This window comes from Euphorbia lathyris, chromosome 8 (genome assembly GCF_963576675.1).
Source record: "Euphorbia lathyris chromosome 8, ddEupLath1.1, whole genome shotgun sequence".
NCBI classification, from domain to species: Eukaryota; Viridiplantae; Streptophyta; class Magnoliopsida; order Malpighiales; family Euphorbiaceae; genus Euphorbia; species Euphorbia lathyris.
In genome coordinates, this window is record NC_088917.1 from 44,719,651 (window position 1) to 44,791,739 (window position 72,089).

Here is a 72,089-nt window from a genome sequence, read left to right on the forward strand (position 1 = left end):
GTTCCAAGCATTGAAGGAAGCAAGATCGAGAGATACATTTCCTTGAGATACAAAAAAAAAATAACAATTGAAGAAGACGAACCAAAGGCTTGACAAACTTACAGAGACAGTAAAATGATTCATAACCCATATACTTTCATCTGTTATAGTCTTTATTCCATGTATTCTTTACTTTTGACATATGATCAACACTGTCAATACTTGTTTATCAAGAATCAAATCAATCTAATGCAAATTGTTCTATGTTCCATCTTGTTTCGTTATTGCTTTATGAATATTCTAGGGAAGTACATATAAGCAAGACATAGGAATAGTTATCATTTTATGAAGTTAGAAGAAATTCAATTTATAAAAGGATAATTGTATCCATCGTTTACTCATTCCATTTTTAATTCTTAATTCTAATTCACTACGATAGGTCAAGGAATTAGAATTACCTATCTAAAAACTCCTAAGCTATTTGATCCTGGGTCGAGAGATTGGATTAAATATATTCTATCTGATACAACAGCATGAAGATTGAGAAGTATTAACAGGTTTATAATTAATAAAACATTTTGTGTATCCCAAGCTATGCACGGAATCAAACCATAGAAATCTAGTTTAGATTTTATATTACTTATAACAAAACTATTTTACAACCTATTCATTTTCTATAATCAAAAGAAAATGAATTAATAAATTAATAATTATTTAACAAGTCAATTGTGTTCTCTAAAGGAACAATATCTTTTATTACTACACGCGAAACCGTGCACTTGTGAAATTCTCCTAACAGTATCCATAGCCCGCTTAAAGTTTTTTATGTGAGTGGTGGGGTCCCATATCTTTTCATGCTCTTTTAGCAGCGGATATTTGAACCATTTTAGCATGGGCTCTATCATGATCCTTTTGTATAATAGTATTTCTACCTCTGTTATGTCGAGAGTCGTTCCCTTCTATCACAAGTGTGCTTTTAAGTTTATCTAATTCTTTTTGGATTGCCTCAAATTTGGCCTCGGAAACCTCGTCTTTTACCGGGAGGTTCCTTTTCTTGGGAGTATATCGATCATGAGCCTTGGGCTCGACTATCATTTTCTGGTTGACAGATCGAGACTTGGGAGATCTGTATTGAGTTCTTCTACTATTTGGATCCATGGTTCTCCTGTTCGGGGAGGGTCATTTTTCTTCTCTTACCCTTGTTGATCTTTTAGTGGACTACTTATTGGCATTCTTTATCTTCTGTGTAGGGGGAGTTCTGGAACTGTGGCACCTTATTAGGAAGTCTTCTTTTCCCCTTGACTATGTGTTAGAATCCCTTACCCGGTCTTTTGGTGATCCATCTAATGGACAATGGCAACTAAGGACATTATGGTGTCCGGTTGAGCAGTTGGTATTCTCAGGTTTATTCCTGTACCTGGTAGTCTATTCTATTATCTCTAGCTTTTCTTTAACTTAAGCCATTTAGATGGCATGTTCTTGTCGCATAACGGTAACGACGTTGTGGACATAAGGCTATGTTGAAAATTTCTCGACCCATAAAGATAGACATGAGAACATAATTCATTATATGTATTTTAGTTGCTTGAGACTTGTTCATGTGATTGACTAGACCAAATTCGAGCCAGGCTAATTAGACTTGATATCTAAGTACAAACTGAACTTAGCTCGTATGATATTTACATCGGTCTCGATCAGGTTGGACCAAGCAAGAGAAGTGATTCTCAAGTTTAGTCAAACCCACCCAACTAATACATAATTTGATGTGGTTGAATCTTGTAAGTCCACTTCGCAACCTACAATTGCACATTATAAGGTCAAAGGGAGAATGTTGTCTGGTTAACCCACTCTGATGTCTAAGTAAGCTTAAGGTAAGGCTTGAGGCTGAACACAACAGTAAATCAAAGCTAAGATGTAAGCTTAATGAATGAATGAAGTAAGTACCTTGAGAGCTGAACTTACTCTATTTATACTGTGATAGAGCTTTAAAAAACGGTTATGAGTTCCGGAGCGGGATATGCTACATGTTACCTATTGATAGGCAAACATGCGCTCGAATATCGAGGTATGATATTCTTCAAGCCCACTAGGCTCATTATTCACATGATCGGGCATGATATTTGTAATGGTGGATCTTTGGTCTTTTGAGACTTACAGAGTCAATGTCTCCAATACGAAGTCGTATTGGCCAGTTTTGTTATGTTGACGCTATGTGTTCTCTTTTTCCTGACACTGATTCAGATTTTGTAAGTGCCAGGTGGAGAGTTTATATTCGCCTGATATCAATCATATTAAATCTAATATATAAAATAAATATAAATAAAATAAAATCTAATTAATTTAACAAAACTCAATGAACATAATTTTAAATAAATAAAGAATATTGAATCTATGTAAGTGAAAGATATATAATATATATAAGTGCGATCCAGGTTGGACTTAGGTTTTTGCAGACAAATTTCAAATCCAACTTATTTTGTGTATGTGCTTAAGAAAAATCGGACCACGCTAGATAAAGTATCAAATATGCATATTTAAGTTCACACTATAAAGAACAGGCTTATCTAACCAGCAAGCCATGAGTAGCTATATGATTGATTCAAGTTTGAAGTAGCTAATTAGTAAAGGAGGGATAATGATCGTGGTTTATGTTTTTGGTTGGTAAATACATGCGATTCTCCATTTTTTTATTATTATATTTGTTAGTCAGATTATATCCCAGTTATAGTTGTGAAGTATTAATTACTTTTTTTTTTCTGCTGCCTAAGTAGCGATGCTAAAAAACATAAACAAAAAAATCATAGAAGTGTATTAAAACCTAATAAAATAGACTAAGCTTTTATTTTTAGTTTGAAAATGGAGGTGAAATGTCCATACTCCCCCCCTTTATGTTGGAGGAGTGGAGTCAAAGGGCATGCTCATATGTGGCTACAAGGGCTTCATATGTTTAGCATATAAGGACTTTTTGGGGCGACACATGTGTTAGCACAAACTTTTCTGATCCTAATAATGAAATTAGGTTGCCTGTGCTCGGTATGTTGTAGGTGGACCCCACGTCGCTTCATACAGGATCAAAGACCAAAACCCAAACTCATATCTCTCAATCTTACAGCTTAAAGTAAACTATTTTCCATTCTGAGCCTAACACACTTTTTCGGGCTCAATTCGGATGTCAAACAAAGGAGTTATGACCATCTGAGGTTTTCGAACAGAAACACGGGACGTTGTTAGAACAATAACTTTAAATCCGATCGTTTTTAGTCATGGACCATAAAATATAAAATATGTCTCATCGTGACGAATCCAACGGTATAAGAACCGTCGAAATGGGAGGTCAGGAAAGTCGTCTTTAGAAGTCGGAACCAACTGGGCATCTTCCGGATTATGGGCAAATCTGCCCCTAACCAGGTGCTGGTGGCTGATGTTGAAACACCTTTCCACATGATTTTGATTTGACAAAATTATTTAAGTTAATCCATGATTAAGACAATTAAATTTAAGTGATTTGATTTCATTGTACTAATGTGTTTGTTCAATGTTGAGTATGAGTATAAATGAAAACAGAAATAAAAAGTAAGACAGGACGAAGTCAGCATGAGAACACAGCACAAGCTGAGTGGAGTGTAACTCAGCATAATAGAAGAAAAGTCATCTTCAGAACAAACGCTTGAAGATGAAGCTGACCAAAGAAGCTGAGTGGAATGTAACTCAGTATCAAAGAAGAGAAGTCTTCCTCTAAACTAAAGCTTGCAGACGAAGCTGACCACGGAAGCTGAGTAAGAATATGACTCAGAAACAAAGAACAAAAGCAACGTCAATAAAGTCAAGCTGAGTACTCATCAGGATAGCGCGAATGATCTATTCGCTAAATGACAAAATCCGACAACTGTCTGCACCAATTCAGAAGCCTTGGAATTACGCACAGAGTCAATTTCGAGATTAATGGGTCAACTGGCATTTGGCTAAAAGACGAAACTAGCGCTAGAAGACGAACCTGCCGGAAGAAGACAAGCCTGACGCCTGCTAAAATCAGACGACAGGATTGGCCTGCAATTCTGAATGCTGACCAAGCGTGTGATGCAAGAGAGCCGTTTGAATCCAACAGATACTTCCAGATTCAAATGATTAGAGCTTCAGAATCAACTATAAAAGGACAAGACCATCTCTTGGATCCTTTGCCGAAAAATACAAGAGAAAAAGAATATACATACAAAGCACATTCAAACAAGAAAGAATATCTTACACCAAATTTCTATTTCTGTGTAAAAGCTAGATTGAATTAGTATTCATCTAAAGTGTTCTTCATCTAGAAAGAACAAGTTTGTATCAATTGTAAAATTGAGAGAGTGGTGCTGAGTACTCGGTTTTAGTACTCAGCGGTAGAGAAAAATCTATGTGTTCGGTTATAGCGCTTAGTAGGAGTTGAGTAGACGAATAGATGAAGGTACTTTTGCATATTCAACTGCCTTGTAAACGGTTTGTGCTCTACCTTTAAAAAGCTCAGTATTGGATTGAAAAAGCCCGGAGGGATTCTGGGGACTGGACGTAGGCGGAGAGGCCAAACCAGGATAAGTCTGCTGAGTAATTTCTAACTCTCTCTCAATATATATATATATATATATATATATATATATATATATATATGTATGTATGTGTTGCTTGATTAAATTGCTCATGATATAAATTGTAAAAGCTGACACTGAGTAATCTTGGTGCTGAGTTGGAAGCTGACCTCAAGTGTTAATTCCCAACTCACAAGTAAAACAGTTCTAGTCAGCATCTGACTAAAGCTGTCTTACATCTCTCGGCCGTGCTGACCTAAACTAAGTTAAGTAACTTAAAGAATTGATTAAGTCAGAATAATTAAGCGAAAAAGTTACATTAGTTCCTAACCCCCCCTCCCTTTGGAACTAATCACACGGGACCAACAGCTGATCGACCACTGCTGCAAAATTATAGAATTCTTCTGTTTTCTATTTTCATGCGAGTTGAGTCTGTAATTTCCTGTTTCAGTAAATTTACATTCCAATAGGTGTAAGTAGGCATATAAATGCTCAAGCATGTAAAATGCGATTAATTACGTGTTAAGGGGTATTTCTAGAATAAATATTAAATCTGTTAAATTAGATAGATTTAGATCACGGATAGAAACAAATGCTGATGTGCTTAGACAATATGATTGGAATGAGTCCTAATTGATCGAGTCTGGCATCGTAGTTAAATCAGAAAGATGGGTCACAACGTCCCACAGCTAACATATATTTGTCTTGCAGGTTTAATAGTTTTACTTCATAGGGTTAGATCGGTTGTATAGACATTTATGCGATTTTTGAAATGTAATTTATATTGCTTTCGTGTGATGAATGACTATAAATACGTAGACTTGACTTTTGTTAGAATATAATTTATATTGCTTTCGTGTGATGAATGACTATAAATGAAAATGAATTAGATTATAAATTATATTCTAACAGAAGTCAAGTCTACGTATTTATTAATCAAACCCTTAACTTGTTTAATTCATGAATCTAACTCTAAAGAGATGGCATATTGTGAGCTCATATGTCATCTAACTTTATGTTCCCGGACATTAATCCCAGTTGGCGACTCTGACATATTGAATTAGTCTAAGACATGATAAAAAAAGACTAAGTAATGCATACACCGGAAGAGACATGCCAAACGTCGTCCTTAAAAACGTTAAATGATGGTGTAATGTAAAAATGTACTTTTCCAGTTAAATGATGAGGCGCTTACACCGTGTTATATGGGTCTAATGAGTCTAGGCCTAAATGCTTCACCATAATTCCTCCCCCCCCCCCATCGGTAGGTTAGTGCGAGGTACTTGGTGCAAGTTGTTGCAACGATGGAGCTTTGTTGGGTATTTTGATCATAGAGGATTTGTTGGGTTGTGACCGCATAGGATTTGGTAGATGTGAATGCTCTTCCCTTAGTTTCATAGTGTTTAAGACATGTGTCGTTTAATGTGTTGGTTCAATGATTAACCAAGTGTGCTCGTTGTTTTTGAAGTGTTAACCATCTTTGTAAAGCGGCATAGTTATTATTAATGATGACCATTTATTGACTGTATAGTTTGGTCTTCCGTAATCTATTATAAATATGGCTTCTTTCCTCTTTTGTTTGAACATTTTGGAAATATAAATTTATGTGTTACTCATTCTACAAAGCTTGCTTTCTTTTTGCGAGGGTCGTGATGTTGCAATTTATGTAGGATGTTTCGTGACTTGTTTTGACCATCACAAAAGAAACCGGACTCTAGCGTTCCTTCGACTTTGGCCGCTTCAATGAAAAAAAAGGAAGGTCGTTAAGAAGAAATATTTACCGAAAGAACCAAAGCACTACCAAGGATTCCCAGGCCGACATAGGTGTTGTACATGATAATCATTGTCTTGTTACGGTGAATCTTCCCAAGATATATAGGAACGCCAACCATGATCTTACAGCGATCTACAAAGATTTGTTCAAAAAGATGTGGCCTCGAGGGCCTGGAAGCAATAACAAGTCCCATGGTCGGAGGTTTGATTCATTTAAGAGATTCTCTACACCCAAGTCGAATAGGGTAGAGGATTCTAATGTTAATGTTGTGTCCTAAAAACAATAGTTTTGGAAACTTTCATTAAATAAATTAATAGTTCATTTGAGATTATTTGATTCATTAGTTATAGTGACAGACTATATAAAGGGATTCTACATTTTCTACCATAAAAAAATCCATTGTTTATAATCTTAACATAAAGTGTTCATACAAGATGAAATGAGACTGTACTTTATGAAACTAATTAAATGATAATAAACTTAAACATCTCAAGTGAAGTATTATTTTACATGATTGATATAATCCCATTTAAACTTATATGTAACAGTGTCTCGTGTTTGTGAGACGGGAAGTTGATCTCACAAACTTTAAATATGAAGATATTTAAGCAGTTGCATAGATGATATGAGTGGTTCATATACATTAGTGGAAATAGTTCCATAATATGTTTATCTAGTTAGGGAAATAGTTTATAAAATTTTAAATATTTCACTACGTAACCTATTTCCTAACATTGGTATCAAAGTGGAATCACGTTTAAGTTATTCAATGTATAAGTATATTAGTTTTTATAAAATTGAATTTTAAATGTTTTTGGGATTGAAACGGAACGTTTAGAATTGTTTCGTATCTCTGAAAAATTAAATTAATATAATTTATCCAATAATTAATTTATTTACCATTTGTGTTTATATTTGTATAGATTAGTAATTAAAATTTGAATTGTTATATTTGACATATAAATTTTAACTGATTACTTTGTCTCCATTGTTGTTATTTCATTCCATATTATATCTCTTATTTCATAAAAAAATATTATAGTCATTGGTAGATAATTTTTCTAAATGTCTATTTGTCGATATAGTTCGTGATTAGGTATATGAATATGGCTCATCGGACCCAATCTGACTTTCAAAGGCCCATCAGATAAACCGAGCCTCTCAAGCCCATTAGCAGAGGCCTATAAAAACCCATCCAGATCCTCTTCAATGGTATGTTCTTCTGACCCTAACACTTCGACTAATTGATTGTGCACCTTGGGATAAATTACATACGTGGTGTACAACTTTTACCTCAAATCACACTTTGGTGTACAACCAAAATTTTGTCACACTAAACCGTACGAACTTCAGATGACCTCCCACTAAAGTGTACGACCGGTTTTTGTGACCGGTCAACACTGGTCAACTATGTCATTTCAACATTTTTCAGTTGTAGAATTAAAAAAAGTGGGACCCAGTCTTTATGGAATTACTAATATAACCTTAAGCCTTATAAAATTACTAAAATACCCCAATCTTCTTCCTTCAACATCTCTCTCCCATTTGTCTCTCTACATCTTCTCTCTCACTCCTCTCTCTACCATTTCTCTCTCACTCCTCCTTTAAACAAGTGGTTCAAATGTTAACCGAATCTCCTAAATTAGCGAAACTACAAGTTATTTTTTGAAATTAATCAAAAATTAAATAAATACTACTAGTAATTAGCCTTAAAAGCTATTGAGTTTTTTCTTGTGCTCTATTAAAACACGGACCCCCTTCTCTTCTTCTCTGCCATTTTTAATTCCCCAAATTCAATTCTCTCTACCCCCCTAATTTAATTAACCCCCCTCCCCCCCCCCCTCTCTCTATATATATATATATATATATATATATATATATATATATAACTCCTTTAAAATCTCACTTGTTCATCACATAATTTCATAATCTTAAGGTAATAATCCATCGATCTATCTATCTATCTATCTATCTATCTATCTATCTGTCTGTGTTTTTTTTAATGTTGGTAATCTATCGATCTTTTTAATTTTAATCGTGTTTTCGGCTTGCGATTTAGCGGGAAGTGGAGATTGTCTTCCGCTTGCTTGTACCTGCACAGAAAACAAAAGGATAAAGGAAAGAAAAAAAAAACCAACAGCAAAAGACAAGGAACAACAAAGAAAAGAACCGATTTTCAAATCTCCTGTCGGCTGATCCGCAATCGGTGGATTCCTGAAGGTTATGATAAAATCATCAATCTCCCGTTCACGGATCTCGACCAGTTCTTATCTCCATTCGAATCGCCATTGTTGAAAGTGAGAATGTTCCTTTTCTTATCGGACTTCATAGCCAAACTCAAACAAAAAGCTAATTCAGAACACAACACTCTCAACATTTCATCTCTGCAAGCCTTGTCTGCGTTTCTCTACTTATACATTTTTAGAGATTCTAAGTTATATTATATTATAAATTCTGAATTCTAAGTTATAAAATCTGAAAATATTTGAACATATATTAAATTATTAATCCTCCTAGATTTGGTTTTTATTGTTGGAATTGTATCTCATCAATTAAAAGATGAGTGAGAGAGAAATGGTAGAGAGAGGAGTGAGAGAGAAGATGTAGAGAGAGAAATGGGGAGAGAAGTTGAAAGAAGAATATAAGGAGTATTTTAGTAATTCTATAAGACTTAAGATTATATTAGTAATTCCATAAAGAGTGGGTTCCGCTTTTTTTAATTCTACAACTGAAAAATGCTGACATGGCATAGTTGACCAGCGTTGACCGGTCATAAAAACTGGCTGTACACTTTAGTGGGAGGTCATCTGAAGTTCGTACGGTTTAGTGTGACAAAATTTTGGTTGTACACCAAAGTGTGATTTGGGGTAAAGGTTGTACACCACGTATGTAATTTACCCGTGCACCTCGCATAGAACAACTAATTATCTTGATCGTCGGAGTGTGTCCAGGGACCGATCCCCCCACAGGGACGCAACCCGAAGGCCTAAGCACCTCGGAAGACCCTCGGAAAGCAACGGAACACCTCATCAATCACTATATAGTCTCACACCTAATTATTTGGTGTGGTGAGCGTGGATAACGTCATCAATTCACCAAAACCAAACAAATCTCATCAGAAGTACACCTTTTCATTCACTACGTTCAACGTCGCAACAAGCACTACGCACCTAGCACGAAAATACCAGAAATAACAAAAGGAACGTGTCACCTAATACAAAAGAGCATTACATGTCTAACACCAGACTACCCGAATAGTACAAAATGCAAAACCACAAGCAATAGCAGCTCTTACACACCCACGTCCGGGGATGCAGGATGAGACTCTAGCCTCAGTACGGACCAACTTGGTCGGGATTAGGGATGGCCTCATTATCCATTAAAGCCTGATGCACGGACCTCCACTCGTGGCACTCGTCGGTGTTGTGACCATTTTGTCGATGATATAGACAAGCTTTCCCAACATGAGTAACTCGATGCCCCGGGTCCGCGGGGGTAGACCCTATCAGTCCTTGCCTTGAAAACTCTAGAAACATTACACTTCGTGGCTTCAAGGGATCTATGTACGTCAGACTGTTAGGTCTCGAAGGCGAAGCATGATGCCCCATGATAGCTCCCATTTGTATAGGTTTTTAGACCCCTTTTAGTTCGTTTTTGTTTTATTTCCTTTTAACTTTAGTATCGTTTTGTTACATTTTAGTTTAAATTAGTAATTTCTATTATTTATGGCGTTTTTTGTGTTTTCAGGTGTTTTTAGGCCTATTTGAGCATTTCCGAACCAGACCCAAGCCTATTGGAGCATTTCTGGATTATTCAGGGACCGTCAGAGTACTTTTGGGATTCATCAGGGACCATTAGAGCACTTTTCGGAAGCCCAGGGACCTAAACAGATAAAAACCGGAGCAAAATCGCCCCATTTAGGACTTGTCTCGTCAAGACAATACCTGTCTTGTCGAGACAGGTCCTCGTCTCATCGAGACACACTCATTGTCTCGACGAGACAAGGCGGGGAAAGGCGCACCATCGCCTTCCCCCTTGTTGGAATGCACGGATTTCGGTCTAAAATCCCATTAAAACACTTTGTAATGCCCTTTTTACCCTTGAGGCACTAGGGTTTCCTCCCTAACTCTATAAATAGGGAGTTAATCCTAATCCTTGAGGGGGGATTTAGCCACTCAATAAATCAGAGAGCCGCTAGGGCTTTCTCTCCTCCACAATGTAGATTTATATTTTTAGATTAGATTTCCAGCTTTCCAGGTTAGATTAATTTCAGTTTTTATTTCTTTCAAGAACAATTGAAGGCGGAAGCTCTTCATCTTCTATTTTTGTAATCAGATCAGACAAAGTAGGTTTTAGATTTCTATCTCTCTTTTATCTTTTGCTTTTATATTCAATTGAAGATGTTTTTTCCATTATTCCTTTATTTCCTATTGCTATTATTAGTTTGTCTATGAATTAATCCCCATCCAATTTGGGATGGGGATGAAATTGGTTGTATGAATATGTATGATTAGGGATCTAGGGCCTTTTGATTGATCAGTTTATGCATGCTTAATGCCTAGATGATGTTAGGAACATGATTTATGCTAGAATGAACATTGATAATGATCAACTAGCCTGTTTATGTATATAATGTGCTTAATGCTTGTGACCCTGACATTAAATAGGATTATAGATAGATGAGAACCTGGCCATGGAATCATCTATACCGAATCTGTGTAAACCTGACTTCGCTAGAGACCACTAGGAATGAGGCTCTGTGGCTGAGCTACGGCTTTAGCCTTAGTTGTCAATAAACCTAATGCTTTGCATGACCTAGGGTATATGCCTAATCAAGCCGTCACCCGAATGCATGTGAATAGGAAGGACAATACTGATCACATTAGTCTTTCACTTAGGACAATTACCTTCAATCATTGGTAAAACATAAATCTGAACTCCCTAAACCCATACATAGGGTTCAATCAAAGGATTCCTCAGTCTAGGTTGTGTCATCCATTAATTCACCTCCTACCTTGTCAATTGTTCCCTTTATTTTGTAATCTTTATTGCTTTAATTCATTTAATTAGTTAAACAAAAACCCAAACATTTATTCAACCCTCTAAACAATTAGATTACTCTAGGTAGATTTACTAGTTATAACAAATAGTCTTTGTGGTTCGATCTCGTGCTTAGCACAATATTACTTGTTGCGATAGGATACACTTGTCCTATTAAATGCTATATACTTTACAAGCATCACCCCACGCAGCGAAAATCCACTACCGAAGGCAATCCTAACACTCGATCCATCTCGTCGGCCAGAAGCCTCCTAATCCACGAAGGATGAGGGTTCACCACAACTATGGCCGTCTCATCAGGACCCGATCACCTCCTTCGTGAGTGAATCCTTTCCGCTAGCAGACCACGCACTCGCCACAACATCACACGAATCGGTGGCGAACCCCGTATAAGGTGCAGAGCTCTCACTTTGATCCTACGAACTCGAGACACGTCGGTTTGCCCCATCCAAACTGGCGATGCATATCGAGCCCCTCGATCACTCACACGATCGGACGAAGGAGGCAGATAATACACATACGGATAGGGCATCGCAGATATCGCATGTTGAACCTCCAAATTTTTTGCAGAATTGACAACATCACGAAGAGACATCTCGAGAGTGTTACTGCTAAGTGATTTAAGGAAAGAGCAGAACAACCTATTTACAGCACACGCATGATAAGATGTGAAAGACAACTCCAAACAGCACGGATCATATCATAAGCAGAGTATAATTACTAAATTGACAGGAAGAGGGCGAAATCTGCATAAAAGATTGAAAAGTACAGCAGATTCGAGATATCATAAGTATAATTACTACATTGATTGAATCAGCGCGAAATCGGCATAAGATTGAAAAGTAGAAACCGGTTCGAGACAAACAAACCATCCAAACTCTAGCCTACCTAACCTAACTACTTTTTCTTCTGAAGAAGCTGACAGTAATCTACAGCCTTTTTTTGCTCTGTTTTGTCGTATACGTTAAGCACAAATACCACCTCGTCGGGGACGGCGAAACCAGCGGCATGCGAGGCACTGAGCACCATCATCTGGTCCATCTTGACGAAGGTATCCTCGCGTTTCGCCACGAAAGCTCGGATATCAGCAGCTTCCTTTCGAGCTCAAGCTCTCTCTCCAACCTCAGCTTCTCCGCAAGCCATGTCGTCTTTTCGTCAGTTGCAAGGGCCAGCTGCGCCTTCTTCTCTGCGAGGACAGCACTCACACAGCGGACCCATCGGATAGAAATCTTCATAATTAGCTCGTGACTTCGGAGCTCCTCTCGAGCCGATCCAAGATTCTTCTCCATCTCGGAACATCACCCCTTCACTTGCTTCAGCTGCGAGCGAAGTCTCTTTATCTCAGCAACCTATATATCGAGGACCTTCTTCGCCTCGGTTATCTTCACATTCGACCTCTCCAGATTGACGATAACACTCCGCATTCCTTTCTTAAGTGTCTCGATAGTTTCCTCCTCTTCACCGAACATATCGAAGACTCGATTCGCATCCATCAGAGCCTACGCATATTGAACAAAGTTAGGGAGGAAGGCCATGACAGGCTAAGCATAGAGTTATGAGAGCTTACCAATCCAAGTGCCTTCATCACCTCCGACAATAGCTCCATCTTAGTCATACCCCTGATCCTCTACGCCTCGCCAGGAATGTTTCCTAACCTCGCTAGAGCACGTGATAGGTCGGAATTCAACATTTCAGCTCCAGTGGGCAAACTCTGGACGAACTCAATATACCGAGCCGCCTTTCCCTCCATTCTCGCCATCATCTCAAGATGCGCACCGATCAAGTTGCCCTCCGGCTCAGCAGGCGCATCATGCGTCCCATCGACACGAGCTCTCTTAGAGCTCTCGACGAAATCCTCCACACGAGCCTCCACCCGTAAACTCCAGCATCTTCATTTTTTCCTCACGACCTGCTTTTCTCTTACTCCGCCCAGGGCGCTCGAGTTTTTCCTCCTCTTCCTCCTCTTCCACGTTAACGATGTCGATCATGCTAACCGCTCCTTTTCCCCCTGGTCGTCAATGGGCCTCACAACCGAGATGTCACTAGCGACTGATGTTCGTAAAGTATATAGCATTTAATAGGACAAGTGCATCCTATCGCAACAAGTAATATTGTGCTAAGCACGAGATCGAACCACAAGGACTATTTGTTATAATTAGTAAATCTACCTACAGTGATCTAATTGTTTAGAGGGTTGGATAAATGTTTGGGTTTTTAATAACTAATTAACTAATTGAAAGCAGTAAAGATAACAAAATAGAGTGAACAATTGACAGGGTAGAAGGTGAATCAATGGATGGCATAATCTAGGCTAAGGAATCCTTTGATTAAATCCTATGTATGGGTTTAGAGAGTTCAGATTTATGTTTTACCAATGATTGAAGGTAATTGTCCTAAGTGAAAGACTAATGTGATCAGTATTGTCCTTCCTATTCACATGCATTCGGGTGACGGCTTGATTAGGCATATATCCTAGGTCATGCAAAGCATTAGGTTTATTGACAACTAAGGCTAAAGCCGTAGCCCAGCCACAAAGCCTCATTCCTAGTGGTCTCTAGCGAAATTAGGTTAATACAAATTCAGTATAGACGATTCCGTGGTCAGGTTCTCATCTATCTATAATCCTATTTAATGTCAGGGTCACAGGCATTAAGCAGATTATTTACATAAACAGACTAGTTGATCATTATCAATATTCATTCTAGCATAAATCATGTTCCTAACAATTTCTAGGCATTAAGCATGCATAAACTGATCAATCAAAAGGCCGTAGATCCCTAATCACACATATTCATACAATCAATTTCATCCCCATCCCAAATTGGATGGAGATCAGTTCATAGACAAACCAATCATAGCAATAGGCATATATGAATAATGGAAAAAACTTCAATTAAATATAAAAGGAAAAGATAAGAGGGGGAGATAGAAATCCAAAACCCGCTTGTCGATTCTGATTACAAAAATAGAAGATGAGGAGCTTCTCCCATCAATTGTTCTTCAATAAGAAATAAAAACAGAAATAAACCTAATCTAGCAAGCAGGAAAACTAAACTAAAAGCTAAAAACTACATTGTGGAGGAGAGAAAACCCTAGTGGCTCTCTGATTATTTCAAACCTCAATCCCCCTTCAAGGATTAGGATTAGCTCCCTATTTATAGAGTTAGGGAGAAAACCCTAATGCCTCAAGGGTAAAAAGGACGTTTACAAAGTGTTTTTAATGGGCTTTAGGGCCTGATCCGCACATTTCAGCAAGGGGGAAGGCGCCGGTGCGCCTTTCCCGCCTCGTCTCGTCGAGACAAGGAGTGTCTCGACGAGACAGGTATTGTCTCGACGAGACAGGTCCTAAATGGGGCAATTTTTATCCGGCTTTTATCCGTTTAGGTCCCTGGGCTTCCAAAAAGTACACTAATGGTCCCTGATGAATCCCAAAAGTGCTCTGATGGTCCCTGAATAATCCGAAAATGCTCCTATAGGCTTGGGTCTGGTTCGGAAACGCTCAAATAGGCCTAAAAACACCTGAAAACACAGAAAATGCCAAAAATAACGGAAATTACTAATTCTAACTAAAAGATAACAAAACGATAATAAAATTAAAAGGAAATAAAGCAAAAATGAGCTAAAATGATCCTAAAAACCTATACAAATGGGAGTTATCAGCGACCCCCATATCCTCCTCCGCCTTGAGCACCCCTCCTATGCTCTGAACCACTTGGTTCGCATCCTCCAAAGAGCCTAAAAAGGGCAGCGAGGCCGAGGTACCCTCAAACGCCTCGCCAGGCGTAACCAAACCCACGGTAAACTCCTTCATATCAAAGTCCATACTCTCTTGGATCACCATCACATGTGAGATAAACAACATAGCCAGCGATCACAACAAGCTTAATATAGAGATATAAAAATGCTAACTACAAATCAAAATCCCCCCTCATCCTCACAACGAACCTCGAACAGCTATGTTCACCACGGTTGACTCAAGCTCAGCCAACTCCCCATCTGTGAATTGATGCCCCTTCTTCCACGCCTCGAAATCTTTCACAGACCACCCGGATAAGTGAGCCATTCGCCACTGATTCCAAATCGAATACTCGCACGCGATATAGTGGCCGATCAACCTATCGACATCCTGCTTACTCTCTTTGTCATCCGGTAAACCTTTGAGATAGGCGACTAACCGCTTCTCTGGTTCCAACATCTCCCGAGTCACCAACCAACGAGCCAAGTCCATTGGGTCACTATTCCAGCTCACTCTGAAAGGGAATACATCACGCGTTTGGCGAATCAAGAAGTACCGATGTCGCCACTCTTGAATCTTCTCCTGCAAACCCCCAAGCACGTTGAACTTGGGGTGCGAAAAGGTCACATGCTGTGATCGTGGCTCCTTATTCGGACGAAAGAACTACCGGAACACGAGACCTGTTGCTCGAAACCCCACCGACCAGCATAAGGAATAGAAGCCAACCAACATCCTCCATCCGTTAGGATGGATCTGCCCCGGACACAAGTCAAACTCTCGCATTACCTCGACGAAGAAAGGCAACAGGGGGAGCCGCATGCCGGACTCGAATTGCTCTTTATACACGACCAACTCATTTGCCTCTCTGACAATGATGCGCTCGATCCTCGCAACTCAGTGCACTAATCTCATAAGGCACCCCAATGTGATACGCCACCGACAGCAATGCAAGATCTGTCAAAACAATCGTACTAAAAGCATCCTCAACAGCGAAACAGTCAGGACGTTTGGGACGTTTCGACTTCTCAAATCGTCTACCGTCAAAGCCCACTGCACCAGACAACCTCGACCATACTTTGGCCCTCATCCGTTCGTACAAGATTCCTAAATTATTTCCCTCCTGAACGAGCTTCTCAGGTACCTCGACCGACACCTCGTATATTCCCGCTTTAACCCCACCAGCGGGACGTGGAACGCTGGGGTCTGCCCATGGAACAACAGGCCATCAACTCTTTGTTTTTTTTCCCATCGACGGCCCAGCACCGGCCTCCTTATCTCCCTGTCCCTTGCGCTTAGACACTCAATTACGGGAAACGTCACGAAGGGCAAAATCACCCGTGCTCACCGGGGCTAACCTCACCAATGTCCCTCGCGAGGAACTCTCTGACATAATACCTTAAACCCCCTCCCCCCCAATTAAACAACGAAATACGCAAGGGTTAGGACGAGTTACTGACCTCCCTACTTGCAACAATGGCATGCAAAAGCCCCCTCCGCAGCTATAACCACAACGCACGGAGGCACGAGCGTCAATACCGACGGAAAGCAGCTTCACAACAAAGACTGAAAGAGAGAATTCCAGCGGACAGCGAAATATGGCAGAAGATTTTTTTGAATATGCAAAGAACCGGCAAAGTAGCCCCTAAAGCCCCTTTTATAGAAGACAAAACCCTGCCGGTAATTAGACCAATGGATATCCACCAACGGCGCACGCACCGCCAAACTCATTAAGGCATTTAATGCGGATCAAAAAGGCAACGCATGCGTAGGAAGCTGAAAGGGTTATTTTCTCAAAACTGCCCGCAGTAGAACAAGGTCATGTCGCTGACGAGACAGACAAGGCTCATCTCATTCGGAAGAATGATAACCGATCGCAAACCACTCGCATAGAATACTCGCACTTGACCTCCTTATCGGGGGGTGGGGGGGACTACTTGATTAGGTATATGAACATGGTCCATCAGGCCCAATCTGACTTCCAAAGGCCCATCAGACAAACCGAGCCTCTCAAGCCCATTAGCAGAGGCCTATAAAAACCCATTCAGATCCTCCTCAATGGTATGTTCTTCTGACCCTAACACTTTGACTAATTGATTGTGCACCTCACATAGAACAACTAATTATCTTGATCGTCGGAGTGTGTTCAGAGACCGATCCCCCTACAAGGACACAACCCGAAGACCTAAGCACCTCGGAAGACCCTCGGAAAGCAAGGGAACACCCCATCAGTCACTGTATAGTCTCACACCTAATTAGTTCGTATTCAATATTTCTACTAACTTGCATTATTAATCATTTTAATAAAAATAATAAAAAGAAGAAGTTTGGCAATTTGTTCGGGTAAACTACTCAAACACTTCTACCCATAATTTACTTTACTATTCCAAAGCGTAACAATGGTATCTTCTAGTTTAAATTTATATAAACCATTAATATTTTAAGGATCCAGCCATTTATAACATCCCGAAAGTAAAGAAATATTCTCCTAATTGATTTACATTACCAGAAAAGTAAATAGTCTATTAGTTCTTATATTTTTACCTACCACATTTAGTTCTCGTATTGGTATAAAATCTCTAATTTTTGTTTGGGTAAATTACACCCATGGCCATTGAACTTTACCCACATTGTGGCCACTGAACTTCAATTCTTCATGGTATGGCCATTGAACTTTACACTTTGTTACACCGATGGCCACTATGATCGTTGACCATTCCTTTTCAACTGTTGACTCCCCTTTTAACCGATTGTCTCTTTCCTTTCACCCTTTTAAAACCTAAAATTTCCATTTTACCCTTCATTTCTATTTCTATTTCTTTGTTTCTCTTTCTCTCACCCCTTTCTTTGTCTCTGTTTCTCTCTCTTATCTTTTGCTAAACTCGGGAAAAGAGAGTTTGAAGGAGATTGAGGAAGAAGAGGAGGTGATTCTGATTCCGATTCTTCTTCACGATACACAGGAAATGAAACACATGGCCACATTCTGCTGTGAAAATGGTTGTTCATTGGCCGCTTTTCACATTCTGCAAACACACTCCGCATCTACTCTACAAAAATCACAACAGACTAAGTGAGAATGATGAAAAATCATGACTTTTATGAGATTGAAACAGAGATTAAAAAGAAGAATGATTACTTACTTTAGTTAAACGAAAAGCTGATTTAAGGATAGAGAAACTAGAAGGCGATTGAGAGAAGGATTGGAGAAATTGAAGAGTCTAGGATTGATTGAATTTTTAGGAGTAGAGGTAGTATTACATTGAAGTTTAGGGCTATTCGGTACTGATGATGTCGAAGTTGTAGCAGCAGCAGCAGCGGTTGTCCAGCAATGGAGAGTTGTGAGGTAAAAGATAGAGAAATAGAGACAAAGAAAAGGATGAAAGAGAGAAAGACACAGAGAACGAAAGAAAGGGTAAAATGAAAATTTTAGGTTTTAGAAGGGTGAAAGGAGGAAGACAGCCGGTTAAAAATGGAGTCAATGATTGAAAAAAAACTGGTCAACAATCACAGTGGCCACCGTTGTAACAAAGTGTAAAGTTCAATGGGCATACTATAAAGAATTGAAGTTCATTGGTCACAATGTTAAAATGGATGAAGTTCAATGGTCATGGATGTAATTTACCCATTTTTGTTTAGGTTAACTTTTTTATCTTTCCCCTTCTTTTTTTATTTTTGGTAAATTACACTTATGGCCACTGAATTTTACCCATTTTCAAGATATGATCACTAAACTTCAAAATATATTATAAAAACCTCTAAACTTTATACTTTGTTACACAAGTGGCCACTAAACTTTACATTTTGTTACACATGTAGCCACTATACTTCAATCAACACTTCAAAATGATCGTTGACGATCTCAAAATAAAAAATTCTAAATATCCTAAGAAACTTTAATTCTTGAAAATTTTCATTGAGATTATTTCGGGGTGTTTGGTTAGGAGAGAGAAAGTGACTTTTTAAAGAGATAACGCTTCAAAAATGATGGTTTTGGAAAATAAAAAATGTTGTTTCATGATAAATATCATTCTGAACAACTTTAATATTTGAATATTTTCATTTTGAAATCGCTAAAAGTCATTTCGAGAAATCAATTAAAGTTTAGTGGCTACAGGTGTAACAAAGTATAAAATCCAATGGCTTTTATGTTACATTTGAAAATTCAACAGACATACTGTCAAAATGGTTCAAGTTCAATGGCCATTGGTGTAATTTAACCATTTTGGTTTTTCACCATTACAAGTATGGTAAATTACTATGTTACTATTATTAGGTTTGACTAATAAATATTTATTCTTAACAGAAAAACATTTTATAATCAAGGAAAATCTACTTTGACTCCGCAATATAGACCAGAGCAATACAACCCCCTTTGTATCACAATCCTAACGGTTCTTAGAATCCCTACAGAACCCTATGGACAGACAACACCCAACTAACTTTCGTCTTCAATCTAGGAGTCCTAGATAGATTCATTTACACATGGATGATTATTAAAAGGAAGAAAAGGAAAAGTTTTAATTAATACAAAAGTGTTTAACCTCTAATATGGTGTTGGAGTTTTGACTGTTAAAATTTAGAGCGAAAATTAAAATTAACATTTCATCAAACCCTCATACAAAACTATCTTCCTAAATGTAATAAGTTTATCACTAACCCTAATTTATTAACACACTCAACTCAAACCTTCCTCCCAAATACAACAAATAATCACTTTGACAATTTTATTTATTCATTTTCTTTTGGGTCCTTGTAATATCACAAACACACATTAGTAAATTTCTGTCACAAACCTTATTTTATTCACACACAATCAACCATATTTAAAAAGCTTATGCACAACAAGAGACGATCTCTAAATGCAAGCAGAATGAAGATACACAAATATCCCCAGTGACCAGATGTCTGCCCACTCATGAACAAAATAATGGATCTCTAAAACACATGAAAACTTGATGTAGTTTTTTTTAATTGGCATTCAGCAATCTACTTGAACAACTTTTCAGGCGTTAATTTAGCATTGAGTTAAGATTTCCAAGATTTGAACTCCAGCTTCTGTTGATATTGGTGCGTTTTGTCAAAATGTCCTAAGAAAATAAAAGCTTTAAGGTGCATTAAGTACCTCAACGAAGAATCGAGCATCCAGAATTTTCACATTAATTTGAAGGCGGGTATTCGTCAACTATCTTCACTTTCCAAAGACTCTTCTCTTTGCACTCACCTACAAAACCCATCTCATATGAAATTCATTTCATACAACAGGACAAAATGTATTGTCAAACACGAAAAGTTCCGAAATGCTTTGACACCTGGGAAACAGATAAAAAAGCTCCAAGAAGGTGAATGCATCAAGTACCTGACACACTAGATCACTGTGCTTTTTTTCAGAATCTGAAGACCATAGGTACGTGGATTCAAATTGATCCAGGTATAAATCCAAAAATTTCAAGCAATCAAAAACAGAGAAATTTACTTGTGAAAGACACAAAGATCAAATGCCCATAAAACATCCACGTAACTTTATGATATTGATCGAGGAACAGAAGAAAAACACTTTACATTTCATCCATCAAACAATTAAAATATAAGAGGCCTAATCATAATCCATCCATGCACATGGAATTAAGCCAAGCTTTGATGGGCTAGGACCCAGTACCATCCAACGTTTCTGTATGTTGTGCTCACCCTGTGAAATATACATTCAGCAAACCACGATTCTTAGTTGAAGAGATGAACTCATTTAAACTCCATGACATTACCACAACCATATATATGAATCCGGCCCCTTAAAATATGCTGCTGAAAGCACCCAAAATAAAAAAAAAAACGTCACAAGAAAGAATGCAGAAGTTATATATTAATAATGAAGAAAAGACGTGGAATAGATTTATTACACCAATCACTTGGCAGAAGAAATTCTCATCAAGCTGCTTGCACCAGTTTTCTTTCCAAGCCCTACATCAAAGTTTGAAGCTTCTGCTGGACCCCCAAGTTTCTTAACATTTCTTCCCAAGGCACTGGTCAGAGCAAATGCTGCAGATGATGTGGGTGCATTGGCCACAATCTGCAAATACAAAATTTCACGCCGATGTCATTGAGCCAGAGACAGAATTCAAACTACATGCCATGGCACAATGATGTATTACCAAACAAGTGAAACAAAGATGTATAACAACGGATACACATTCTAGACAAAAAGAGGCAGGTTCAATGAGATAAAGACGCCTAAAGAAGACATCTTCCTCCTCAAAAGATGACTCACACGTTTGTCAGCTCGACTATCAGTGCCTAAATCCCGAGATAATCTTAATTGATTGTGACCATCGGGATGCATGGCACCATTCGATCCTTTGTAATCTGCATCATGTATCCCTAAAATTGCAAGAAAGAAGTCCAAGCAAGAGGCAGTTAGTAATAGTAAAAGAACCAGCTTTTAAAAAACTACAAGAAAAAGCTTAGCATCACAAAAAAATTCAGTATGATCCTTAATCCCCCAACCCCAACATAACATCCCAACCCAAAAAGGAAGGGCTCATTGGAAACTGGACCTGCTTATTCACTCAGTTGAGAAATAACATTAATTTCCAACAATAACTGATCAAGCAATGCGCTACTATAGCTCAATATTATCTCTAGGATCCAAATGAGACCATGTGTCATCATTCAGTTACACTTAGCTAGCTATATGACTATAATAGCTTAACATGTCGAGAGCAAGTGACCATATAATTACAAAGTAAAGCATGATATATTAAGCATCTTCATTTGAAGTAATGCAGAGAACAAGATTTCCTTGAAATGTCAACTCATAAATTCCAGTATAACTTCTATAAGCATTATTGTGCTATGCAGAAAAAGATAGGGGACTAGATTTTATAGGTGATGTTTTAATCTTTATGGTGCCACAACATCTTTTCACTCCCACTAACCCCCATGAAATCATCTTTCCTCCAAAAATATAGAGCACACTGTATAACATGGTGTTACCAAGCAAGTCCCCGCAACGTGCATAAATATGAATTGAATGACCAAATAAACAGAAAAGCAAACCAGGAGCTTACCTTTACGCTTATCCAGATCCATAGTCATTGCCTCACTGCTTATTACTCTAGACACTGGCTGCCTCTAAAATCTCGCATGAAAAAATAAAAGAAAAGAAAAGATTTGCATATCACTAGACCATGAAGCAACGCGAAGTATATGTTAAGTACAAGCTGATTGTAATGCATGCATCTAGTAACTAATCTATGCACATAATCAAGAATATATAAATATATCTGTTCAAGAAAAAACCTAAAAATAATCGTTGACTGCAGGCATGTAAAAATTACTGAAAGAAGTCTTGTGGTTACCCACTTGCTATAGCCGCAAAATAAATAAAGAGTAAAAATCAAGAAAGAATAAACGCTAAAGAGAGAAGGTGGCAGGGAGAAACTAACCGATGATTGAGCCTGTGTCTTTGTCTTTTGCGTCTGCTGGTACTTTAGAATGGTCCAGTCGAAAATGTAATCAAAAGTATACCCTACAAGATGTGGAATGCGATGAGATAAGAAAGATTGGGAAACAGTTAATTTAGTTACCGCATTTAGAAGACATAGAAAAAAAGAGGGCGAGCCTTGGCGCAACGGTAAAACGTTGTTGCCGTGTGACTTGAGGTCACGGGTTCGAGTCTTAGGAGCGGCCTCTTGCCAATTAAATTGGCAAGGGAAGGCTTGCCCCCAATACACCCTTGTGGTGGGACCCCTCCCCGGACCCTCGCTCAGCGGGGACGCGTAATGCGACCGGGCTGCCCTTATTTAGAAGACATAGAAAAACTGTTGCCAAATTGTTATTCCATTACTAGGCTCCAACTTTTATGAGCTCAATAAATGAATCAAACCAGAGGAAAAGGCAGTTAATATAAGCACAATGCAATTAACACACAGCAAACTGAACTTTAGCAATAAAACTGAGCTATTTCATGCATTTATTATCAAAGTATAACTCTTGGGCAGGAATAATCAAGTTCCGCTTCCACAGCACACAAGACTTCTGAGTTCAAGAATTAAGACCAGAGCATGATAAGTATGCAACCTCAAACATCAAGCCTTTCCTTGCACATCAAAATAGAGAAAGCATCCTAGCACCAAAAATCACCACCAGAATATAACAATAAAAATATAGAATACCTTCCCGAGCAAACAAGTCACGGAATAGGCGCTTTAAAAATCCATAATCAGGTCGTTGATCAAATGTCAAGGAGTGACAATAATGGAAGTAGGATGCAAACTCCATAGGGTGTGACTTGCATAAGAACTGTAAAAATAAATGTCCACTGATTAGTAGAAGCAAAATGAGCAACGGAAGTTAAAAAATTCATTTTGCCAAAAACAATACTCTAGCATTTCTTTTAATCCTTTGCCATGCCAAAACCTCTTTACAATTTATTGTCTACTTTCAGCTACACCTTATCTATATCATGTCAGTAACAAAATAATTATAATCCCAAGCAAATAGGCATGCTAGTCACTGTTCTTGAATAGTAATGCAAATCTAGAGTTCTCATCGCCGCATGTCTTTAAGATTGCCTATACCTTTTTAAGATTTCAGTACTTAAAATTGCATGGATCCAATATAATGATTTCGGGCCACCAGAAAATAATATGAGAAGAGGGTCACATTTTGATACTAAATCTGGAAGCTACATTTGCAAGAAAAAAAACACCACACCAGAACAACAATAAAGCAGTATATAACTTCCAAGTCAAAACATTAAGGAACATACCTCAATTGGAGTTGATAACTTCTTTTCACATATTTTGTCGTACTTTTGCTTCTTTGTTGCTGCTTTGAGACCCTGCCATGGAAGGCTAAATGAAGAAACCAATTACCAAATAGTGATGACCAGCTATCATATCATCTACTTGAAATATTGCCTATTCCCCAAAAAAAAAAAAAAAATTCCTTGTAATCAAGTAAAATCTGCACGAGTATACTTTCCTAGACAACCATAATCAAGAAAGAAGATCACGACAACATCAACCAAGAGACATTCAAAGAGCATACCTTCCTCTCAAGAAGTACAAAAGAACATAGCCCAGAGACTCCAAATCATCCCGACGGCTTTGCTCTGAATAGATTAATAAAATATGAGCAAATATCTCAGGTTCCATCCAGTACCAGACATGCTAACAAACATCTCCAACTTACCTATTCCAAGATGAGTATTGCAACTTGCGTAGCGTGCAGTCCCAGTTAAGTTCTTATTCTCTCTGTTCGGATATATGAATGTAGAGGGAAAAGGTATTCTTAGCCAACAAAGATACAGCAACGGAAATTAAACAAAGAAAATTTAGAAAGAAGGAAATAACATGCAGGAATTCACCAACAAAATTTAGTCAGGATAAGAAGATAGTAATTTAATTTGTAACTGAATAAGAAACCTTAGGCAAACAAACTTGTTATGCAAATCATCTTGAAACAGAGAAATGGTCGGGGCTGGGGGGATGGCAAGGGCAACAATGGTAAATAAGATCAATGACATAAAATATGGACTTTAACTCCACAAAACTAAGCTACAATTCCAGAAATTAAATTAAACCAAAACAAGTATTGTGCTAATAACAGTAGTGACCTCAAGCTAAAGTTTGAATCACAAGCTCTCTGATTTTTCTTGAATCACCCCCAAATAGATGTTATATACAGCAAAAGCAAGTCCATATTCTTGATTGTCTGAAAAATTACATATGGCTGTCTTCATACTAATCTTGGCTTATAACTTTAGCCTTGCCTCCATAATACGAAAAAACATTAAATTTGACACCATTTGGTGGAAACAGAGACAAAAACACACAAGAAATAAAGCCTGAAAATGCCTATACAAATATTTACCTGTACGGAATATGGCGATTTGTTGTTGAATCTCTGTATCTTTTTGCTAGTCCAAAATCAATGATATAAACCTGATGAAAATGGTAAAGATAAATTTGATGAGGTGAGGAGGAAGAGAATGAACCACACTAAATAACTTAATTATGCACACAGGATGCTGGAAGAGTTGAACCTGATTAGCTTTCTTCCCAAGACCCATTAGGAAGTTATCCGGTTTAATGTCTCTATGCAGAAACCCTTTTGAATGTAGATATTCTATTCTTGAAATCTGCAATACAAAAAAAAGGTTTATTTTTCTCAAAAGTGAACCACTAAAATCTCCACTAAAAAAATGTTGGAGAATGAGAAATTGAACATAACCTACAAGAATGTTCTCACAATTGAAACCTGCTCATGAATACCTTAATCCTTTCAAAAGAGGAGATTGAACATAACCTACCAGAAACATCTGCTAAAACAAAATATATAATTCAATAGCTTAGTGAATTACCATCTGATCAGCCAACATCAGAACTGTTTTGAGTGAAAATTTCCTCCCACAGTAGACAAAAAGGTCTTCAATACTTGGGCCAAGCAAATCCATTACTAGCACATTATCATCCCCATCTACCCCACACCATTTTATGCTCGAAATGCCACCTGAAGCACGACCCAGTTTAAACAAATTATTATACATCAAAATCTGACAAATGAAATTAGTTCCCTCTACTTTTTCCATACATACTCGCCCCCTGAAAAATTGTATATAGTTTCGCTTCATAAAGCAATTGCGGATGCTTAGTCTTGCTGTTTTCCTAAAAACGAAAATGAATTTGAATTAGATAATAACAAAACTGGTCAAGTATAAAAGCTGAATTCGATTGAGCTATGAAATCACTTACTATCTTCACGGCGACCATTTCACCAGTGTTGATATGGGTGGCTGAAATCAATTTCCCACAAAAATTAACAAAATAAATTATCGAATTAATTATTGCAAGCTAAGAGAATGAAAGACGAAGATAGATGTTTTCGTGATACCGAGATAGATTTCACCAAATGATCCGCTTCCAATTTTGCGACCCAACTTGTATTTGTATCCTATGACCCTCTCCATTTTGATATTATTTATATGCCTCCCATGTCTATAAATATCTTTCTCTAGATGTAAAATTAGGGTTTGCAGAGAGAAAGAGGATGATCCTTTTGATCAGGGTAGCGAGGAGAAAGATAGGAAGCAGACACGAAAATTTCTTCAATGGAGGCGAGGAGAAGAGAAACCGGGCCTCGAAAAGAAATGGGTGAATTTTGGAGTTTATAGTTGATGATATTATCAGAAAAGTATTGGGGGGATAAATTTGAATTCCATAAACTTGTTATGTCTCTTTTCAAAATTATACATATCAAGAAAAGCCCACTTAGAACATCTCTAATGGTGTTAGTATCCAAATTTTGACACATCATCAATTTACACTATTACAAAACACCCTCCAAATTAAAACACTTTTCTTAAAAAATTCCTCTAATAGTTAGACACTTTTATCTTATTTCAATAGGTCCCACATATTAATATTTTAATTTTTTCATTTTAATCTAAGTGTTTGTATTATTAATATTTATTAATAATACTAATAATATAATATTATTAAACAATCAGTAATAATTAATAAAAAAAATACTTTTTATCATATTATTTGAATAAAAATAAAATTTGATAATTTATTTAATGCAGAAAATTTAATGCAAATAATTAGGATTTAGTAAAGTTTTTTTTTATAATTTCAGACAAAATATAGATTTTATTAAATAATTGCCTTTGAATTAAAATTTTACCATTTTTTATTTTAAAACAGAAATTTTACCAAAATAAACCAATTTTTTTGGCGAAAATTGCATGGGACCAATGGTAAAGTATATGGTTGCTTTATAAAAATCAATAGAAACGCGCCCTCACTGTGTAGGAAGACCACGCCACTTTTCATGCTTTGACACATCACGCGAGTAGCAATCCTTGTTCAACCTGCTGCCTTTCTTCCTTTCTCCCTCAAATCCAAATATCAGTGTCTAAATTTAGATACTGATCAAATCCGGATACAAAGAATTTTGTATAAAATAGTGGTTAGACACTAATAATATTTGCAGATCAGTCCCTAAACAGAGTCACTAGAGATGCTCTTATAATGCGATATGGAGTAGACCCTGTCCATGGGCCGGCTTCTGGCCAGCCTAACGAGCTTTTATGTAAGGGAAAATTACATAGAAATTCATTTTTTTAAAATTATTTACAACTATATCAAATCATAAATTTATAGGGTAAATTACATACGTGGTGTATAACCTTTACCCCAAATCACATTTTGGTGTATAACTAAAATTTATCACACTAAACCGTACGAACTTCAGGTGACCTCCCACTAAAGTCCTACTAAAGTGTACAACCGGTTTTTGTGACCGGTCAACGCTGGTCAACTATGTCATGTCAGCATTTTTCAGTTGTAGAATTAAAAAAGTGGACCCACTCTTTTTGGAATTACTAATATAATTTTAAGCCTTGTAAAATTACTAAAATACCCTTATCTTCTTCCTTCAACCCCTCTCTCTCATTTCTCTCTCTACATTTTCTCTCTCACTCCTCTCTCTCTACCATTTCTCTCACTCCTCTTTTAATTGATGAGATACAATTCCAACAACAAATAGTTAACCAAAAAACATTTAAAGAAAAATAAATCTCTAGAAATGATGAGATACAATTTAAAAAAATATAAATCTAGTTTATTTCCTTTTTCTTTTCTTTTTCTTTGCTGTTTCTCGTCTTTTCTGTTGGTTTTTTTTTCCTTTACTCTTTTGTTTTCTGTGTGCACAAATTGATATTTGCTGTTAGTTTTTTTTCTCTTTCCTTCATTCTTTTGTTTTCTGTGTTCACAAATTGCTGTCGGTTGTCAATTTGTGCAGGTACAAGCAAGCGGAGGTGTTAGAACTCGAACTCAGAAAACAGGAACAGACCGAACAAAATTAAATTAAATGGACAGAGTCGCGGACAATGTCGCTTTCTTTAAGACGTTCGCGGAACTGTCGGAAAATAGCAAACAGTATGAACTCCGGTCGCCTCCAGGATAAAACAGCCCTCTTAAATACGATTTTGTATTGCACCGTACGAAAATCGTTTATGTATACACTTTGTAACTTGCTCAGTTTTTGGAATCGAAAAAAGGAAAGAATGAATTCAATTGCGTTATTTCTGTATGCCAGTCTCACCTATTTATACAGGGAAAAAAGAGCTGTTGAGCTCTGATTTCATGGAGAAGATGAAGGAGGAAAAACAGGAAGGTGGAAGAGACTGGGTTTTACAGAAGACACGTTCAGGAAAATAGACGTTATGAATAACGTTCACAAAGACTAAATCAGAATGTAAATAATTAAATGTGGTGCGGTCGGACGGACGACGCGCGCGCGCGTGTGTGGTGGTCAACCAATGAGATAGGTCCTCACCCTTTCACAAAAGTGGGTACCCCTTGAGGCACACCCCAAGCATGTGAGGACCTTCTTTATAAACATCTCCACCAAGTGCTTTGAAAGCAATGTGGGATGTTTTTCACTTAAAAAAAACTTAAAGACACATGGCGTGCTTATTTCATAAATTATAATTGGGCCAAGCCCAACAATCCCCCACTAGAATTTTTGAAATCGTTTTACTGAGCAGTTACATAAGGTCAGACATAAACAGAGGTATCTTTCGATTTGAACCTTTGCGTAGTGAGTATAGTTCAGATTTTACTAGAGTGACTCGTAGTCTTGAACTCTATCTCTGATCTATATCACGCCATAACCTTTTCAGAGTGTAGTTCTAGTAGCCCGTGCGTTTATGGCCATGCACGTCTATCCCGGTTTAATGAATGCTCTAGAGTTTTGCCCTAAACTCATAGGAAGCGGCCTCACTTCCACATTCATATAGGTGAGTCTATCAAAAGTACTTCTGTAGCTATGTACTTCACTCCAAATGGAGTATAGACTTCATTAAGAGTTTCTATTATCTCAACCTCAAGTCGCTTCAGGAAATTCATGCTTCAAATTGCATGATCTGACACATATTACAACACAACTTGTTATTACCCATTGAACCTATTTCTTGGGATCTCCAGTCTATAGGTTGGGTTACCATTGTGTGTAACTCATCACTGTAGGGGCATAAGTCTCATACTCTTTGCCGTATTATGGACTTTCTCTCTAGCTAATCCTTTCGTCAAAGGATCGGCTAAATTCTCTTCTGAGCGTATGTGATCCACTCTAACAGCTCCTTTAGTGAGTAGCTCTCTCACAGTGTTGTGCTTACGACGTATCTGTCGTTTCTTATCGTTGTAATAACGATTCTGAATTTTAGCAATAGCCGCGGTACTATCATAGTGGATCAATACAGCTGGAATCGGTTTTTCCCATAGGGGAATCTCAGCTAACAGACTTCTCAACCAACCTGCTTCTTCACTAGCCACAGCTAGTGCAATCAGTTCTGATTCCATGGTTGATTAAGCTAGGATAGTCTGTTTCTTAGACTTCCATGAAACAGCACCACCAGCTATTGATAGGGGCATTTCGTCCCTATCTTTTAGCGTGATTTACGGTTTAATTTTAGAAGAAATAAATAAGTTTAATTGCAAAAATAGAGTGTTTTAATAAAATAATGAAATAAAAATAAATTCCGTACTTTCGGTTAATTTTCCTTATTTTTTATTAATTTAGAAAATAAAACGTCAAGCTAACTCGGCTCTCGAGAATTGTATTTCAGGTACGAGCAAGGAGCGAAAATCCACCGACATACGCAGGGCGTATCACCCTTCACGCGGGGCGTGGAACACTTGGTCAGAAATAATTGTTCAATCCACACGCACCACGTGGGATCTACTCACCGATACGCGGGGCGTATCAACCTCCACGCGTGTGACATGTGTCAGAAATGATAAGCCTAATCCTGAAAGTCAGACTACATGGTCTCCCAGAGTCAACTGCTCCTACGCAAGGCGTCCCACCTTTACATGCGGGGCGTGTAAGGAAGTTCTTCGACCTAAAAGACTCAGAGACTTATTCACGCGAGGCGTGCTTCAGCTACGCGTGGCGTAAAAGACCCAATTCAAGCAATAAAATCTCAGAAACTCAACCACGCGAGGCGCACCCCAGTCTACGCGAGGCGTAGTTGAGACAACAAGATCTGGATTTGGTCCACATGCAGGAGATTTCTGACGGAATGGGCAAATACGCGGGGCGTCCCTCACCATACGCGAGGCGTGTCATGGGAAATCTGCAGAAAATCATGTTCCTCCATACTTGTATCTTGTGAAATTAGAATTCTACCCTAGCTTGATGTGTATAAATAGGAGTGACTAGCACTCATTTAAAAATCCAAGCTTTTGATATACAATTGTTACTATAGTTTAAGTTATTGTTATATAGTTTGAGATTTTATTTTACTTAGCAAAACTCTAACCACGGAACTTACGGGCCCTAATTTCTAGTCCCAAGCATTAGACACGCCTTGACTAGGAACCACGTAGTCTAAGTACTTCACGGGTCGGTCATACTGCACGTTGTCGTCATTGCAAGAGTAAATCATTAACCGTATATATATTGGGAGTCATTGTTTGTCATATTTATAACTTATCACCATCCGTATCATTTCGTAGAGTTTTGTTATATAAATTTGTCTCACCCGTAGTTAGGAGTAGTTTGTAGTTGTTCCCCGAATCAACTCAAAGTATTCACCGCTTAGATAACATATAAAACTGAGTCGTTTAATACTTGTAGTTATAAATCCCGTGGATTCGATACCCGGTCTTAACCGGATTATTACTTGATACGACGGGGTACACTTGCCCCTAAGTAGTGGCGTCTAGTAGAGATAGAGCATTTAGGAAGATCACATCCATAGTCGTAACGCACTTATCATAATATACATTTCATCGTTTAAGAACTCTTTACCCGTACGACACGCATCAAGTTTTTGGCGCCGTTGCCGGGGATTTATAATTTCTTGCAATATTAGACAAAAACGTTTTATTGTTAGTCTAGGCATTATTTTTGTATAAATTATTTATATATACTCTTTATATATACTTTTTACTAACAACATTTTTTCTTGTTTATAATTTAATTCATTTATTTATTTTATGCACACCCGATCTCGGAGTGATACTCTCGTTCCTATTGATCTTGAAATTGAACGTACTCTTTGTAGGATTCGGAGAGAGAAAATGGCAAACCTCAACAATGAAGCTAACCAGCCCGAGGTCAACCAAAGGTCGCCGGTGCAACCCATGAACAACAACCGCAATGGTGGAGGCAATGACATGCGCTCGATGATGGAGATTCTTGCTTCGCACCGTCCTCAAAACCGCAACGGAATCATTGCCCCCACCATCCCGGCCAACACATATGAAATCAAGACTAGCATGATCCAACTCATCCAACAACTTGGTCAATTCGGAGGGGAACCCCATGAAAACCGTAACGAACACCTCGGTAAATTTCTTATGTGTGCCAAAACATCTCGGCAAAACGGTGTTCCGGTTGAGGCCGTCCGACTAAAATTGTTTCCTTTCTCTTTGACAGGACAAGCGTTGGAGTGGTTGCACTCGTTGGAGGCGGGTTCGATTACATCATGGGTGGAACTTAAGAAGGAGTTCCTTTCTTACTACTTCCCGCCCTCCAAAACGGTTAAGTTGAGGAACGACATCACTACCTTTCGGCAGCTCGAACACGTAGCCCTTCATGCGGCTTGGGCGAGATTCCGAAAGTTGCTTCGGAGCTGCCCGCACCACGATATCCCCAAACACGATTTGGTAAGCACTTTTTATCACGGATGAACACCTACTAATCGTGCCACCATGGATTCCGCAGCAGGTGGGGACCTATTTAGGAAGTCGGCCAATGAAGCATATGAGCTCATTCACGAGCTCGCGAGGAAAAGCGTACAGTGGCAAGAAGATCGGCTTGCCGGACCTTCGCGACATCAAACGTTCGCCGTGGAGAAAGAGGCTCCGAAAAGTTCCATGGCAGAAATGAATAAAAAACTTGACGCTTTGATAGCCCAGTTAAGCCTTAACAAAGTTGCACAGGTCTTGATGTGCAATCATTATGGTGGAGACCATGACGGACTTAATTGCCAAGCCGGTAGCCCTTTCGCCGGCGACACCGAAAATGTAAGTTATATAGGAGGCAATCAAAGGTACAATCCTAACCCGAACTCTTACTCACACCACCACAATAATAATAATAATAGCGGATGGAGGCCTCGGTACCAACACCCTAACTTGTCGTATGGCAATAATAATAATGTGTTGAGGCCCCCATCCGACTTTGATCAAGAATATCGGGAAAACGGGCTAGGGCAATCACAAACCATGCCCAGTAATCGGAACACTCCACCCCCCAATAATGTGCATGACCAGTCGGTAACGTCCTTGTTAAAGGATATCTTAACCCATCTTGCCGATAGTGAGGTGTTTTGCAGGGACCTTAGCCGCCAGGTAGCCCACTTGAATCGTCAGCAACAGGAGAGGCCATTAGGAACCCTCCCGGCAAACACCGAGCAGAACTCGCGAGGCAAAAATAGAGAGTCCGGACAAGCGATAACGCTCTTAAATAGTAGAAGTTCGGACCCGTCGAGTTCCAACTCGGACAACCTGCAGTAAGCCGCCGCATGAGAAAGTCGAGCTACTTCGACTCTAAACGTAGCATCGGTTTGAATTTCTCAAACCCTTGTTTATATGTATCATAATCTTTATTTATTTTTATTTATTTATATTTTTTTCTCTTTTGTGTTACTTTTATTTTTATTTTTATTTTTAGTTATTTTATTTTCTCCCGTCTCATAAATCAAAAGAAAAACAAATCCCATGCTTAATCCAAAAAAAATATATAAGCAACACGGGGCGCCATGCCTTTCACGCCCCGCGCATCTGCGTGTCTGACCCATTTTCACAATAAAAGACACGTTACGCGGGGTGTCCCTCCTACCACGCCCCGCGTAACCTTCGGTAGTTAAGTTCTCTCCCGAATAAGCGCCACGTATTGGGACACGCGGGGCGCCCCATAGGGCATGCCCCGCGTATCCTAGGGGAGCTGCGAATTGCAACTCCCCATGGCAACCTTTCCCTCTCCCACCTTTCCCATCACTCTCTCCTCTTCCCCAAAAATCTTTCCCACTTCTCCACTCCACCTCTTCTCCCCTCCAATCACATCCCACCTTTTCAAATTCAAATTTCTTCAACCTCCCTCCATCATAAATTTTGTCTTAACCACCCTCTTAATGATAATTTACAAACCATAAAAACATTAAAAAGAAATAAAAAATCATAAAAACATTAAATAAGCAATTAAAACCCATAAAAATTCAAAAAACTCCTTAAAATCGAAAATTGTTCTTTCCACGCGGGGCGTACCTCCATTTACGCCCCGCGTCCTCGCCTTTCTCCCACCAATTTACGGCCAGGAGGTGCGATACGTGAGGCATGCTTCCCCGCACGCCCCGCGTACCGTGCCATTTTTGCGTCAAATAATGAGCAGGAGGTGGGATACGCATAGCGTGGCCTCTTCACGCCTCGCGTACCCCTCTGGGAATCCGAGTTTTACTTGGATTCCCCACTCCTCCCCTATATATATACTCCTCCTTTTTCTCCTTCTTCTTCCTCACAACTCACTCTAACGTCCCACACTCTTCCTACACTCTTTCTCCATCCTTCATTACCACCATGGCAAGACACAAGCATGTCGCCGATATACGCCCACCGCGGTCCACTCGGGCCCGTACCTCTCGTACCCAACTATGCCAATCACCACCACCCCCCGAACGAGAGGAAACACCGCCACTCACCCGCCAATACCGGGCTCCTTTCCATCTTCTCACCGAAGAAGAAGCCCAATCCTACCAAACACTCTCTGCTGCCCACATAATGGAACTTCCATACATCAACCGCAGCACCCTTGATTGTTTCGGCTTTGGAGGTGCTTTTGAGGATCACCTCCGCGCTCTAAATTGGCTCGATCACTATCGGGCATGCCACCACGTTTACTCTTCATTGGTCGTGGAGTTCTACACCACCATCGAGTCTAACGGGGTTCCCGGAGCCGCCCTCTTCAACTTCCGCCTTCACAACCAACCTTTCTCCATTGACACACAATGGCTCTGCAACCATTTCACACATCAAGCGGGGGAGGGCATAGCACATTGGCCCGAGGGTGTCTCCCCTCGTGATTTTTGGACCTCCATCACCGAGTCCGACGATTACGATGTCTCCAACCTCCGCCCGGCATGCATCCGCGATCCAATCCTCCAACTTCTCCACCGCTTCATCTCCTTCTACTTCTTGGGGAAGTCTGAGTCCACCAAGGTCAATAAGCATGAGCTTTTGGCCCTATATTGTTGTGCAAACGGCCTCACCTACGACCTTTTCTACCTCGTGGCCGTCCAACTCCACCACATGCCTACCCGAAAACGTGGCAAAATCGGGTTGGGCCATCTCATCACCATCTTCACCACCTCCGCTCTTGGCGAAGCTGCCCTTGACCGCCTTCCTAGCTTGGAGCCGCGGCCCTTAGAGAAAAATGCCTTCAAATCACTCAAGCGCCCTACCTCCGGCCCGGGTGAGAGTTCGGGGGCAGCCCAACCCTAAGACGGTGAGGACGAGGACTCGGACATGGGCCTCAACTTTAGTCCACCCCCCAACCACGACTTCAACTCCATCTACGCCCGGTTGGATATTTTGGAGGACAACCAACGATGTGATCGGGCCCACTTCGACTCGCGCTTCGACGCCCTTAATGCTCGCTTCGACGCCTCCGAGGCTCAAAGGCAATCGGATAGGGCCAGCTTCGACGCCTTCGCCAACACCTTCTTCACACATTTCAACATCCACGGCAATCCTCCTCCACCTCCATCCTAGTTTACCTTCGTTTGTTTTCTGTTTTCTTATTTGTTTTATGTTTTTCCCTTTCATGTTTTATGTTTTTAGTTCGTTTTGTGTTTCTTTTGTTGCTTTTATTGTACTTTCTTTTCATTTTAATATATTTATGTCTCTCGTATGACTTTCCCTTGTGTTTCGTTTTGTTTATTTCCTCTTTTCGTGTTCATTTTTCTCTGTTTATGCACCATTAATAATCTTCACGCAGGGCGTACTCCATTTTACGCCCCGCGTGCCCACCATTTTACTCATATAACTGGCCCAGAGTTCGAAACACGCGGGGCGCCCCTCTTAGTGCGCCCCGCGTATCTGAGTCTCTGGCCAGAATTGACTAAAAACGCATATCCTACGTGGGGCGCCCCGCAGGGCACGCCTCGCGTAGGACCTGACCTTCAAGGGTCCCTTTTTTAAATTCCATCTTTATTTTTATTTTTGTTTTTCTTTTCTTTTGCGAGGTCCTTGGAATAGACGTTATTTTAATAACGCGGAGGGTCGTGCAACCCCGCACTCACCGTTTGTTTTGCACTAACAAAAACAAAAATAAAAATCAAATAAACAAAAAAATAATTAAACTAATTTATTGATTCTTAAAAATTTTCCGACACACTACCTCCCTTGGAAATTAATTAAAAGTTATGTTATTTGTTCTTAAATAAAAAGACGTTGACACAAAGGATCAGTTTAAGTAAGAAATTTTAGTCTTAATTCTGAAGTTATAGAATTTATGCAAAGCCTAGATTCGTACTAAACAAAAGCATTGAGTCCTAACCCAAAGGTTATCTCTATAATGAAATTTAAAGAAGGCAATAAAAACGGGATAGTTGAAAATTTGACGAGAACTTGAACGTACATAATTTAACCCGAAATTCTGTGAGGTATTTTTGAGCCTAAAAGAGTTCGTACGGGAACTCTATTTCTTTCACAATTTTTCGAGAGTTTTGACTTCACTCAATTCATAGAGTTTGCACCTAATACCGGGTTAAGTTCACTTATTTTGGTTAAAATGGCAATAGATGATAAAACGAACCCACTTAGTCTAATTCTTTTCTTAACTTATTTTTCTCGTTTTCATTAAACTCTAGGAAACCCCCTCGAGCCTATTAACCGACTTTTTTGTTAATACCCTTTTAACATTTAACCCTTTTTCCTCTTGGTTAAATACCAACAAAATCAAATCGCACCCGAAATAAGCCAAGGCCTTGATAAGTAAGCACCATAAGCTTTCGAAATCGTTTTTGTGCCGCTCTCAAAACAAAAAGAAAAAGAAAAACACAATAAAGAGCAAAAGGCATTCTCAAGCTCCACCCGAGCAATTTCGAGTTATACTTTACGAACTTACTAAGGCCAAAATAAAAGCACGGTGCGATCATCAAAATGGTGTTTAAACTCGAGTTTCCAAAAATTAACCACTAAAAAGCCACCCACATTACAACCCCCCTTCGGGTTCATTTTTAATATTGCCTAGACCATAACATAGGAGGAAAAACCTGGATGAAAATGCAAACTCAAAGTGACTTCGAGTAAGTGCAAAGGAGAGTGCAAAAACACCGACCCACCAAAATTTGAGCGTAAGAGTGAAATCCCTTAGTGAGGTACTATCGGGTTCTCAAAAGATAATCGACCCCCGTTAATATTGCCTATTAAATTTGATCATGGAGGTTTCAAACAAGTTTTGATCACTCATTTGTTTGCGTAGGTACTTGCCGAAAACTTTGCATAAAACTTTAGCTTCGGAATCACGCACTTGGTAAAACCAACCGACGGTTTGTTTCTTAATAATCTCAATCCCTTGTCTTTCGATTTCTTTCACTTGAGGACAAGTAAAACTTTAAATTCCGAGGAGGTTTGATAAGGGCATTTCGTCCCTATCTTTTAGCGTGATTTACGGTTTAATTTTAGAAGAAATAAATAAGTTTAATTGCAAAAATAGTGTTTTAATAAAATAACGAAATAAAAATAAATTCTGTACTTTCGATTAATTTTCCTTATTTTTGATTAATTTAAAAAATAAAACGTCAAGCTAACTCGGCTCTCGAGAATTGTATTTCAGGTATGAGCAAGGAGCGAAAATCCACCGACATACGCGGGGCGTATCACCCTTCACGCGGGGCGTGGAACACTTGGTCAGAAATAATTGTTCAATCCACAGGCACCACGTGGGATCTACTCACCGATACGCGGGGCGTATCAACCTCCACGCGTGTGACATGTGTCAGAAATGATAAGCCTAATCCTGAAAGTCAGACTACATGGTCTCCCAGAGTCAACTGCTCCTACGCAGGGCGTCCCACCTTTACATGCGGGGCGTGTAAGGAAGTTCTTCGACCTAAAAGACTCAGAGACTTATTCACGCGAGGCGTGCTTCAGCTACGCGTGGCGTAAAAGACCCAATTCAAGCAATAAAATCTCAGAAACTCAACCACGCGAGGCGCACCCCAGTCTACGCGAGGCGTGGTTGAGACAACAAGATCTGGATTTGGTCCACATGCAGGAGATTTCTGACGGAATGGGCAAATACGCGGGGCATCCCTCACCATACGCGAGGCGTGTCATGGGAAATCTGCAGAAAATCATGTTCCTCCATACTTGTATCTTGTGAAATTACAATTCTACCCTAGCTTGATGTGTATAAATAGGAGTGACTAGCACTCATTTAAAAATCTAAGCTTTTGATATACAATTGTTACTATAGTTTAAGTTCTTGTTATATAGTTTGAGATTTTATTTTACTTAGCAAAACTCTATCATCTTGAGAGCTTGTTCGTTAATTCCGGCATTCCGTCAAAGTTCCGTTCCATCTCCGTTCACCAATCAAGTTATCAAATTTTGCATGCCATTACTTAGGTGCTTGTTTTAGCCCATATAAAGACTTATCTAACTTACATACCTTATGGGCTTGACCAACGACTACAAAGCCCTCAGGTTGATCCATATAAACCTCTTCTTCTAGTTCACCATTCAAAAACGCAGTTTTAACATCCATTTGGTGCACCACTAGATTGTGCATAGAAGCACTAGCAATCAAAACATGTATAGACGTAATCCTAGTGACAAGTGAATAAGTATCAAAGAAATCAACATTTTCTCTTTGTCTAAAGCCTTTGGCTACAAGGCGAGCCTTAAACTTATCTACTGAACCATCAGGTTTCAGTTTCTTCTTAAGGATCCATTTACAGCCTATTGGTTTACAACCTGGTGGTAAGTCTACCACTACAAGAAAAAAATAGTTTACCAACGACATTTTACCAACAACAGAGATGTCGTAGTTATTAGCCATGACATACCAATGATTTACCTACTAATCTATTCAATCGAAATTATAAACAAAGATACTTAGAAAATAGAAACGACTTACCGACGACATAAATTACCAACAACTTATGTCGTTGGCAATTGTTATGACAACACGTGTCCATGCTATGTCGTCGGTATTAGAGAAGAAAGACCAACAACATACCTACAAAATAGTTATTCTAAAAATTCTAAAAAAATATTCTAAAAATTATATTAAATTTGAAACTACTTTCCAAAAAATGGATTCCTGAATCTCCCGCTTATTTCTCAAATATTCCCTCTAAAATTTCATTTTCTTACTCATCTACTCCTATTTTCCCTCTCTTTCTCTCTCTCTTTCTCTCCATTTGTTTCAATCTCTCTAGAAATCGTCTTCAAAGCCAAGGGATTCCCTAAACCCATCTAATCACTTCGGTTCCTCTGCTCACATCTCTCTCCTCTACTGTCGACTCATTCCTTTTCAAACCCTAGTTTTCAATCGCGGGAGGAAATTACTAGAAGGAAAATCATAGATGTTGAGATAAAAGTATATATTTGAGCCAAATTGCTCTTGACTTTCCTCTTTATGGTCTATGTTCAGGTATTATTCAGGTCTTTTTCTTACCCATGTTGAATTGATCATTTTGTTTTTCATTTTCTTTCAACATAGAATTAATGTTGCTTTTTTTTCTTTCTATAATTTTTCTAGCTAGCAGAGCGTAATTCTAGGTTCTTTAGACAAAAACCTCAAATTGTTTTGTATATATGTTACTGAATTTAGTTTGCCTAATAGGAGGCACTGGTTAGGTGTTTTATCTGTCGTGGTTTGTTAGGTCTAGGTAAACAAATTGAATATATTGTAGAAAGAGCTATTTACACAAAGGCCATAAATAAATAAGTTTGGCCTCTGGGTAGTGGTAAATTTATCCTTTATTCTTTGGCATGATTTAATTGTATTTAGCACTAGAGCTTAATAAACTAACATATATGGACCATTATTGGTTCCCTCACTTGTTGAAAATGGGAATTTACGGTGTTCTCTTATCTTTTGGAGGTTTTGGATTGCTATTATTTGAAACTCACCTTATTAGAAATTATTGGTTTGTGCTTTGTTGAGTCTAGTTTTTACTTGCTTCAATCTTTTGTTGGTGCCTTCTACTCAACTGATAATACTTTTAATACCTATGTATAATCAGTCTTGTGAGCACATTTTCCCCAGCAAAATATGCTAACCAAAGTTCTTAAAAAATCCCTAGCCCTTTTATAATGTCATTCGGGGCTTTAACTAGTTCTGATTTTAGTACTTGTAACCTCATTGCTAAATTCACTTCCGGCTTTTTTATTGTAAACATGAAAGCAAATCAGCAGTAACAATGACTCAATTTGAAGTAAGTTCATTGCTGTAGTTGTAGTGCACTTACAGTTTCAGACAAGCAACGAGTATTCAAAGTTCGGCAGCAATGCAAAGAGTTTTATTGAAGACCACAAGAAAAGCTAGCTGGTAGTGTTTCTGGCATTAGAAGTACAATAAGACTCTCCATTTATCAGATTTAACTAGGTTCATTTTCTCAAAGCAAGATGGATTCTTTCCCTTTTTCTATAGTCTAGTTGCTCCATCTTTATAGGACCAACGACTGAAACATGGAAATGATCTTCTTGCTGTGTGTATGCCATCTCAGTCATACCAAGATCCTTGTTAGTTTTGAATGCTACAATTGGTTCTTTTATTGATTCAAAGAAATCATGGTAATGCAAGAAACTTATCTTCTCTCTTCGCTCTTTTATTGTTTTATTGGTCTTGTTTTTATTTGATAAGCATTTTTTCTTTATTGTCTATTTTTGTCGTCAAAGTTGGTTCAATGATAGCACTTGAATTTTCTTGTGTTTTTGCTTCTCGTGATTTGAGTTAACATGGCCTATTTTTCTTTGTTATGGTTGGTTATGGGAAACATGATGTTTGTTCTTCCATCTCATCATTCCTTATATACACAGGACAAATGGCGGAATTTAGGTGTTAGTAATGCTGGACAATCTAGAGATAGATCTAGGGGGGCAAATAAAGTCAAATCCCTGAAAGTTACAGTTACTCCATCCTCCAACTCTAATGTTCAAAATTCTGCTCTGGCTGATGCTGTGGATGTTCTTATGGATGACCTGTCAAATAATGCACAGGATGGAAACAATGCCCCAAGGTTGTCAATACTGTTATTTCTGTTGTCACTCTAGGAACCTTCATGGTACTTATATGTGGACCTGTATATTAGTAGATTTTTACTAGATAGTAAATAAAATAATTTACTGATTATATGTAGCTTTATGTTCATCTTAATTTCTGCACCTACACGCTTAGTCAGGGATGAAAATATAGCATTTAGGTCAGTAACATCACTTGATTTAACTAAGGTCAAACTGTAACCAAAAATTGTTTTACTATATTATTGTATTTCGAGTTCGTTAAAGTTCTTTTAAGATACTTCCATACGAATGTCAGTGTTATTGGGTCATTTATGGTTATTTGCTGACGAAATCTGTTAAGCCTTGGAGTCTTTAAAACGCATAAGAACTTTTCTTGTTTCTTTTTCCTATTTATTGGTATTTGATTATATGGTTCTGCACAGCAGGTATAATGCAACGATTTTTGAAGCTCTTTCAACAATCAAAGACAGAAATGGATGTGATGTTAGTGCTATTGTTCACTTCATCGAGGTAAGATAGTTATAAAAGTTTATGTTCATAGTGCTCTTTCATCAAGATTGTCTTTGCCTGGAAACTCTGCTTTCTGGAAGCCTGTCAAATGTTGAGCTTGAACATTAGAAAACATAAGCAAAATCTGTTTCTCTTGATATCATGAAATTAATCAATAATGGTAACATAGTTTTATAATTATTGAAAAATAAAGTTCAAATAAATAAAAAATTTCTAAAATAAAATAAGGTTGGGGAAATTGAACCCAAGACATCTTGAATTAGAGTATGCATCTTACTCCGTCTCATTGTTTTAAAATATTGAAATAATACTACATCGAGTGTATGTACACTAATATTAAGGGGGCTACAATGGGCCGGAACCACATGTACTCAAGAGTGCCGGTAGCCGGGGCTCGGCTGGCTCTGCTCCTAACAGACAGCATTGCATAAAATACTATCATGTGAAACTAACTAAATGAAAACTCAGATTCACCAAATACTTGGCATTAGAAGTGAGGGATCAAAACCAATCATCGGGCATGGACCGTGTCAGGACCAAAGACGCATTAAGAGACAGACCACCTATGGTAATTTAATTTAGGAAAATTTCACATAAACTGCAAATCAATGTGCAAGTTCGAACAAGTCTTTTTCTGGTGACATGTTATGAATCTCACCATAAACCACACACCAAAACATATATATAACAGTACTATTGGATCTTGATTTACTTTTGCTTCCATTTTATTTCGGTTTACCTTATTTACCCTCTATACATATTGTTCAATAAATGTTTTTCTCCTATTGTTTATGTTTGTGTGAAACTCTTTCTTTTCAGTCCACCATTTGTCAAAGAAATATAGAGGTAATGATTGATCGAGTTTTCAGGTTATTAAGATAGTGATTCTTACGATAATTGGAACTTCGATGCTCTTTATAATTGTTGTTTGTGCTTTCTAGTCTCTTATTGAATCTTTTGCACCTCTTGCTCAATTCTATATAACTGGCTTTGATTTTGTTTTCAATTGCTTTCCCCCGGCTTGGATTTCACAAGATATGGCTCAAAACTCTTCTTTTTGTTTCCTCCATTTTCAAGTCTTGTGATATATATCATTGGGTGGTTAGTCCTTCTTTGAAAGGAAGAATAAAAATAGAAAATAGATAATGGTTTTACAGAATTTTAGTGTCTAGTGATACGATTTTATACTTGTGAACTTAAACTTAAACTTTGCTCCGCGATCACTATTGGATTTTACTTGTCAATTTAGATCACTATTGGGTTTTACTTGTCAACTTAAGCTTGAGTTATATGAGAAAGCCTTAATTACTAACGAGGTCAAGATGGTAGTTCAGATCGAAGCATAGTGAACATAATTCGTTTTGTCATAGGCCTTCGTATACATGTTCGTTGGTTATCTATTATCGGAAGCATTAATTTTTATTGAAGTTTTACCTATTGTTCAGGATGCATATATGGTGTCCGTTGATTGCAAAGGATTCGAGTTGCTATCGAAGGTTCCTGGTCCGATATCTACAGATGGAATCAGAGAATGAGAACAGAGAAATACTCAACTGCACACAATATTGAGACTTTCTGTCAACTGCTTGTAGAAATCGAAGAAGAAGAAGAAGTTGTCAAGCAGGTTTCAGACTTTCTGACTCACAAGTTTTGGTAAGAATTCAAGTTTGTTTTTTAAGATATTTTTATTTTTTTAATTACTAGTTCAAATATCTTTATTATTGAATTTAAAGGAAGAAAGATGTTCAAATAGCTTTACTGGTTCAACTATCTCTGCTCTACGTTTCTTATTAAGATGATTAATGTATTATAATCCAAAAAACTCACATTTATAAATTGAAATTTTGTGGAAATATAAGTTATGACGAGATATGAGGTATTCATCACATTTATAAATGCATACATTTTTAAGGGATAAGTTACCAAAATAGGTCTATAGTTTTTGAAAAAGTATCAATTTAGGCGTCACGTACAAAATAGCACCAATATAGGCTTAACATTACAAAAAAGATATCAATTTAGGCCTCGATAACGGATTGGACACGTCATTTCTATTACTTCGTTAAGTTCTGATTTCTCCCTCCACATATAATTGATAGAACTTAACGGAGTAATATCAATGACGTGTCTCGTTCCGTTATCGAGACCTAAATTGGTACTATTTTTTAAAGTTAAGCATATATTGGTGCTATTTTGTACGTGTAGCCTAAATTGGTAATTCCCATTAAACCATAGATCTATCTATTTTCGCACCCTATCCCTAAATTCTACTAAAAGTTGCTGAATTTTTTTGCAATTATATTTTGGTATCCAAGCTTATCTTTCTGCTTTTCTGGTTTGATGTTTAATTTTTCAACCATCTGTAGATAGTTCATTATTGGATCAATAGCTTGTTTATATAGTGATAACAATGGCAATACTTCTGCACCTCCACCGTCTGCTGAATATACTTCTCAAATAAGAGCAACAAGTTCAAGATTTCAATGAAAAATATGGATGCCTATAGGTAGAAGTAACTCTGTTATGCCAACAGTTAGAAAATTGTAATGATGAACAAATTAATTGTAATAATGAACGACCTATTGTTTCTTGCTAACTTGGTTGTCTATCTTTTTGCTGCATTAGAATTGTGATTTTGGAATATTGTTTATATTGCGATTTTGGAATATTAGTTTGATGATTTAAAATATTATTTTTATTATTTTCTTGCATGGCATATTATTTATTAGTTCTAGAATTATTTAAAAATTAATATAGTATACAAATTTTAATTTGATGATTTATCATGTATAATATATATACATAGCATATGAAATACATGTTAGCAACGACTTACCGATAACACGGTTATCAACTTAAGATACATGTTACAGACGACATTTTAACAGTGGTATTACAAACGACTTCCATACGATTCAAGTTAGAACCTACATACAAACGACTTCCCTACAACACATGTTTCTAAATTCATGCCAAATTCAATGTGAAAATTACCGACAACATACCAACGACAGATCTATTAACGACGACTTAACAACGACATATGTCGTGTCCAATAACGACCCCGATTAATTCTTATGGTTGTACACTTACAACTTACCAACAATCATGTTGTCGCTAATGCCAACGATAATGATTTTGTCGTCGGTAACCATTTTCCCAACAAGCAATCTGATTACGACATTAGTTTCGTTTGTATGTCGTCGGTAACTTATATTACCGACGAAAATCTTATGATTACCAACGACATTTTGTCGTAGGTAAACTGTTATTTTCTTGTAGTGTACTAAGTGCCAAGTTTGGTTTGACTCAAGTGAGTCCATTTCATCATTAATGGCTTCTTGCCATAAATCAGCATCTAATGAGGTTAAGGCTTCTTGTATAGTAAGTGGATCCTCTTCTACTGTGAAGGCATAAAAGTCAGACCCAAAGTCTTTAGATACTCTAGGTCTCTTACTTCTCCTAGGTTCAGATTCCTCAATCTCTTTTTGCACTATAGGTCTAGGTAAGCTACTAGACGATGCACCCCCACTATTTCTCAATATAAAAGGAAATTTATCTTCATAAAAGTCAGTATCATTTGACTCCAAGATGACTTTTGCATTCAAATCATAGAACCTATATGCTTTGCTATTCACAGCATATCCAATAAACACACATTCATAAGCCCTACTAGCAAGTTTGACTCTCTTTGGGTCAGGAATCCTAACATAAGCCAAACAACCCCAAGTTCTAAAATATGATATGCTAGGTGTTTTATTTTTCAAGATCTCATAAGGGGAGATTTTGCTTCTTGATTTAGGGACCCTATTTAGCACATAGCAAACAGTCAAAAGGATTTCTCCCCACCAATGTGAGGCAGCACCTGAACTAAGCATAATCGCTACTATAGATTCGGTGAGAGTCCTATTTTTCCTTTCAGCCTTTCCGTTCATTTCTAGTGAATAAGGTGATGTGGTTTCATGTATAATGCCATGTGTTTTATAGAGATCAATAAACAGGCTAGAACCATATTCTGTGCCTCTATCGCTACGAAGTCTCTTGACTTTCTTATTGTATTGATTTTCTATTTCAACTATGAACAACTTAAACATGTCAAACGCTTCACTTTTATTTTTCATCAAATAAACAAAAGTAAAGTCAGAACAATCATCAATAAAGGTTATAAAATACCGTTTGTCATTTCTAGTCAACTTTCCATCTAATTCACATATAGCAGAGTGAATTAAATCTAGAGGTTCAGATTCCCTAACAACAGATTTATGAGGTGTTTTTGTGATTTTTGCCTGACTACAATAATCACATTTAAGAAACTCATTCAAATTCAATTTTGGAATTAATCCTAAGTTACTCATATTTTTAATGATACGCTTATTAACATGACAAAAACGAGCATGCCAAACATTAAAAGTACACAAAGAGTAAACAGAAGCATTCACTTTATTAATCTCAACATTCAACTTAAACATGCCTTTTGAGTGGGTTTCAGAACCGCAGTGGACCTTTTAGTGCTATTAGAAACAATAAGCACTTCTTCTTTTAAATCTTGTTTTCGAGCTTCCTCCTCAATTCGGAGGCGTGTAATCAGACTTTCCATCGAAAATTCTTTTGTTTTGTGCCTCAAAACATTTTTAAAATCTTTCCACGAAGGAGGCAATTTGTCAATAATGACAGCAACTTGAAATTGATCATTTAAAGGCATACCTTCTGAAATAATTTTATGTGCTATCTTCTATAATTCATGAGATTGAATTTCCACTAACTATTCATCAGTCATCTGGAATTTGAGGTAGCGGCTTACAGCGTACTTTTTCGATCCGGCCTCCTCAGCATACTCTGCAGAGCTTCCCAAATTTCTTTGGCAGTTTTTTCTTCAGCAGTGTAATAATCATATAGGTCATCTGTCAACCCATTGAGAATATAGTTTTTGCACAGAAAATCATTTTCTGTCCATCTTTCAGTAGCATGAACACCAGCACGAACATCTGCCTCATCACCATCTTCAGGAACAATTGGTTTTTCAGAAGTCAGAACAGAAGTTGCCTTCTTTGTTGTGAGGTAGAAAAACATCTTCTGTCTCCATCTTCGGAAGTGAGCTCCTTCAAACCGGAATGGTTTGTTGATCTCAGCAATCCCATTTGATTGTTCGGTAGCCATCAGCAGTAATTGAATCGTCTTAAAATTGTTGGAACTCGAACTCAGAAAACAGGAATAGACCGAACAAAATTAAATGGGCAGAGTCGCGGACAATGTCGCTTTCTTTAAGACGTTCGCGGAACTGCCGGAAAATAGCAAACTGACACGTCCGTGTCTAAATTTCTAGAATTTATATCTAGATATTAATATATATTATAATTATGGGGTATGTGATTTTTATTTGGTGTTATAGGAAAAAAATTTGGAGTTAATTCGATGGGTTTAGGTGTAAATTAAAAGTTTAGGATAAGTTTTAAAAGATTATATAAAGATGAAGGACCAAAATGGATATTTGCCAAATTTGGGATATAAATCCCAAATCCAGAATGTGTCGAGCATCTCTTTCTCTTTCTTTTTCTTTTCTGTGTTTTTTTTTTCTGCTTTTATCCGTTCTTCGCCGTTCTTCGACCGTTTCTCCACCGTTTCTTTGATTTGCGGAGATTCGACCGTCCAAATCACTTGAAATTTAAACTATAGCATCCTTAGGCATAGATCTAAGTCCTAACCGAAGAGTTTTTGAGTTTTGAAAGCGTTTGGAGGGAAAACGTCTTAGACAGGATTTAGAGGCGAATTGAACGAGTTGTTTTCTTCAATTAGCAGTCAAGGTAAGTCACTATTAACTATAGTTTGAGTTTTATGTATAGAGATATATATATAATCAAAGAATTTCTAGAAATTGATATTTTAGGGTTATGCCGGAATTTTGTAAAATTGAGGTTTCATTGGTTGATTAATTTTGGAAATTTGAGTAAGGATTGATATTTTGGAGAATTGAACACTTGTGAACTTGATTATGATCAAGTGAAGTATATACATATATACATATATGTTTTTGGTTTCAATCTATATATATATATGGAATTAAATGTTTGGTATCCATTGAGAGTAGTCCGGTATGGTGGATTTAATTTTCAAAGACCATATTTAGTGAGAAATATGGTCTGTGTACACAGTCTGAAGACCTATTGGGTATGGCAGAGAAGTGTTGGGTAAGACCATATGGGATAGGCAATATTAAGAGACGTCTCGTATATGTTGTGAATTGTGATTTGAATTATAAGGGGATAAACTCAAGAATGGATACAAGATTATATATTTTGGGTTTTTGGTTTAATACCTTGATCCTATTATAAACTTTAGTTTGGAGTATATTTTACAAGGTTTTGATTAAATCCTTTATAAATGTATATATATGTAGTTATATTAAGTAAAGTTGATTTTTATAGCTGATAGTTTCTTATTGAGATTTTTGTCTTATGTTTTCCAAATGTTTTTAATGTTTTGTTTTAGGCGAAGAAGTGCAAGGTACCGAGAGGGGTACTCGATCCTAGGGCGTGGTTCGGTTACAGCTACGAGGTGCAAGTCGTCTCTAGGGTATTGCATCCATTTTGTTCATGTACATATATGTGGATAGTATAAGGACACTTGTATAACTTGTTTTTGGTGGTGTCCTTTTTTTGGTTTGTATTATCTACAGGTATATATATAATTAGTTGAAGTTGAGAAGTTGTGGAATAGTGTGATATCGGTTATGATTAAGTCATAACTTTGAGCTAGATATAATAAAGAATTGTCTATATAGGTGATGCGGAAGAATTAGATTCATATCAGAATCTTGTAATGCATTTTTCGACCAGATATAGGCTGAATCTGTCATGGAGTCCTAAATGAAAGTTCTTTATTATTATCTTACGTTTCCAGGGGTTTTTGAATTGCCTTAATCGGACTCCGTATGAAAAAGTTAAGCTGGAAACGATATATGTTATTCATTTTAGCTTTAAACCAGAATTTGGTTTTTGATTTGATTTTTCTCCTTAATTGAGAGATATTGCTACTGGTTTATATAATAAGTCAGTGGTAATGTCTCACCGTCTTATCTGATCTTATTTTGGGTCGGGTTTGACATTTTGGTATCAGAGCATAGGTTTAATCCATATCCATAAGTGGATATATAGGTAATATAATGTGATTCTTTGTATTTCTTGTGTTGCACACATGACATTCATGCATAGCATATATCTACATATAATTATAATTGTGTCTTTATCATATAGATGCATCCGAGACGACCGCGTGGCCGACCGCCTCTAAATAGAGGTAGAGGTAGAGGTAGAGATGAGGAAAGAAGAGAGTTGGGATGGGATCTTGAGGGCATAGGGGATAGTGAAGCCTCTGATGCTAGAGTTCCACCCATTAACCAACCCCAAAGACAACAACAACCATTGCCTCCACGTCGACCTGTTAATCTTCCAGCTGAACAACCTGCACCGTATGTGGCTCCACAAGCTACAATTCCACAAGTAGTACAACTTGAACCCCGAGCTTTAGTTGAAGCTTTTGTTACTATAATGGAAACACGGGAAGCACATAGAAGGCCCAGTGAGCTAATTGAGGATGCTAAAAATTATGGGGCATTTGATTTCAAAGGTACAATTGACTCTGAGGAAGCTGACAATTGGTTAAAGGCTACAGAAAAAGCCTTTAGTACTATGCAGTTACGTGATGAGGATAAAGTCAGGGTTGTGTTTGGTTTATTACATGGACCAGCAGATGCATGGTTAACTCGAGTCAGGGGTTTGTATCCTGAAGGTTTGAATTGGGGAGTTTTCAAACGTGAGTTTATGAGAGAATATCTGACTGAAACATTCCAGAAAGCGAAGAGAAATGAGTTCTTTAATTTGAAACAGGGGACTATGGCTGTGAAAGAGTATGTGGACAAGTTTGATGATTTATATCGTTATGCTAGTCAGTGGTTTCCTACTGAGGAAGTGAAATGTGAGAGATTTAAGGATGGATTGAGTGCATTTTATCAGAATGAGCTGAGTTTATTTGAGGGTGTACATTATCGTGGCTGGGTAGAGAAAGCATTACAGAAAGAAAAGTTAAAGGGGAAGTTAGAATCTGAGACCAGTCAGAAGCAGTCAGAGGAATTTGGGAGATCAAAGTTTGCTAGAGGAGGACCATCTCAGTTTCGGGGTAGTCAGATACAAAGTCAAGCTTCAAGGGGAGCATTTGTGAATCGTAGTACTTTTCGAGCACCTGATACTTTTAGCCAAGCTTCACACAGTCCTTCAATTGCTAGCAGTGGTAATGTTTTAAAATGTAGTCAGTGTGGGCAATTTCATTCAGGTGAATGCAGAAAGAGAACATTACAGTGTTTTCAGTGTGGCGGAAGTGGTCACTTAAGAAGGGATTGTCCTTCAGGGAGGACAACTGAACCTCAGAGAAGAATTGTTTGTTATGAGTGTGGTGAGGAAGGACATGTACGTACTTGTTGTCCTAAACTGAATAGAGCTGGAAGGGGTAGAGGATTACAGACTGACAGAGGAAGTAGAGGTAATTTGTTTGGGAGAGGAAATAATCAGGGTAATGGTAGAGGTAATAACATGGGAAGAGGAGCTGGTAATACTTCTCAAGGAGCTAGGAATCAGGGTAATCAGTCAGATAGAGCTGCAACTCAACCTCGAGCTTTTGCTATGACTCCACAAGAAGCTGTTGCATCTGCAGAAGTTATCACTGGTACGATTTCTTTATTTGGAAAAGATGCTTATCTGCTTATTGATCCTGGTGCTACACATTCTTTTGTGTCTCCATTATTTATGTCTGATATAATTTGGGAGTCAAAACTTATGCCAGAACGTTTAACTGTTAGCATGCCTATGGGAGAATCTTTAGTATGTACACATGTGTATCCTAATTGTGAAGTGAAGTTAGGAGAGTCTTTTATAGATGTGAATTTGATACCTTTGATGGTGCAAACATTTGATGTCATCTTAGGCATGGATTCATTATCTAAGTATCAAGCAATGGTAGATTGTTCTAAAAAGAAAGTTAATCTAGTATTAGCTAGTGGAGAGGGATATGTGTTTCATGGTGAGAGAGGTGTACGTAGAAGTATAGTCACAGTTATGACAGCTATGAAAATGCTAAGGAAAGGATGTGACGCTTTCTTGGCATATGTGGTAGATAGTAATAAAGAATCTCCCAAATTAGAAGATGTGCCAATTGTGAATGAGTATCCAGATGTCTTTCCGGATGAAATACCAGGGTTACCACCAGTAAGAGAAGTAGAGTTTGCAATTGATTTGCAGCCTGGTACTGCTCCTATATCACTTGCACCATATAGAATGGCACCGGCAGAAATGAAGGAATTGAAAGTGCAGTTGCAGGAGTTATTAGATAAGGGATATATTCGACCTAGTGTATCACCATGGGGAGCTCCAGTTTTGTTTGTAAAAAAGAAGGATGGTACAATGCGGTTATGCATTGATTATCGTCAAATGAACAAGGTTACTATTCGTAACAAGTATCCATTACCTAGAATTGACGATTTGTTTGATCAATTGTAAGGAGCAACCATGTTTTCGAAAATTGACTTGAGAATTGGGTATCATCAATTGAAGGTCAGGGAAGAGGATGTTCAGAAAACAGCTTTTAGAACTCGATACGGGCATTATGAATTCTTGGTTATGCCATTTGGATTAACTAATGCACCTGCTGCTTTTATGGACCTTGTGAATAGGATTTTTAAACCTTACTTAGATACATTTGTGATTGTATTTATTGACGATATTCTTGTGTATTCTAAGGATAAGGAAAATCACAGTAAGCATTTGAGAACAGTTTTGCAGATTCTAAGGGAGAAACAATTATATGCAAAATTTAGCAAATGTGAATTTTGGCTTGATGAAATGATGTTTTTAGGTCATGTGGTCTCAGCTAGGGGAATTTTAGTTGATCCTAAGAAAGTTGAAGCTGTAGCTAATTGGGAAGCACCGTCGAATGTACATGAAGTACGTAGTTTCCTAGGATTAGCGGGTTATTACAGAAGATTTGTGAAAGGATTCTCGCTTATAGCTTGTCCGATGACACGATTACTGCGGAAGGGTGTTAAATTTGAATGGACACTTGAATGTCAAGAAAGTTTTGATATATTAAAGTCCAGACTTATCAGTGCTCCTGTGTTAGCACTACCTATAGTGGGTGAAGGTTATACAGTGTACAGTGATGCATCAGGGCAAGGTCTCGGAATTGTATTGATGCAGAATGATAAAGTTATTGCTTATGCGTCACGACAATTAAGGCCACACGAATTGAATTACCCGACACATGATCTTGAATTAGCTGCCGTGGTGTTTGCTTTAAAGATTTGGAGACATTATCTTTATGGTGAAAAGTGTCTAATATTCACTGATCATAAAAGTCTGAAATATATAATGACACAGAAGGAATTGAATTTGAGGCAAAGGAGATGGATTGAGTTATTGAAAGACTATGACCTGACTATTGAATATCATCCTGGTAAAGCTAATGTTGTAGCTGATGCCTTGAGTCGCAAGAACGTTGGAAGTTTGAGTTATATACAATCAGTGAGAATGTCTTTATTGCTTGATATGAGAGCTTTGAATGTTGAACTGGTTTGTGGAGATGAGGCAGTATTATGTGCAATGCTGAAGGTGAGACCGATTCTTCGAGACAGAATTAAAGAAGCTCAAAATCAAGATGAATTTTTAGAACAAATCAGAAAAGACATTAGCGAGGGGAAGAAGATTGAATATAAGGTAACAGGAGATGGCATGTTAATGTTTGGAGACAGAATGTGTGTTCCAAATGTTAATGATATCAAGAAGGAGATATTAGAAGAAGCTCATGATTCGTCATATGCAATGCACCCTGGGAGTACTAAAATGTACAGAAATCTTCGAGAGCATTTCTGGTGGAAAGGAATGAAAAGGGAGATAGCTGAATATGTGGGTAGATGTTTAAGTTGCCAACAAGTCAAAGCAGAACATCAACGACCTGCTGGTACTTTACAACCACTTCCTATTCCTGAATGGAAGTGGGAACATATTACAATGGATTTTGTCAGTGGATTACCTCGTACACAACATGGTAATGATTATATATGGGTAATTGTGGATAGATTAACAAAATCATCCCACTTTCTTCCGGTGAAAGTGACTTTTTCTTTAGAGAAGCTGGCACAGTTGTATATCAAGGAGATTGTTAGACTTCATGGTGTACCGGTTTCTATTGTTTCTGACAGGGATCCTCGCTTTACATCAAGGTTTTGGCCTAGTTTTCAAGATGCATTAGGCACGAGATTGAATTTCAGTACAGCTTTCCATCCACAGACTGACGGTCAAAGTGAACGTACCATTCAAACTTTGGAAGATATGCTGAGAGCTAGCATTTTGAATTTTCACAGTAGTTGGGATGTACATTTGCCTTTAATGGAGTTTGCATATAATAACAGTTATCAATCTAGTATTGATATGGCACCTTATGAAGCCTTATATGGAAGAAGATGTAGAACTCCATTATGTTGGTCTGAAGTAGGCGAGAGACAGTTATTAGGGCCTGAGATAGTGCAGTTGACAACAGAAAAGGTGCAAATCATACAACAAAGGTTAAAAGAAGCACAAGATAGACAAAAGAGTTATGCAGATCTGAAACGGAGACCAATTGAATATGATGTGGGAGATAGAGTATTTATGAAAGTATCACCGTGGAAGGGTTTACTTCGGTTTGGCAAGAAAGGGAAGTTGAGTCCTAGATTCATTGGTCCATATGAAGTTGTGGAACGAGTTGGGCCAGTTGCATATCGATTACAATTACCTCAGAATCTCTCCAATATACATAATGTATTCCATGTTTCAATGCTACGGAGGTATAGGAGTGATCCGAATCACATCATTCAAGAGCAGCCAATTGAATTGTCTGAAGACTTGTCCTATAAAGAGGAACCAGTAGTTATCCTAGCTAGAGAACAGAAAGTCCTCAGGAACAAAACCATACCACTTGTTAAAGTTATGTGGCACAGACACTCTCGTGAGGAAGCAACCTGGGAAAGAGAGGAGGATATGAGACAACAATATCCCCATTTATTCACCTAGACAGGTAAGTACAATTTCGTAGACGAAATTTCTTAAGGTGGGGAGGATTGTCATGTCCGTGTCTAAATTTCTAGAATTTATATCTAGATATTAATATATATTATAATTATGGGGTATGTGATTTTTATTTGGTGTTATAGGAAAAAAATTTGGAGTTAATTCGATGGGTTTAGGTGTAAATTAAAAGTTTAGGGTAAGTTTTAAAAGATTATATAAAGATGAAGGACCAAAATGGATATTTGCCAAATTTGGGATATAAATCCCAAATCCAGAATGTGTCGAGCATCTCTTTCTCTTTCTTTTTCTTTTCTGTGTTTTTTTTCTGCTTTTATCCGTTCTTCGCCGTTCTTCGACCGTTTCTCCACCGTTTCTTTGATTTGCGGAGATTCGACCGTCCAAATCACTTGAAATTTAAACTATAGCATCCTTAGGCATAGATCTAAGTCCTAACCGAAGAGTTTTTGAGTTTTGGAAGCGTTTGGAGGGAAAACGTCTTAGATAGGATTTAGAGGCGAATTGAACGAGTTGTTTTCTTCAATTAGCAGTCAAGGCAAGTCACTATTAACTATAGTTTGAGTTTTATGTATAGAGATATATATATAATCAAAGAATTTCTAGAAATTGATATTTTAGGGTTATGCCGGAATTTTGTAAAATTGAGGTTTCATTGGTTGATTAATTTTGGAAATTTTATTTGAGTAAGGATTGATATTTTGGAGAATTGAACACTTGTGAACTTGATTATGATCAAGTGAAGTATATACATATATACATATATGTTTTTGGTTTCAATCTATATATATATATATATATGGAATTAAATGTTTGGTATCCATTGAGAGTAGTCCGGTATGGTGGATTTAATTTTCAAAGACCATATTTAGTGAGAAATATGGCCTGTGTACACAGTCTGAAGACCTATTGGGTATGGCAGAGAAGTGTTGGGTAAGACCATATGGGATAGGCAATGTTAAGAGACGTCTCGTATATGTTGTGAATTGTGATTTGAATTATAAGGGGATAAACTCAAGAATGGATACAAGATTATATATTTTGGGTTTTTGGTTTAATACCTTGATCCTATTATAAACTTTAGTTTGGAGTATATTTTACAAGGTTTTGATTAAATCCTTTATAAATGTATATATATGTAGTTATATTAAGTAAAGTTGATTTTTATAGCTGATAGTTTCTTATTGAGATTTTTGTCTCATGTTTTCCAAATGTTTTTAATGTTTTGTTTTAGGCGAAGAAGTGCAAGGTACCGAGAGGGGTACTCGATCCTAGGGCGTGGTTCGGTTACAGCTACGAGGTGCAAGTCGTCTCTAGGGTATTGCATCCATTTTGTTCATGTACATATATGTGGATAGTATAAGGACACTTGTATAACTTGTTTTTGGTGGTGTCCTTTTTTTGGTTTGTATTATCTACAGGTATATATATAATTAGTTGAAGTTGAGAAGTTGTGGAATAGTGTGATATCGGTTATGATTAAGTCATAACTTTGAGCTAGATATAATAAAGAATTGTCTATATAGGTGATGCGGAAGAATTAGATTCATATCAGAATCTTGTAATGCATTTTTCGACCAGATATAGGCTGAATCTGTCATGGAGTCCTAAATGAAAGTTCTTTATTATTATCTTACGTTTCCAGGGGTTTTTGAATCGCCTTAATCGGACTCCGTATGAAAAAGTTAAGCTGGAAACGATATATGTTATTCATTTTAGCTTTAAACCAGAATTTGGTTTTTGATTTGATTTTTCTCCTTAATTGAGAGATATTGCTACTGGTTTATATAATAAGTCAGTGGTAATGTCTCACCGTCTTATCTGATCTTATTTTGGGTCGGGTTTGACACAAACAGTATGAACTCCGGTCGCCTCCAGGATAAAACAGCCCTCTTAAATATGATTTTGTATTGCACCATACGAAAATCGTTTCTGTATACACTCTGTAACTTGCTCAGTTTTTGGAATCGAAAAAGGAAAGAATGAATTCAATTGCGTTATTTCTGTATGCCAGTCTCACCTATTTATACAGGGAAAAAAGAGCTGTTGAGCTCTGATTTCATGGAGAAGATGAAGGAGGAAAAACATGAAGGTGGATGAGACTGGGTTTTACAGAAGACACGTTCAGGAAAATAGACGTTATGAATAACGTTCACAAAGACTAAATCAGAATGTAAATAATTAAATAAAAAATTGATTTCCGAAATTAATAAAAATAATAATAAAAATATTATTAATTTTTTTAATAAAAAAATATACATTTTACACCACACCACACCAACCCAACCCGGCCCGGTTCGATCGGACGGACGGCGCGCACGCGCGTGTGTGGTGGTCAACCAAGGAGGTAGGTCCTCACCCTTTCACAAAAGTGGGTACCCCTTGGGGCACACCCCAAGCATGTGAGGACCTTCTTTATAAACATCTCCACCAAGTGCTTTGAAAGTAATGTGGGATGTTTTTCACTTAAAAAAAACTTAAAGACACATGGGTGGGCTTATTTCATAAATTATAATTGGGCCAAGCCCAACAGGAGGATAATCTCCACTTCCCGCTAAACAGGGAGCAACAACAACCTATAGATCTTGACATAAAATAAACAACGACGACAGGATATTATGAGAGTGAGAGTGCCATTTCGACGAAGGCTCGGCGGCGGCGGTAGAGAAGGAAGCGTTAGTAGGTTTAGGAGATCCCGTTAACATCTGAACCACTTGTTTAAAGGAGGAGGTATCTGCTTGAACGAAGGTAGTCGGGTAGGGGTTAGTGGATTCAGATCTGGTAATAGGTTTAGGAGAAAGAAACTGCGGCAGCAGAGGAGGAGAATTGCCGCCGTGGGAACCATTAGCGGAGGTGCTGCAACTGATGCTGGTGCTGCTATGGCTGTTTGATGAAGGGAGGAGAGATTGTGTACTGTTTGGTTGAAGGAAGAAGATAGGGGATATTTTAGTAATTTTACAATACTTAAGGTTATATTAGTAATTTCATAAAGAGTGGGTTCCATTTTTTTAATTCTACAACTGAAAAATGCTGACGTGGCATAGTTGACCAGCGTTGACCGGTCACAAAAACCGGTTGTACACTTTAGTGGGAGGTCATCTGAAGTTCGTGCAGTTTAGTGTGACAAAATTTTGGTTATACACCAAAGTGTGATTTGGGGTAAAGGTTGTACACCACGTATGTAATTTACCCTAATTTTATATTATATCAAATTAGCAAAATAAGTACTTTTAATATATTTTAAAAATTAGAATTTATAAATTAGAAGTCTAGAATATATTTTCTAGAATTTATAATTTATGAATTGTAGTCTAGAATTTTTAAATTATGGTGTAAAATCATTATATATATATACTATAAACTTGAAGAGATTGTACAGTGCAATTGGAAATTTTTGCCAAAATTTTCCAATTACACTCCTTATTCCTTCTCTCTCTCTTTCACTTGATCTATCCTTTTTTGTCATTTCAATTCTTTCTCATTTTGATTTTATTATATATATACAATGAATGCACTCAACAGTACAATTCAATATTTTTGTTAAATAATTCCAATTAAGTCCTTGAAATCCTTTCATTGCCTTTATCTTATAGGTACTTTTTAGTCTTTTTAAGTTCCCACTACTCACAACAAAACGACACCGTTTATCCAGTTCAGGGTTAGGCACATTTAGTCTTCTTTTGCCTCCTCACATCATCTACTTTTTAATCTGCACTTTTTCCTTCCTCCTCCCTTCTACACATCGGAAACCTTCATTCTTTTTGCCTTCAGCCGCTGCTGCAAACTATTTTCGATCATTTCCCATCTCTTATCATCATCTCTACCTCTCTTGATTTCTATTTTGATGTAGTGAACCTCTGATTAGATGTGTCCGGTGATTCTAAGGAACCGACCTCCGATTGTCATCGCCAGTGCTGTGTTTGTTTCAGTTTCTATGGAAGATCTATGAAGGTAATTTTTTATCTGTGTGCTTCTCATTCCTTGCATTTGGTTGCTTTCTGGGTTCCTTTTATTCTTGCAGAATCAAAATTTAGACATGCCCAATGTTTTTCCTGATGCGGTCCTTCGAAGATATTACTTCACCGTTAGTTTTCCGATCCTCAATCGTGTTTCCGGTTTGTTCATATGTTTGTTTCATCTTCATATTTAGATTTATTCAGATTTAATTTTTCTGATTTTTCCAGATCTCCTCCGATATTGAAGGCATTCACACATGGAAAATGTATTTTTTTAGAATTTTACCTAATCCTTTTTTCTCATACTTCACATAGCACTCATGGGAGATGACCTTTTTGTTGCCAAAGATGTAAACCCAAAAAAAAAACTAAAGATAAAAGAAAGAAAGAAGAAGATGCCCTTTGGTTTCATCCAGTGGCGGAATCAGGACCCCGGATGACCCGGGTCTCAAATATATCTGTAAAAAAAATTCAAAACGTCAAAAAAAAAATTCGAAAGTAACTATACAGTTGACGGTAAATTTTCAAAATCTAGCCCGTTAGGGTTGGGCAAATTTTTTTTAGCCTCCAACGTATTAAAACTGTAAAATTTTTTTATCATTTTTTTAGAAACTAGCATTGAACTAATAGAAAATTAAACATGTTTATTTTTTTTAATGGTAAAAACATAATAAAAATAAATATTAAATATATCTACTTTTTTTTTAATGGTAAAGACATATTAAAAATGAATTCAAAAGTGTTATCAAAATAAAAATAAAGAGTCCATTTAAATTAATTTTTTTTTTTTGGTAAGAAGAGTCCATTTAAATTAATTAATAATGCTAACTTGTTTTTATAATTATTGAAAAATAAAATAAAAATAAATAAAAACTTTTTAAAAGAAAATGAGGTTGAAGGGAATTGAACACATGACCTCTCAAATAGAAGTAAGAATCATTAACCATCTCATCTATCTTTAAACATTGAAATAATACTACATAAAATCAATATAATTATTCTCCAAAATATTACCAGACACCATTACTAAAAAAAAAAATTCTCAATTCTCCGGCCGCCTACCGGGGCTCGAGCCCCCCTAACCCCCCTGGTTCCGCCCCTAGTTTCATCTGTTTCTGATTCCATGTTGTTGTTGATGATTTTGATGTGCAGAAGACTATAGGGAGCTGTATGGAAAAGTTGAAAAAGTCTCAAATTGTTGTAATTCTTCTTTTCTATTAGTTATTTTATTTATCAATGTTTGCACCAAAAATAAAGTTTTATTATTGCATACCCTGATTTACACTTTTTAAGGGATAAACTTTTCATTTTATGAAATTTTTTCTTAAAAGAACATTTTAGGAAACTTTTTCTTAAAAGGCCTGTTTAGGAAACTTTTCATATTTTTCTAGTACATCGTTCACTTAGAATGTCCTAGAGTGAACCTGAGTTTCCCTCAGAGGAAAAAAATTCTCAAATAGTGTACCTTGGGGGAAACTATAGTTTACCTTAGGGGAAATCATAGTGTACCTCGTGGGAAACCATAGTGTACCTTGGGGGGAAACTATAGTTCACCTTAGGGGAAATCATAGTGTACCTCGTGGGAAACCATAGTGTACCTTGGGGGAAACTATAGTTCACCTTAGGGTAAACCATAGTGTACCTTAGGGGAAACCAACTTCCTAGAGTGGACATCAGGGGGACTTAAAATAAACTTAGAGGAACCAAAGAGCCAGTTAATATTTTAACGTGTTCTTTGTGAGCCAATTAAAAAGCAGGAAAGTCAGAAAGTGTACATATCAATCCATCGTGGAAATCAAAGTGGAGGTTACTCAATATGGTGGAGAACGTGACTTAGTGGAAAGAAGCAGGAAGTTACCTCTAACGTCTATAAAAGGAAGAAATCACGATGACAACGGGTAAATTACATACGTGGTGTACAACCTTTATCGTGTTTCACATTTTGGTGTACAGCAGGTAATTGTGACCGGTCAACTCGAAGTCAACCTGTCACATCACCATTTTTCAACCTACTCATTTTAAAAAGTGGGATCCAAAATTATTTAAAAATTTAATTTGATTTATTTCTCTCTTTACCCTTTCTTCTCTTCATCTTCTTCTCTATTACTTGAAATTTATTTATTTCTCTCTCTTAAATTTCTTTCTCTCTCTAACCTTCATCGAGCAGGAAATAGGATCAGAACCTCACCTAATTCTTTGATTTTCTGGAAATTACCTTCAAACAGGAGGAGTCGTTCATCATTTTTTTAAATATGGTCTTTACATTAAAAATGATTAAATCTGGACGCCATATTGGACACCATTTTTTAATCAAATCCCATATCTAAAAAAAAAGGATTAAATATGGTATTTACATTAAATATCAGTTAAAATTATAAACTTCTAGAGTTCAACCACCGCCACTTCTGGCGCCACCTCAAAAACCTTGGCTGTCATCGCCAGCTTCCCTTTCCTTCCTTCCACTTTCCCTTGCATTTTCACATTGAAATCTGAGTCACTCGCCACTCTAAAATTCAAATCTTTTGCTGTAAATTCTAACTTGGTTAGGATCATTGGAGCTGGACACTTTGAAGTGAACTTAGAACCTGATTTTTCTCGCTTTCAATAAGCTTGAAAGATCAAATACTGAAGATATAGACGAAATAAACTCAAAAGCATTATAGACAGGCGGAGTATGTGTTGTCGTCGTCGCCGATTTGTCTTCTACTACAACTTTCTGATCAGTTTCTTCTGTTTCAATTCACCGAAAAATCTGCTCTTGGATGAAAATTGAGACTTGAAAGTTTCCGATTTCGAGCTCTCTGCCTTGCCGGAACAGTATTGGAATGATGAATTGCTACATAGGAATTGAGGAAGAAAGGATATGATGGTGCTAAAGCTGATATATGGTCCTGTGGTGTTATTCTATTTGTTTTATTTGCTGGTTTTTTACCATTTCAGAGTGAGAATTTAATGAAAATGTATTTGAAGATTTTCAAGGCATATTTTGAGTTTCCTTCGTGGATTTCACAAGATGCTAAGGATTTGATTTCAAAGCTTCTTGTTGTTGATCCTGAAAACAGAGTTCTAATTCTTTAGAGAGAGTGGGGTTAGAGAGAGAGAAAGAGGGAGGTTAGAGAGAGAAAGAAATAAATAAATTTCAACTATTAAGAGAAGATGAAGATGAAGATGAAAAGAAGGAAGGGTAAAAATGAGAAATATATCAAATTAATTTTTTAAATAATTTATGAGTTTCACTTTTTGTAATGGTAAGATGAAAAAGGGTGATGTGGCGTGTTGACTTCGAGTTGACCGGTTATAATTACTTGTTATACACTTTAGTGGGAGGTCACCAAAAGGTTGTACAGTTTTGTGTGCAAAATTGAAGGTTGTATACCAAAGTGTGAAACAGGGTAAAGGTTGTACACCACGTATGTAATTTATCCCGATGACAACTGCCCAAATCAACAACTCAACACAACTACCCAAAACTCTAGCAAATTATCTCTAGACTTCAACATTTTTACAATTCTCGATTGTTTCCTTAGATTTAATTTTCAAGTGCAAAGTTCATTCAAGCTTTCAGTACATTTTTATTTTATTTTTTGTTCAACCATTTTCTGTAAGGTCGGTATCGTTTTGATAATCGAATCTTTGAAATTTTACGGTCTCTTTATTCCATTCAATCATTTGATAATTAGAAGTTATTTAGGCGCACTCAATATCATTCCATAGTTCGAGAATACTATAATTCTCTGGCACGCCCGCAATTTCCCACGAAAGAGCCAAACAATCAATAAATTATAAAAGAAATAGTTCTTTTAATTTTGTTATTTTATTGTTAAATTTATTTATGAATTAGTTATTAGGTTGACTGTTATTTTATGCTCATGTAGGATCTTCTGAATAACTTTGTCGATAGATTTAAGCATCGTCGTATAATAGTAAATATTTTAGATAGTTTGAAAAAAAAAATTGTAATTAATTTTTATTTAACAAACTTAGTTATTAGCATTTCAATACTATTTTGTGGTTTTGTTAGTAATACACTAGATATCTTAGATATAATTGATGTTGGAAAGATTTAAAGTGATAGTTAAATAGTCATATCAATATTTTTTTATTTTTAGTAACATAGGGTTAAACGATTGATAAGCTTCAATTTGGTCACTCTTTAAAAATAATATACACAATTGACTCTTAGAGCATCTTCAACAACATCTTAAATTGAATCTTAAGTTAAAATTTAAGGAGAGAGAGTTAAAAATCAACTCCAACAATCTCTTAGTGGCTCCTCAAATCACTAAGAGCCTTTTCATTCTCTCTATTAACAGAGGGTCTCTCTCCACCTCTTAGTGTCTCATTATTTCATTTTTTATTGAATAATCTATCTCCTTTCACTATTGGTTAATATAACAATACTTAATAACTTTAATGATAAAATAATAAATAGAGAGTGAATATAAGGAGTATTGTTGGAGATGATATGTATTAGTCACTCTTAGAATCACTAAGAATCAATTATTTATATTATTTTTAGAGAGTGAAGTATGAGTCTCTTGGAGATGCTCTTAGTCATTTAAATGTATTGAAATATTTATTATCTCTAATAATACTGTAAATACTCACTTCTTATTTATTTTTTATCATTAAAATTTTAATGTATTATTAACCAATTGTAAGAGGAGAGAGACTCCTCAATAATAAATTATTAATAAAAAATAAAAGAATTAGGGATTCGAAGTTGAAAAAGACTCCTCAATAAAAGAGAGAACGAAGATTCTAGCATCTTCAATGGTTCATACTACAATTATTCAATATACATGACACTTTTTCACTGTAAGACTTTTTTTTATGAACTTCGTTTTATTAAATTATTAACTCCCATAGTTAAATTCTATAATCACTCAATCATAAGAGATCCACCAAACACAAGATATCCACTAAATAATTAAACTCTATCATATTATTTTAAAAAATAAAAATATATCATAAAAATAGTCAAAAAACTTAATAAATTACTCAATATTTATTGAGTGGTTGATAATTATTCAATATATTAAATCCATTATAATGGGAGAGAATTTAATGAAAAAGTAGAACGAGTGATTTATTATGCTCCATTTGAGACGCTTTTAATAATTTGAGGAGTGAATAAAATTCTATTAAAGTTAATTTTAACCTAACAGATGATTTTCTTAGAAACACTATTAAAATAACAATGTTTTAATGAAACATTTTTTTCTTAATGAATTTAAGAAACAATTTTCAACATTTCTTCCCACTATAGTAATACATTCAATTGCTATTTGACCACATTTCAGTCCGCCCCTTATCCTTAATTGGCCACTTCTCTTTTGTCCACTTTTCATACTTTGTCTGACTTTTTTTTTTTTTGCCACTCCCATCTCCCCAAAATCAAACCCAATCTTTTATCTTTTTTTTTTAACCTTTTCTATCTTAGGCCCCTAATTAAATCAGACTCTATCTCCCCAATTAATTTCTTTGTTCTGTCCGAAATAAGTCCCCCATACTCAATAATCTTTAGGGTAAATTACACCTATTGCCACTGAACTTTACTTATTTTAACGTTATGGACACTGAACTTCAATTCTTAACGGTATGACCATTAAATTTTACACTTTTTAGCATCGGTAACCACTCAACTTTAACTAACTCCTCAAAATGACCATCAACAATCTCAAATAAAAATATTCAAAAATTAAAGTTATTCAGAACGATATTAACCATAAATCCACCTTCTAATATAAATTTTAATAACCAACATTGATGTTATCATTATTATTAGTCACGCTAATTTTAAAATAATTGCCATAGACATTATGTTTTATTTTTTTTATTTTTTTCACATCCCAACATATGTTTGTGGTTTGTTACTGATAAAACGACATACGTGTGGAGTGTAGATGACAATATTCATGACCGAGTAGACAGTTTGATAAATTATTTCTCAAGTTGACCCAATTAATGTTAGGGGTAAAATTGCTCTTAGCTTCCATTGTTAGGGGTAAAATAACACCATTTAGATGTTAAGGGTAAAATTGTTCCTAACTCAAAACGTTAAGGGTAATTTTGTACCTTAATCCCACAAAATATAATTCTTTTTAAGTATAAAAATAAATTTAAAGAATCAAATGGTGAATATACAGTCTGGTTAACGGAGGCGTGGAGAGGGAGATATATAAGTGACAATATAGTGTCAGAGTTTTAGGGTTGAATATGAGTCATTTGATTATTGTTATACGACGACGTATTTGATATCGACGACAATCATACATTTCAGTTATTATTGAGTTTTTTTTTTTGTTAGGTAATTTTCATGAAATTTTTTATTATAAAAAATTATTTTTATTTGCTACCATATTATTTAATTATTTTCTTCCCCGAAGATAAGCGATGGTATCTTTCTGGTAATATATAGAGAACGGTGACATATTAGGAATTAAGTTTGGTGATATGACTTAGTTGTAATTTTTCACTTAATTACAATATTCATGTATTTGATCCTTTATGCAAAAACTAGTTGAAGACCCGTATATTACACGGATCATGTAAAATATTTAAATATTTTGATAATTGATTATTTATTAGTATATTAGTATTAGGGAGTAATTTAATTTTTATATTTTTAGCATATGTTATAATTTTATTCTATAGTTATTTTTATTTAATTAAATTTATCTCTCAACAAAATAAAAATGTGATAAAAAAATAGAAAATAATATCAAAAGATTATTATAAAAAGAAAAAGAAAAAGAAATAATAAAAATCAGGAGTAAATTTACACCATTTTTTCAGCAACCCGTCCAGCAACTTTGACGATAAAAACGGACCCCAAAACATTGAAATATCGGACAGCCAGTATTTTTTTTCAGAAAGTTCGGGATGTTAGCTTTCAGGAATGTAAAAAACGGAGCAAAACGGAGCTGTAACGAAGCCGGTAGAATTTTTCAAAGAACACTAGTGCAGAAAAATGAGTTTGAACTTGTCTACACATTCCAGGAACGTGTTTCATGGCCTTAAACTCCATTTTTCTAGCTTCTAACTCAACCATGTTCTTTCTATAAACTTATGGAAAGGTAATGAAAGTCATGGATGAGAAATTTAAGAGCCACTAACATGGAATTTGTTGCTCAAAAAACTATAAATTGAACTCAAATCCTTCATTCCAAAGGCCTACTCAAAAATCAATAAGACACAAAACAAACCAATTTTTCTACCAAATTCGTTGCCAAAATCGGCCATTTTATCAATCCTTAGGTTCTTAGAAATCATCATTTAGCATCTAATTAGTCTAAACAAAGTTTTAATTTCCAGAATTAGTTCTTCAATCTCCAGTTCCTCAGAAAAAGCTTCTAATTTTCAGAACTTCAAATCCGAAATTCTCTTAGTTTACTCAATCAATTCTCAAATCGTTTTTTGCAATATCTGAGTTAAGTCATTTAGATCATAACTCAATTCTCGATTTGAGCTCTCTTAGTCTAAATCAAATTTCACCATTGTCATCTTCCTCCAAGCTTTAAGCATTTTTCGTGAAACTGAGATCACTGAAATCCTATTTTCGAGCCATTCTCAGTTTACACACCTATTCTAAATCATGTTTAGAAACTTTTTATTGATCTCAATCAATTAAAAAGACCCAGAAACAAGTTTTTGAGTTTTTCATTATTGAAAAATTCATCAAACAACTTTTCTGGTGAGCCGTTTTCCAAATTGTATTTCGAGTTCGTTAGCTGATCATTTTAGCCCAAATTAATTTTAATCTCTTTATTCACATCAATTCTCAATTTCTCAATTTTTATTTCGTAAAAAATAAATTAATTTTAATCTCTTTATTGACATCAATTCTTGAATTCTCAATTTTTATTTCGTAAAAAACGCCCCCTATAGCCTTTTTAATCGTCCTTAAAACACCCCCCACGAAACAGAATCAAGCTTTGGGATTTTCAACCATCAAACAAGTATTCTGTTGCCCCATTTTCAATAATTTATTCCGACTCCTTCACTCAACTTTTTCTGAAATTTCAGTTCCATACCTTTTCTTTGCACACTAACTTTAAATACTAGCATTTGTTTTGCTCAAATCTGACCTCTACAGCTCCCGCAATCGAGCCTGAAAGTCCCACAAGCATCAGTTTAATCCCATTTTGCTGCTATCTTAATGGTAAATTACTGGTCCAGTCCCTGAACTCTCTGAATTGTTCTGAATTCACCCAGAATTACCCGGACAACGCAACAGCCCCCGAACCGATTTTTCAGAGTTCCAATCCTCAATCTCACACATCCCAACGACAACAAAGAGATTGGTTAATTTTATTTCATTCCGTATATATTTGTTTTTGTGACTTATTTATATTTCTAGTTTAAAAGTTATCATTTTTAAGTTGTAATTTTTATGCTTTATGCTTATTTGTAATAAAAAATATTTACAAATATTTACAAAATCAATAAAAATATAAAAAAATTTAAAAAAAATCATATTTTTGTGTCGTTTTATTGCTTTATTTTTGGTACTTATATTAAAAATTGTTTTCCAATCGACCTGTCAAGTAATGTCGGGGCCCAAGACTGTTGTTTTTATTTTCAGTCCTTGTAACGGTCGTCAATCGCTTTTCGTTTAGAATTCAAGTAATTTAGGCGCATTTTATTTATTTATTTTATTCAGTTACCATTGTACCCATTGAGAACTAGCTTCATTAAAATCATTGAACGTAACTTTTCTAAATTACATACGTGGTGTACAACATTTACCCCAAATCACACTTTGGTGTACAACCAAAATTTTGTCACACTAAACCGTACGAACTTCAGGTGACCTCCCATTAAAGTGTATAGCCGGTTTTTATGACCGGTCAACGCTGGTCAACTATGCCATGTCAGCATTTTTTATGGTAGAATTAAAAAAAAAAGTGGGACTCACTCTTTATGGAATGACTAATATAGCCTTAGTTTTTATAAATTTACTAAAATACCCGCATCTTCATCCTTCAACCCCTCTCTCCCATTTCTCTCTCTACATCTTCTCTCTCACTCCTCTCTCTACCATTTCTCTCTCTAAAAAATCTACTTTTTCCATTTCTTTAACGGAAAAAAAAAAAAAAAAAAGGGAAAAGTTAATTAAAAGGCGGGCAAAGGAATTCTATGATATTGGGGAAATGCATTTTTGCTGTCTTTTCTCTCTTCTTTCTTATTCGAAGAAGCATCACTTTCCACCTAAAAAAAGCCCCCAACTACCTTTATTTGTTATATATACACATACATCACTCTCCTCCTAACATTAACATTAATATAAACATTCTCTCCAAATATCAGCAAAAGAAAAATCCATCCACATCTTCTTTATCCTCTTCTTCTTCCTTTTTCTTGTTCTTGTAATTAGCTCTTGCAGTGCCCACACAAAGGGGATTAGGAGAAGAGAGAAAAATGGTAGCTTTAATCTTCCAATTGTAAATCAAACAAGAACCCAATTCTCAGAACAGCAGTTTATGAAATGGGTGAAATTTGTAGGGAGTTTAAAGCATTCAGTATTTAGAACTGCGAAGAATAAGCTATTTCCTTTTTATACTTTGTATGTTGATAAGAATCCATCTCATGGGGATTATACGACCATTCAAGATGCTATTGATTCTCTTCCGTTTATCAATCTTGTTCGTGTCGTCATCAAGGTTCACGCTGGAGTTTACAAGTTTGTTTTCTTTCTCTCTCGAAACTTTTATATTGACTGAAACTGAAACTGCTAGTTGTTGTTTTATACTGTGTCGTTTTGTTTGAAGTCATTGAGTAGAGTGTTGTTTTTTTGTGGGATTGGATATTGAATTATAAAATAATGGTAGAGAGAAAGTGAGTATACCTCCGTTAAAATCCTTCGTAATAATAGAAGGAGCAGTAGCAGATAAAACGATAGTACAATGGGGAGATACAGCTCAAACACTGGGGCCGAAAGGACAACCGATGGGGACTTATAGTTCTGCAACTTTTGCTGTTAATTCTCCTTATTTCATTGCCAAGAACATCACTTTCAGGTAATTTTTAATTTTAATCACTTCATTTTTCCCCATATGTATGATGAAAATAAAATAAAACAAAATAAACAATATTCAGCCATGTGACTTCATATAATATGCTATAAAATTTATGTAGCCTAAAAAAAAAATATAGAGAGAGGAGTGAGAGAGAAGATGGAGAGAGAGAAATGGTAGATAGGGGTTGAAGGAAGAAGATGACGGTATTTTAGTAAATTTATAAAGAATAAGGCTATATTAGTCATTCCATAAAGAGTGAGTCCCATTTTTTTTAATTCTACAATGAAAAATGCTGACGTAGCATAGTTGACAAACGTTGACCGGTCACAAAAACCGGTGTCACCTGAAATTCGTACGGTTTAGTATGATAAATTTTTGGATGTACACCAAAGTGTGATTTGGGGTAAATGTTTTACACCACGTATGTAATTTATCCATCAATTTTCAAATAACATATTCCAACAAACAAATGAAAAGTTTTAAGTATTGCACCTCTTTTTTATCAAAGTGATGACCTTCTACCAAACATATTTGAAATAGCATTACCCATTTTTATGGCAGATTCTTGAAGACATGAAAAGAAATCTAGAAGCTTTTAATCTTTTCAGAAACCTCATGATTGATAATTGGATTCTTCTTAGTGTGTGTGTTGATAAACTAGTACAAACATTGGGAAATAACAGAAAATCAATGAGACTCTAACAGACTAATATCCTTTCTTTAAGATGTAGTTGTACTAACTTCAAACAACTTCATCTTGCTCAATGTTATAGCCATTTGGTTTTCACTCACTAAATCTACTAAGTAACCAAAGGATGGGTGACTAGAGTAGATAACACTTTAATCAAGTTCGCTAGAGAAAATGATACCTCATTGAAATCGCTCTTCAAGGAAATTTCTAAAGATGAGGAAACTTTGGCCATTTCATAATTAGTGAACTCAGAACGTGTTTTTTGGGGTTATAAAGAACGACGTGCGAAAATTCAAACATGAAGGCAAAAAAAATGAAAGGGAGTAAGAAAGAAGGCGATAAAGGACACCTTTTCATTTTTATGATAAAATGAAGAGCTCAAATGTCTTTTTCCTCTTTATACCCCAATTCCGCTGAAGATGGAAAGGTTTTGTGACTCGGTATGAGTATATATACCTTTCCACTACCAGCCAATCGCTACCCTCACCAAACGACATGTCTTAACATCTTAAGGGCCGACAACAATTTTTCAGGATAAGCACAAAAGACTGCAGCAATTATGTCCCCTCACATTAAATGTGGGGGATAATAGGGACGTTTTATCTCTATCTTTTGGGATAATTTACTGTTTATTCTTGAGTTAAATAATGAAGTTTAGTATTTAGTTTTTTTGCATATTTTAATAAATCAACGAGAAGTAATAAAATATGTACTTTTAGCTAATTTTAGTCATTTTGAATCTCGTTTCGTTATAAATAAAGTGAATAAATAAATCAAGTATGTCACGTCCGTGTCTAAATTTCTAGAATTTATACCTAGATATTAATATATATTATAATTATTGGGTGTGTGAAATTAATTTGGTGCTATAGGAAAAGTTTGGGGATAATTTGATGGTTTTATGTGTAAATTAAAAGTTTATAGTAATTTTAAAAGATTATAGAAGATGGAGGATCAAATGTGATATTTGCCGAATTTGGGATAAATACCAAATTCGCCAAACTTCCACCATCTTCTTTTCTTTTCTTTCTGTTTCTTTTGTTTTCCTTTTGCCTCTTCGTCGTTCTTCGACCGTTTCTCCACCGTTTCTTTGATTTACAGAGTTTCGACCGTCCGAATCACTTGAAATTTAAACTATAGCATCCTTATGTATAGTTCTAAGTCCTAACAGAAGTGTTTTTGAGTTTTGAAAGTGTTTGGAGGAGAAAAGTCTTAGACAGATTTTAGAGGAGAATTGAACGGATGTATTTTCTTCAATTAGTAGCCAAGGTAAGTAACTACCAACTATATTTTGAGTTTTATGTATATAGATATATATATAATCAAAGAATTTTCAGAAATTGATATTTAAGGATTATACATGAATTTTGTAAAATTGGGGTTTTTCACGATTTTACTTTTTATTGTGAAATTATAGTTCAAATGAAGCTATTGACTATGATTATATGTGAATTACAGATTTTACTTGGTTATGTTGATTTGAGGTTTCGTTTGGTTGATTAACTTTGGAATTTTTATTGATTAAGGATTGATATTTCGGAGAATGTAAAAGTTGTGAGTTTGATTATGAAAGAGTGAAGTCTATATATATACATATATGTTTTTGGTTTCTATATATAGATATATGGAATAAAATGTTTGGTATCCATTAAGAGTAGTCCGATTAGGTGGTTTTAATTCTAAAGACCATATTTAGTGAGAAATATGGCCTGTGTACAAAGTCTGAAGATCTATTGGGTATGGCAGTGAAGTGTTGGGTAAGACCATATGGGATAAGCAATGTTAAGAGGCGCCTCATAAATGTTGTGAATTGTGATTGAATTATAAGGGGATGAACTTAAGAATGGATACAAGATTATATATTTTTGGTTTTTGGTTTAATACCTTGACTATATTATGAACTTAAGTTTTGAGTATATTTTATAAGGTTTTAATTAAATCCTTTATAAATATATATATGTAGCTATGTTAAGTAAAGTTGGTTTTGATAGCTGATAGTTTCTTATTGAGATTTTTGTCTCATTTTTTCCAAATGTTTTTAACGTTTTTAGGCGAAGAAGTGCAAGTTACCGAGAGGGGTACTCGATCCTAGGATAAGGTTCGGTTACAGCTACGAGGTTCAAGTCGTCTCTAGGTATTGCATCCATTTTGTTAATGTACATATATGTGGATAGTATATGTTTAAGGACTCTTGTATATCTTGTTTTTGGTAGTGTCCTTTTGTTTGGTATGTATTGTCTATATATATATATATATATATATATATATATATATATATATATATATAATTAGCTGAAGTTGAGAACTTGTGGAGTAGTGTGATATGGGTTATGAGTAAGTCATAACTTGTCTATATAGGTGATGCGAAAAAATCAGATTCATATCTGAACCTTGTGATGCATTTTTCGACCAGATATAGGCTGAATCTGCCATGGAGTCCTAAATGAAAGTTCTTTATTTTTGTCTTACGTTTCCAGGGTTTTTTTAATGCCTTAATCGGACTCCGTATGAAAACGTTAGGCTAGAAACGACATATGTTGGTCATTTTAGCTTTAAACCAGAATTTGGTTTTTGTTTTGATTTTTCTCCCTATTTGAGAGATACTGCTACTGGTTTATATAATAAGTCAGTGGTAATGTCTCACCGTCTTATCTGATTTTATTTTAGGTCGGGTTTGACAAAGTAATCTCAAGTTCAATGGTTGTATTTTATAGGCTCAAGGAACGCACACAAGATGCAAGAGACAGATGAAAAACACAAAAGCGATGCATCACACACCATGTGAAAGGAAGAAAATACCTTTCCAGAAGTCAACACAACGTGTCGGAAGTCAACACGTCGTGTGGGAGTTAGGGGGACAAGATTGGCAGTCAAACGAAGACTTTTCGGGCATGTTTCCTAGTCAACAGGCAGTTGACGTTGTGTCAAAAGTTGATACGCCATGTCAACTGCTTCGAATTCAACCAGAAGCTTATGCACACATATTGTGTGTCATGCTGATTTTCACAAAGAAGAAGTCCGAGGACATATTTGACACATTTTCATATACGAACTGAGATTGAGGCGATTCAAAATGCGTTGGAAAGCTAAGAGAAAGATGTACAAATGACTAATAATAATTATCTCCAAATTCGAAGTGTAACAGGATCAAATAATTAATCTAAGTTGATGAGCATATTGAAGCCTAGGAAATCTTTCATGGGTGTGAAATCTGCAAGGGAGAAAATAAGCAAATAATGAAGCATCATATGCTTCATTATTCTACATCAAATTCGAAGTCTTCTTATCACCTTTACACACATTCAAAGTCTTCTTTCCACATTCAAAGTCTTCTTACTTAATGTAATTACAATTATGACCCGAGCTTGATTTTTTGTATAAATAGGAGTGCTTGCCACTCAATTAGATATTCAATTTTCTATGTACTAAAGTTCCTTATATCAACTATTCGTTAGCTAAAAGACGAACTAGCGCAAGAAGACGAAACCTGCGAGAAAAAGACAAACCCGACGACTGCAAAATTCAGACGACAAGATTGGCCTGCAAATCTGAAGCTGACCAGAGCCTTATCGCAAAAAAGAGCCGTTTGGATTCAACGGACAAATCCAGAATTCAAATGAACAAGTCTTCATAATACAACTATAAAAGGACAAGTACACTTCTTGGATCCTTGCCGATTGTGAAAAAACAAAAAGAGAATAAGAGCATACATACAAAAGCACATCAATACAAGAAAGAGATCTTACACCAAATTTCTATTCCTATGTAAATGCTAGAGTGATTTTTGTAATCATCTAAAGTGTTCTTTGTCTGAAAAAGAACAATTTTGTATCAATCATAGTATTGAGAGAGTGTGCTGAGTACTCAGTGTTAAGTACTCAGTGGTAGCGAAATCTAGGTGTTCGGTTATAGCACTTAGTAGGAGTTGAGTAGACGAATAGAGGACGGTACTCTTGCATATTCAACTGCCTTGTAAACGGTTTGCGCTCTACCTTTAAAGAGCTCATTATTGGATTTAAAAAGCCCGGAGGGATTCTGGGGACTGGACATAGGCGGAGAGGCCGAACCAGGATATATCTGTATGTGTTGCTTGCTATATTTACTCAGTATATAAATTGTTTAAGCTGAAACTGAGTAAATCAGAGTGCTGAGTTGGAAGCTGACCGCAAAAGTGTCATTTCCCAACTCACAAGTAAAACAGTTCTAGTCAGTATCTGACTAAAGCTGTCTTACGCCTCACTCGGCCGCGCTGACCAAAGCTGAGTTGTGAAACTCAGAGAATTGAATTAAGTTAGCATAATTAAAGCGAAAAAGTTACATTAGTTCCTAACCCCCCTCTTGGAACTAATCACATGGGACCAACAAGTGGTATCAGAGCAGATAGCTCACTACTCAAAGATTTAACTATCTTGAGCTGATCCCGATAAATGGC

General features: G+C 36.5%; 1 protein-coding gene and 1 long non-coding RNA gene across 8 annotated transcripts; one reads left to right on the forward strand and one right to left on the reverse strand.

The window, feature by feature from the left end:
* Positions 1-17,580: 17,580 nt before the first annotated feature.
* LOC136202348 (casein kinase 1-like protein 3) lies at positions 17,581-26,263 on the reverse strand. 7 transcript variants are annotated; one of them, XR_010674409.1, is made up of 17 exons: positions 26,000-26,263; positions 25,861-25,901; positions 25,704-25,773; positions 25,470-25,618; positions 25,152-25,247; positions 24,980-25,050; positions 24,299-24,396; positions 24,155-24,218; positions 23,874-23,958; positions 23,278-23,404; positions 22,549-22,631; positions 22,171-22,234; positions 21,372-21,481; positions 21,004-21,173; positions 20,795-20,908; positions 20,232-20,330; positions 17,581-18,156 (listed from the first exon to the last, which is right to left on the reverse strand). XR_010674409.1 is itself a non-coding variant. In XM_065992911.1 (15 exons), exons 1-14 carry the CDS (start codon positions 26,073-26,075, stop codon positions 21,009-21,011), a joined length of 1,299 nt encoding a protein of 432 aa, XP_065848983.1. In that variant the 5' UTR covers positions 26,076-26,263; the 3' UTR covers positions 20,553-20,905; positions 21,004-21,008. The 7 variants fall into 7 exon arrangements, 3 of the variants coding, with proteins under 3 accessions (XP_065848983.1, XP_065848982.1, XP_065848984.1); XR_010674410.1 differs by lacking the exon at positions 17,581-18,156 and adding an exon at positions 19,885-20,164; XR_010674411.1 differs by lacking the exon at positions 17,581-18,156 and having other exon boundaries at positions 19,885-20,330; positions 20,795-20,905.
* A 39,939-nt stretch (positions 26,264-66,202) lies between these two features.
* Positions 66,203-71,015, forward strand: LOC136203448 (uncharacterized). The gene is made up of 3 exons (XR_010674842.1): positions 66,203-66,966; positions 69,709-69,791; positions 70,372-71,015. It is a non-coding gene; the product is annotated as an uncharacterized lncRNA (long non-coding RNA).
* The last annotated feature ends 1,074 nt before the right edge of the window (positions 71,016-72,089 follow it).

Bases quoted from the DNA above. Each gene is read 5' to 3' on its own strand.
- LOC136202348 (XM_065992911.1), bottom strand. From the start codon at position 26,075: ATGGAGAGGGTCATAGGATACAAATACAAGTTGGGTCGCAAAATTGGA. The intron at 25,248-25,469 runs GTAATTCACTAA...TTTGTATTGCAG, and splicing joins TGATGTTGGCTGATCAGATG to ATTTCAAGAATAGAATATCT. The intron at 21,174-21,371 runs GTGAGTCATCTT...TTGTATTTGCAG, and splicing joins ATAGTCGAGCTGACAAACGT to ATTGTGGCCAATGCACCCAC.